The sequence below is a fragment of the Equus caballus genome, chromosome 29 (assembly GCF_041296265.1).
Source record: "Equus caballus isolate H_3958 breed thoroughbred chromosome 29, TB-T2T, whole genome shotgun sequence".
NCBI lineage: Eukaryota > Metazoa > Chordata > Mammalia > Perissodactyla > Equidae > Equus > Equus caballus.
Window position 1 is genome coordinate 41,161,794 of NC_091712.1, and position 72,089 is coordinate 41,233,882.

Sequence of the window (72,089 nt, forward strand, 5' to 3'; positions counted from 1 at the left end):
TATGTGATTGTACTGTCTCACCACTAAGAATCTAAGTCAGCTTAAGTAATAGCCAAATATCACACCGCTAGAAAGTAAAGCCCAGCCTGCTCTATTAAAAATCTCCCAATTTACTATGTTGAAATCTGTCCATTTCTCCCTGTACCTTCGACAGCGTTGCCTTCCATTCTTTATTATTTGATGCACCTAAGCTCAGTTATGTCTTCCCCGGGAAAGTGAAGTGTTTATGTTATGTAAGGACCCTCTTCATCTTTAGTATTGGTTCCTGCCCTCAAGTCTCTTTTGCCTGATATAATAGTATTATGCCAGCTTTCTTTTATTAAGTTTCTATCTAATGTGAGTGTGTGTAGACATTTAAAATAAATGCAAATATAAAAGGATACACACACATACATCAGTTTACAAGAAAAAAATTTTCAAGGCTCAAATTTTCTAAATTCCATAATTTGGATGCAACTCTTGTAAATAACAATTAGCTAGATGTTTTTAAATATAGTATGAAAATATTTGCATTTTAACCAGAATGTTTGGTCCATTCCCATTGAATATTGCAGCAGAGAGTGCTAATTGCACACAGCAGCCTGCTCCACTTCTTCTCGGACTCATGAAACCCCCTCTTATGCCCTCATTGAGCTGCTTGTCCTTGGGCTTCCCTTCAGCTAAGTGTGACTGAGCCCCAGCCAATGGAATGTGACTGTGACTGAGCCCTGGCCAATGGGATGTGAGTATGACTGAGCCCTGGCCAATGGGATGTGAGCAAAAGAATGCAAGCAGCTCCCAGGTAACTGGTCACAGCCTCAGAAAGGAAGCCTGGGTCTCTACTGCTGACCCTGTTCTTGCTGACTCCAAAGTGCTGACATCTGAGCAGGTACCTTGGAGCCAGTGATGCAGGCCAAGAGGAGAGGAAGACAGAGCCGCCAGCAGCCTTGCCCATCGCCCAGGACTGTTACAACAGACAGAAATACTGCTCCCTCTGTTATAGAAGCTCAGCCTGCCCTTCAGTCAGTACACTGTGATAACCGATATATTTGAATATATCTAACCATCTCATGTTGTGCTTTTCTATTTTTACCATTTATATTGTAACTCTTTTTTTGCTTTTCCTCTTTCTTGAATTCTTTTGAATTTGTTGAGGTTTTTTCCTAGCTTCATTTTTCAAATTCCTACCAAGTATAATTTATAACCCCTATTTTTTTTTTTTTTTCTTTGAGGAAGATTAGCCCTGAGCTAACTACTGCCAATCCTCCTCTTTTTGCTGAGGAAGACTGACCCTGAGCTAACATCCATGCCCATCTTCCTCTACTTTATATGTTGGACGCCTACCACAGGATGGCTTTTGCCAAGGGGTGCCATGTCCGCATCAGGGATCCAAACCGGGGAACCCTGGGTCTCCGAGAAGCAGAACCTTCGAATTTAACCACTGTGCCACCACTGGACCAACCCCTATAAACCCTCATTTTATTATTTTAGTGTCATTTAACCGTTTTCATAAATAAGTTGAAACATAATCAATATCTTTACCTTCCTTCAATACAACACAAAGGCCTAAGAATATTCATTGTAATATTTTTGTCTGGCATTTTATGTCTAACTTTTAAAATTCTATGAAACAAAACTTTCCTTTATTTGGGTTCTGTTGGTTCACATGTTCTCAGTTTTTGTGTCTCCATTTTCCACTCATTCTTGAAAATAGTTTTAGTGAGGATACAATTAGGTGGATTATTGATTTTTTTCACTGCAAATGGAAAATCATTTCAGCTGTTTTCTGATTTCCATTGTATCGGCTGAGAAGCCACTCTGGGTCTCATTGTCCTTCCTTTGAAAACGACCTTTCTTCTCTTGCTGGGGCCTTCAGTAACTCGTCCTTGTTTGAAATTTTGTTTTGAGTGGTCCAGCTGTGGACCATTTTTTCCCCTATCGTGCTTGACATTGGACTTTTGGACTCGAGGATTAATGTGTTTCAACAAATCTGGAAAATCCTCGCGCGTCAAGTCCTCAAAGTCTGTCTTCTCTTCCAATTCTGAGCAGGTGGATTTTAGAGGCCCTCACTCTCTTCATCACACCCCTGGAAGTTTCTTTGCTCTGTCCCATCATTTTCCTATCACTAAAATCTGTATCATTGCATCCAATTTGTTTTTCAATCCGTTAATTGCCTCTTCAGCTGTGTATTTCAAAATTAAAATTAAATTGGATTTTTAAAAATTTAAGCTATTTTGTTTCTCATTTCTACAAATTCTGTTCTTTTCCTCCCAAATTTGCTTTCCATTTTCTAGAATCCTCATTATTTGTTTTCACATTTTTAGACACCTCTTATATTTAATTATATTAAATATATAAGTGATATATATTTACATACACATATATAATTCCAGATATTGGGCTAGATTATGTCAGAGCGGATCAGATCAGATTGGATCCGATGAGGCACAGTGTCGAGTAAGCCCCATATCTTCAGGGTCTGTAGGTGCATCCTATGGTCTCTCTATTGTCCATCTCTCATGGTGCCCTCCCTCCTTGGGGAGTTGTGACTGATAGCTATGAGATCACATTTGAAATTTTCCTCTTTGGGAATCTTCTGAGGCTTATGGTAAAGGCATATTTCTCTAGAGAGAATTTGTGCTTGTTTTGCTCAAGCAGATTGCTTTAAAATTGGGGACTATGTTGAAGATTTTCCAGCCCAAAGATTTGGCTGGAAGTTGATTCAGGTGTTACAAGCAGATGTGAGGGCCAGCTTCTGCTTATGCATGAGGGCCAGGATTGCGGCACACGCCTTTCCTCGATGTTCCTTTCTGTGAGGCGGGTTTATTTCTAGCTCCCTGTAATATTGAAGGCACAGCCCAGCGGAATCTCCTGGTAGGCCCTCCTTCGATAAGTTTTTCTTCTTGTCTCCATCAGCTTGGCTGCTATAACAGAACACTACAAACTGGATGGTTTTATAAACAACAGATATTTCTTTCTCACAGTTCTGGAGGCTGGAAGTTCAAGATCCAGCTGTGAGCAGATTTGGTGTCTGGTGAGGGCCCACTTTCTTGTTTGTGGATGGTGTGTTCTCGCTATGTCCTCACATGGTAGAAGGGACAAGGGAGCTCTCTGGGGTCTCTTTTGTAAAGGTACTAATTCTAACTGAGGGCTTCACCCTCATGACCTCATTGTCTCCCAAAGGCCCCACCTCCTCACACCATCACCTTGGGGGTTAGGTGTCAACATAGGAATTTGGGGGAACACAGACATTCAGTCCTTTGCTCTTCCTCTCCCCAGACTCTCCGCTGTCACCATGGATTCCTTTAAGGAGAAGGCCAACTTTGGCTGGCCCACATCTGACTTCCAACACTTACTGCAGGAGGTGGGGGTGAGATCGGTAATTACTTTTTTAACAGCTCAGCAAAAGTGTGTGTGGAGTGTGTGTGTGTGTGCGTGTGCATGTGTTTTTGGTGTAGCACTATGTATTTTGACCTGGAAGATTGTTCAGGATTTCTAGTCTACCTTCACATAAAGAAGTCAAGGCTCGTGTTTTTCCCCACGGCGTTTGTCTGGCTCTTGGTTGCTGTGTGCGTTAAACTTACAGCTTGCAACTGGATGTGATGCAAATGTAAATCTGAGACTCTTTCCCACACGACATAGGGAGCTGTTCAAATGGCCGTTCTCTGGGCAAGTCTCACTTAGGCTTTGTTAGATCCCAGTACTTTTGTGACCCATTGGAGGATAAGGAAGGGCATCTGGCGGCAACTTCCAGGTGGTCTCTTCCCTCAAGGGGTCTCCCAGCATGGGCTCCCCAGGCTGGTGAGAACACATGCGGGATCCCCTCGAGTTTCTAGACAAGTCTCCTTTCACTTCCTCCCTGAGTATCTCCAGCTCATGGTGCCTGTGTTTTAACTCTGCATCTTCAGGTCATTTTGTGCTTTTTACATGAGATGGATGCACCCGGATGAGCTGGCAGGAGATCGGCCTGGCTTCAACCCCGACTCCGTCATTAACTAAGTATGTGAGCCGGAACAAGTCACCTGCACTTCCAGAATGATTGTAAATGGGGATGGCGCTTACGGACCTTCCGATTCCCGGGAGGAAAGATGAGATAATATTTTGTGTGCCTGTGTGCACGTGTGTGTGTAGTATTTCTTTCAAGAGTGGTGACAAGCTCATGAATGGCAGGAAACGTTTTTTTTTCCTGCACCTGACAATGTTTTCTGTGTCCTTGGAGATGCTGGAAATATCAGGTGCTCCTAGTGAACATGCTGTTGTGGAGTTGTCGAGTGGCTGATCAACATGGTCCCTCTATGCACAATCTATGCAATCCAGGAACCCTGGAACCTTCGTCACAGCCAAGGCCCTCTGCACACCTGATAAACTGCCCTATGCCTATTCTGCGCACCTGTCATAGGGTATCAGGTCTTCTTTTCACTCTGTTCATGCGTAGATTTGGAAAGAACGATTTCTGTGAATGTATTTCTAATAGAGCAGAAAAATACAGAAACCAGCTGATCATTCCTTGTAACGAAAGATGGTTCAGTTTGGAGATATCTTTAATAACCAGAAAATTGACCGTGAAATATGCTTGACTATGAATAGGAGAGAAAAACAGAAAGCAAAAACACAGCAATCCCTTGCTTCATTTTGCAATTGTTGGTTTTCAACATTTTATGAATACTAAGGACGTTGTGTACTGTCTGATACTCATGGAGATTAGAGAGAAATCGTTTTTCTTCTTTGCAAATATACATATATATCCTCATTTACAGAAGGAGGTCACAGCGGTCCCCACCTCAGGAGGTTTCATGAGAACTTGACTGAACGAGTCCGTGAAGTCTCCCTGGAGCCTGGCCTTTAGGAACCCTGACCAAACAGGTGATGACCGAAAAATAAAAGTAGTCTTCTTTGGTAAAAATATTAAACCCATAAAGAAGGATATAAACAAGTGAAACCACCAAGCATTTTGCAGTTGGAAATAGCTTCTCTCTCCCTCTACCTCTGGCTTCCGGGCATCTCCTTCTCTGGGTTCGTGTTTGTGTGTGTAGTTTTGCCTGTAGAAATGGGATATACCACCCCAGGTTTATTACCTCCTTTCGTCAAATAATATTGTGCTGTGGATGTTATTATATGTCAATGAATACAGGTCTAGAGTGGGCGATCGTTGTCGTTGGTGCATAACAGCTCACTGCATGGGTGTAACAGGATTTATCTGGCCAATCGCCTACGGATGAGCCTTAGCGGCTTTTATTTCCCTTTTTTCCTTTCTGTAACGGCCATCCTTGCTTTTCAATTTTTGTAGACTTGACCTCTTATTTCTGCAGGATGAATGCCAACAAGTGTAATTACACAATCAAATGCTCCATTTGCCACTAGTTTGCGTCTGTGCTGGCGAAGTGCACTCCAGCGCTGTTGTGACAATTTACTCTCCCACAAAGAGGGCATGAGCGCACTCACTTCCCGTAGTTCTCCAGTCTGCCGATTTGATGGCAAAAAATTACCTCTTTGTTGTGATAATTCATGTCGTTTGGATTGATCGGAGGGTGCAGAAAGGCAGCAATCATAAAATTGTGCCGGCAGGCTCTGTAGAGGTGGGAGACAGCAAGCCACTGTGACAGATACTGAGTGGGATCCAACGTTCGCTGGCCGGGGCTTTCTCTCCCCAAACACGTGGGATGCACAGCCCTGCAGTTGGCTTAGAGCAGCTCGTATAAGGAAGGCAAACCTGAGAGAGACAAGGACTGAGAACACAGCACTAACCCGGATTCAAAGAGAAGAAAACTTACTCACGGTGAAACAGCCATGGCAGGGAAATGGATTAGGATACAAGAGCCGGATTCATGGGGAGGGCTGGTGCCGGCAGAGCATGTGCCTGCAGCTGGAACACCCTTCAAGGCAGCCACCACAGGGTCCTCCTTTTGGCAACAGAGTCTGAGCAATGATTGTGAACTAAAAGGGTTGCAAACCTGAGGGCAGGGATGGCAAGGACCCAGACCAGGAAGGGAACTCTAAGCTCACAAACACATCAGTCAACAGATTATCACTGTCCTTCTCCTCGTTACCTGATATTTGGAAGCAGAACGGATACCCTTTGGATTGTGTAAGCTCCAGGATCTCTGGATAATTAGGAGGTTTCAGAAGGGAGAAGATGCTATGCTCTAATTGCTGTGCGTGAGGACTTGTCGACATTTGTGCAATTTGCTGAGGAATAAAGAAAAACCAAGCTGCTGAAACATAACAGTTATACTAGTGTCATTGAAAGAGTTTCACATGTTTTCTGGCATTTTGGAATTCTTGCTTTGAAAGTGTCCTATTTATGTCCTCTATGCACTTTTTTCTTGGGGTATTCCTCTGTTTCTCAGTGACATGAAAAAGCTGTTTATACATTAGCAATGTTAACTGTTGTCACATATATTGGAAATACTAGTGAAGGGAGAGAGCTGGCGGGAGAGAAATTGAAATGAGAAGGGAAGCGGCTTCTGGTTTTTTAAGAGTCTTATTTACCTCCGTTCTTATCAATGAATTTTTAAATCAATTAAGCAGTAGAAACATCGTAACATTTTTAGAAACCTTTTAAAGCATTAGTAGATACTTAAAGGAGGTAACTCCCAAGTTCATTTAGGCTTAGAAGCTTTAGAATATGAGCGGGAAGTTGGTGGTATGGGCAGTGAGGTGGCAAATAAAAGGAAAGAGAGAGATCAGTAGTGTCACATGGGACAGAGCGAAAGGAGGGGCTGTGGAGCAAATAGAACGTGTGTGGTCAAATGATTCTTGAGCATCCTAGCAATTGGATCCACACTCACAGTTAGAATGGAGACAACAGAGAATGTATCATTGAGAAAACAAATCGACCTATTTTAGACAAAAGATAAGCCTTGAAACCACATTTTGAAAGAAGTAGAAGTCAAAAGGCTGATTTCCAATTGCAGCATCAATACTTACTAGTCCAGAAGCCTTGAGCAAACTTGATATTCTCGTGGCGTCAAGTAAATGTATATTGGATACCAGCTTTGTGCCAGGACGTTGTGTGGGCACCAGAATCTTTAAAAAATGTTAATGAAACAAATGATCTCCTTCAAGAAACTCACACTCATAAAAGGATGGCAGAAGAGTAAACAGACAAGTGTAATTCACCATTAGGTGTAGAGCTGTAACAGCAAAGACAGACTTCTGCAGGGCCCTTAAGATCAGAGGCTCTCAAGAAAAGATAGGCTCCAGCTGTTAACTGTGCAACCTTGGGTGAGTTGGTTAAACCCTCTGTGCTTCACCTTCTCATCTGTAAAATGGAGACAGTAATAAAACCTGCCTCGTGCTGGTCTGATCTGGGGATGAAATTAGTTACTACACATGAGTGAGCAGAACAGAGCCTGGAGCATAAGTATCCAATGAGTGTTAGCTAATATTGTGTTCATAAACTGCTCCAATTCTCAGGCTCCTCATTGATAACATGGGAATAATAGTCACGACCTTCCTCAGAGGACGACCATGATGCTTAATCGGGAAGACAAGCATGCAAAGCCTTGGCCCATTGTAAAGACTGTTTCTACAAATGCAAACGCAAACTTACTTTAATAACAAAGTTCCCCATGAAGTATCTCCATCACATAGAAATGACGTGTGAGGGTCTGAATTACACAGCAAGTGCCACTCCCTTGACTTTGGACGATGATTCGCTTTGTGCTTTTGTGTATCTTCATTGGTGATGAGGCCAACGTTGCTGCTTGTAATTGATGGCATGGTACTGCTTTCCATGCCATACATTTCATTACACAGAAGCAAGCAACAACAACGACAACAAAAAATACAGCTCACACAGGACTCTAAACAAAATTCTTTCAACTTTCCAAAAATGGAACAGCCCTATGAAGACACACGTCTCGGCTAGACAGCCAGATGGACCACACACGCCCAACGTGTCAGGATTAGGACCATGATAATGGATTTTCCCCATCACAAAGTGAGGTCAAAACCGGAGTCCGCCCAACCAGGCTGAGGATTAGTATGAATGGAGCAGCAGGGCTAAATTTGCTGACCCTCATCAACTGCGTTCATCATTTGCTGTACTCATTAGCCAGCTCAGCTGATTGCAGAGCGAAGTCCGATCTAGCGCATAAAATCTAACCAGACTGAAAAATGACCTGCTAAGGAGACCTGATCCAATTAGAGGACATGGTGCATCTTTCCTCATTCACAGACTTCCTCTCCTAACTCCTCGCTCCATCTTTTCTGATCCAAGACACACAAGGAAAACCCACTTGACATGCACATACTGAGAGCTTTCAAGCTTGGCCACGTGGGTGGCTCATCTTTAAAGCCATGCTGATGTTTTTCAGGGGAACTTTTAAAAGAGTGGACGATAGATGAATCTTGTGAGCATAGAGTTCTTGCCCAGCCCCCATCAAAAGATACCCTGAATGGAACACAGCTCCGACCAGTGAAAACAGAATTTTCATTCATTTTGCTCTCTTAGTACCACTTCAAACGTTACTAATCACTAGAAAATAAAATAAGAGTGCCTGTGGATTTCTACAGTGTTAATTGCCATGGTGTTAATAATTAGATCTTGGTGCATGCCAAAATCAGAGAAGAGAGAGTACTTTCCTTCTTTACAGCGAATGTCGAGCCCAGGCTATCCCTATGATTCATTGACAGCTGTTTAATAGATAATATGATGGGATATACTAATCTTTCAGCCTAACTGGGAGCTCATCTCTATCTCTGAAATCCATTCTACTATGATGCCTATCCTATTATTGACATATCTACACAAATCCTAAACAAGGCTGTAACTTAATGTGTTTGTTTTTTTTCTTTTTTTGCTCTCCCACTTAAGTTTGGAACGTTTCAGGCCACTGAGAATATTAGACAAAGACTGATTAAATGTTATTTCTCAGGGTCAAACCAAGCGCTTAAGGAACACCTATGTTGGGCCCAGGGTGTTGGTAGTTTGCTTTTTTCATTTCTCACAGTAATACCAAAGAAATGAAATACCTGGTGTCTGTCTTCTGCGAGTTTATCACTCAAGTTGGGGAGAGGGATCAACATTCTCAGAACAACTGGAGAAGTGAAGATAGTTCAAGGTTGCAAATGGTGGGTTTCAGGAGTAAGAACTTGAGGAAGAACGTCCCTGGAGGCTGGGGTGAGCAAGGAGCACTTCCTGGGCTGGACCCCTCCCCCAGGAGAGGTGTACTGCCAATTCCCACGGCGCTGGGCAGCGTTGGGTGGGCAGGCAAGCCTGGCAATGAACGTGCTGCCTGCGGGGCGGCTGGTTAGAGCCAGGCACTTGCTTTTTCTCCAGAGCATCAGGCCAACCCTGGAGGACACCAAGGGGCAGGCACGGCGTGGAGTTTGGTGCGTTGAGATACAGATTTGTTAGAAATGTTCCAGCAAGGATGCTGATGGAAGTACTTTTTAAGGAAGGTTGATCTGGCCGTGGTGCATAAAATGGGAAAGAGTGGAGAGAATACGGGTTGGGCCATTCATCCAGGAGGCTGTTGCAATGACTTTGAGGTGAGATTTGCAAATTCTACTAAAAAGACACCTAGAAGAAAATTTGGGGGAAAATAACAGGACATGGTGATCTGCAAAATGGTAAAGAATTCTTTTTGCTTGGAATGTGTGGTTTTCAAGGCTTTCCAGAGAACCCATGAGTTGCAGTGTTAGAATCAGCTTGCACCACTGCACTTAAGGAGAAAAGGGAGCAGAGGCTTTTGTAAGAAACTGTCCACAGACTTCCGGAAGGAATTACACCTTTCCTTTAAGGAAACCTCGTTCCCCATATACCTACCGTTCAATTTTTAAGTAAAATATACTTCCACATCATTCTGTGTGAGCTCAAGAAGCAAAAGTACAATACGACACAAATAATTTCACATCTTCTCCGGAAACTTGCTACCTAAGCTGCCAACCCCTGCACCACACATAACGGCAGAAGGACTGACTGCCTGGACTGGGGAGAGCACTGCTTTCTTTGTGATAACTCCTCAGCCACTTTCATTCGACACATCCTACCATGTGCCGGCCAGGCCCTCATGGTTTGGGTAACAACTGTTAACCAAACAGACCTGGTCTTTCTTCTCAGGGAGCACGGAACTCACACTATTCCTTTGTAGACAAGCACATTTAAAGATTTCCTTTCGAACTTATCTTTCAACTCTTGAAAACAGCTTTTCTTACAACTTTTTACAGTGCAAAATAGTAAGTACATATCCTAGCTTTATCCCCTTCCATACATAAAATGTCATTCTAATGAAAATCATAATAAATAAATTTTTGTTGATGGTTGGAAGCTTTTAGACTTGGTGCAGGTTGGGGCCTTAAAATGTGTGCAACTGGAAGAGCTGCCCCTTAGCATCCAAACTAGTGGTTATTCCTGGTAAGGCCACACTACTGCTTCCAATGGCTGAATCCTGGCAACGTGCAGTTTGCTCTCGTAAACCAGACACTAGCACGTTGTTTTAGGGCCTCATAAGGAATGAAAAGACAATAGAGTACTTGATACTGAGTGTAAATTGTCCACAGCCACACCTCCCTGGTTAAAATAGAGGAAGGAAAACAAAGGAGAGACTAGAAGAAAAAAGAGGAAAGTAGTTTTGCTTGGAATTCTGGTTTTCTCCTGATTCTTAGTTGGTACATTGAAATGACGGGGCTTCTGATGGAGCAGCTCTCTCTAAATTCTCAATTTGGTGAACCCTTTGTGTAAGCGTTTGGAGAAGCAAGTCCAAATACCTTAGTGAGACTATACACCAATTTATTTCTTAAAAAACAAAAAGTAAGAAATACTCTGAAATGCAATACGAAAATCTACAGAAAGGATGGTTAGATTGAATTTTCATCTTCTTTTGAGCCACTTTATTTGGATACTGAATGACCCATTGAATCAAAAAACTTAAGTCCTTTTGTAAGTCCGAATGTCTATAAATTACTTTGACAATTTGTCATGTGAGTTCAAGTTTAAGTTCATTGCTACTTCCTAAAAGGGCATGCTTTAAAAAACAAAGGATATTTGCTACTAGCATAAAAATGATGGTATTTAGAATTTAGTCACCAATGAGAAACCGCAAATACCCTACAATAGTCTTCTGCGACTTTCCTGAGCTGATTCTGTGTGGCCACCTGACACCCAAGCAGCAACAGACACCGGGCCTGCTCACAAGGCCGTTCTTCCACCTGCATCCCTGTCCAGCCTCTCCTCTCTGTGTCCCCAGCGCCCCTCCCGATGCTGACCTTCGGTTATGACTTCAGACAGGCACAGTTTCTCTTGGCCTCCCCAAGCCCAGCGGTCTTCTCCCATCCAGTGGAGTGGGTCTCAGAGGAAGTCTTAAATAGACTCCAGTGCCGATAAGGAGGAGGAAATCTGGGATTACAGGAACAGCTTTCTCTTCTTGTTCAGGGAGTTCTGAGGTCATTTCTGAGCTTGGAGGGCCCCCACCTTGCCCGCTGGGAACAGATCCCAGCCTGTGGTAAATGAGGGACCTTGTATTCCCATGGCTCATGAGTACTACCATGTGAAGATAAACACTGGGTTTATTTCAGTCCGGCTAGTTACTGAATTAAAAGCAGGCATACCTTTTGAATACCTAATAAATACCTTCCTATTTGTTAGAACACCACCATGTGGGTATTTCCTAAGTAGAAAAAGAGAAAAACAAGTTTCCAGACAAAAGGGAGACTCAGCTATTTTGTCTGATGGTTAAAACATGCAGTCACTGAAAATCAAGTCCTTAGACAGAGTTTGCATAAGCTCAGAGGTATTGTAACACGTCCAATCTTATCAGAGTCAAGATCTCTTCTCTCTTGCGTGTCCCAACACTCAGCCTGCTTATCTCATCCAAACGATTTGCAAGACTGGGAAGGGGAGAAGAATGTTTACCGTCCACTGAAGGGGACCAGATGAGACACTATTTTCCAAATCTCCAAGGTGGGAAAAATGGAGAAATAGACATTTCATGCAGGGTGACATGAGTTGCAACGAGGGTGTAATATTTTCCCATGGGATCTTCCAGCTTCTGAGTTTCCTCATGCACAAAGAATGCTGTTTGCAGCATGTCAGTTCACCCCTTGCCCATTTTGGATCTATGATGATTTGCTTACTAAAATCCCATACTCTAGTAGAGTAGGGGGCTGCAGGCAAGAGATTGTCTTTCTTTTTCAAAGAATCCTGGTTTAAAAGACCCCTGGTTATACGGGCTGAATTCAGATGTTGAAGTCCTAAGCCCATTAGTTCAGAACGTGAATGCATTTGGAAATCGTGTCCTTAAAGAGGTAATTAAGGAATGAGGTCATTGGGGTGGCCCTAATCCCGCTGACTGGTGTCCTTATAAGAAGATATTAGGACACAGACACACACGAAAGGAAGATCACGTGAGGACACAGGGAGAAGATGGCATCCACACACCCAGGAAAGAGGCCTCAGGAGAAACCAACCCTGCTGACGCCTCAGTCTTGGATTTCCAGCCTCCAGGACTGGGAGAAATGAACTTCTGTTGTTGAAGCCCCCAGCCTTCGGTCTTCGTTATGGTGACTCTGAGCTGTCTGACACACCTGACATGAGTGTGCGCCCATCCTGACCTTCCTTATCCTGCCAAGGTAGGCGCTTTCATTATTCTGGGTACGATAAGTAGCAGGCAGTGTTACACCAATGTTGCAGGGGTGTGGACGTCCCAACTCACCTAGTCATTAAAGTCTGACTTCCCCACCTTCTTTCTAGAATGTGCAGAGGCGAGAGAGGCCGTGAGATGCATCCGGCCAGAGGAGAGGGAGCAGAGATGAGGGAAGGAGGCCATCGGCAACACTTTCTGCATGGGCGCACGTCCTGCCACAGGGAGAGCTGGCTTCTCCAAGCCAGGCGCCCAACCGTAAATATTGTGATGTGGGGAAATGAAGATCAAACCGCTTGGTCAGAATTTAGAGATGAGAGGACAGACTGACATTGATTTATAGAATAACATAGAAACTTCTGCTCTTTTCAAATAGACAAAAACCTCGGGAACAGATATGCTATTTTTTCATCCTTATAAATAGACTATAATTGTCATATCCTCACACTGGGGTAGAGTTCACTTCTGAAATTAAATATGTCCTTGTGTACAATCCATCCTTCATAGTCATAATCAAAAGATGAAAATTTTAGTTTTTGTCTATTTTCCCTACTCATCTGAGCCATTGGTTGCTTTTTCTCTTAGTGTTCCCTGAACTTCCCATATTTCCTCATTTTCTTTAAAACAAAAGGCTCCACAGTGTTAAATCAAGATGAGAAAGAAACAAATTGTTTATGACGAAAAGAATCCCAGATATTTCTCAATCACCGATCTACTCTCAAGCAATGTATCTCTACTAGTTTAAATATTTCAAGTATTTATTTATGAAATAGAAGTAAATCACCATGACTTCATTGACTGACACTAATTTGTTGTGGACGTCCAGAAAATGCTGATGAGGTGCGACAGCTTTTTGTATTTCCTACTGATGAATGAAGGGAGACAGAAATAGAATTTCTTGGCAATTGGTGGTGTGTCCCGACATATGCAATCACTTCCTCCTATTGCAGAAAGGAAGTGCCGATAGGAGTTGCTTCAGGAAGATAAGATGTACAGAGGGCTATGCGGGGGAGGAGGAAAAAGACGACGGGTGGGAATGGCAGTAAATAGAATCTACAAGGGTGGCGAGACTGGAGTGACTAATACTTAATATGTCTTAGCTAATAGCCTATTGACAGGGTGACATCCATCAACAATTAACAACTTGTTTCAGAGACACCACTTCTGTTCTCATGCGATGTTGTTTATTACCTCATGGTTGCTTTTCTTTATTGACTATTTCAGCAACTCTCAATTCAGAATCTACTGGATGTCAAGCATTGTTGTAGACTTGGGAATTCCACAAGTGAGCCAAATACTCAAAACTCTCCGTCCTCAAATTCTACTATTAGCATATGAAAACTGCTGTCTTATGAAATGGGATATTATGGTCAGATTTCCTCCACTTTAGGTTAAAAATTAAGATTTAAGTTATATTTTGACCCCAATAGAACCCCTAAATGACGACAGAGTAAGCAGTGTGTGTATTTCCCCCTTGAGGAGTGGTATACATAGCCTAACAGAGACGATTAAGCATCATTCCATCCCCTGGGCAAGTTCTGTTTCTCCAGTCTCATTTGGGACCTCCAGGAGAGAAGTTCTTTCTCTTCCTCTGGATAGCAGTGGATACAAATGCAACTCCTGGGAACCCTGAAGTTATATCATCTCCCTGAGTGAAACCACCTTGACAAAGATGAGCCACAGGGTTAGGCAAGCTGGAGAGAATAACAAAGAATTGAAGGCAGAGTCTTGCTCAAACCATGCTCTAATCTTGCCCTACCTCCAGACTTAACTGTTATGCGAGTCCACAAATTCCATGAATCGTTTAGCTACTATGTGGTGGGTTTAAAATATGTATACAAATTCTTTGACACTTGCCCCTTCAAAGTTGATGCCAATTCCCCTTTCCCTTGAAAGTGGACCAGACTCAGTGACTTGTTTCTAATGAATAGAATGTGGCAGAAGTGATGGTATGTGACTTCTGAAGTGAGGCTGTAAAGACATTGTTCCTTCTGTTCTGTGCTCTCTTGGATGACTCATTCTGGAGAAAGCCAGCCACCACGTCTTAGGGATGCTCCAGCAGCCTGTGGAGAGCTCCACAGAGGGAGGAACTGAGGCTTCTCACCAACAACCAGTAAAAATTTTCCCTCTGTGTGAATGGGCCACTGTGGGGGCTGGCCCTCCCTTCCCAGTCAAGTCTTCAGATGATGCTGCCCCCACTGGCATACTGACTGCAACCCCTGAGAGACTCCACCTTATCTGACCTTCAGAAACTGAGAGGAAACTAAATCTTTACTGTAACTTGAAACCACTGACTTTAGAGGTAATTTTTTATGCAGCGGTAGACAACTATTGCAGATTTTGGTAGTCGAAGTGAGGTGACACCAGGAAGTGGGAAGAAGCTAGAATGATATTGAAGAGAGTGGTTTTAAGTGAAAACCAAAAGAAGCTTGAAAACAGTAGCAGTCAATGTCTGCTGGCCAGTGAGGAGGCTGCAGGGAAAGACTTCACATAAGGGGAAGGAAATGTGATCGAAAACAAGAAGAAAAGGAACTCTTGCTATGGAGCGGCAGAAAGTTGAGCCATATTGTCACTTGCAGGAATATGAAAAACAGAAAGCATATCTCATGAACTTGTGACTAGCTAAGGAGATTTCCAGGCAGAGTTTTGGAGATGCCATTAGGCTGTTTCTTGTCACAAATTGTAAAATGTGAGAGGAGATAGATGAGCTAGACCAAGGAGAAATAAACGAAAGAGCAAGCACTCATTAATATTGACAATTCCCAGCCTCTCCTGAGGGTAAACAATGCTAAAGTGAGGAAATGACTCCCGACAAAGGAAAATTGCAGAGCACTGTCAGGAACACATGACATAAAGTTGAAGACAGAATGTGGTTTTAAACTGTTAAGGCCTCAGAAAGATCTACACTGAGGTCTCAAAGAACCACTTGGTCAAACAATAAGGCTTTTAAGAAACTCAAGCATACAGTTCTTCTGAAGTCCCAGCAAGAACTCGAGGTAAATACAGACTTATCTTAAATATATGTCTTAGTGTGGCTTTGGTCATGTGAAGCATGTCTCAGTAAGATTCATGGGAGACTCACACAATTTTTCAAGAGAATTACAGTAGCAAAAAAACCCATTAGTTTAGACTTAAAAGAGTAGAGAGTGTTCAAAAGGAAATGATGCCTTTGGACCCTAAACTGCTACAGGCAAGAAGTAGCTGAGAAAAGTGCTCAGTTTTGAACATAGGCTTCATTTCATGGAAAAAGGATGATTCAGGGGAAAAACAAGAGCCAAGAGGGCAGAGCTGGAAGCCATGGAAAATTACTCATGTATCTCAAGTCCTAATTAAGGAAATTTCAACATGCGTCCTGGGGCATTTCGGAATTGTTACACAGAAGTCGTTCCTATGTGCTTCTGCTGTGAATGGAAATGTGTACAGCAGTTATCTTGCGCCTGCCACACCATCATACATCGGGGTTATGTGGTTTGTTTAGCTCACAGGTCTTCAGACCAAGAGGGACTGAATCCAAGAAGCTGAACTCTACTAATCACACCAATGACACTTGGGAAAGGAGTGAATTGAACATATTTTCCATGTGGGAGGGTAGACTTTTTTTCTAAGCAAAGTAAGAAATTGCTCTACACTTAAATCAAATTTCATAAAACAGTAAATCTTCAATTTGCCTTTTAGAGTATTTATTAAAAGACAATTATGATATGCATGGTGCTTTGGACTGAATCCAGTCTGTCCAAAGTTCATATGTTTAAGTTCCATCCCCCAATATAACCACTTGAAGTAAGGAAGTAATTAAGGTTAAGAGAGGTCATAAGGTTGGGGCCCTAATCCTGTAAGATTAGTGTACTTATAAGAGTTACCAACAAGCCTACTTGCTCTCACTCTACTATGTGAGGACACGGAGAGAAGGAAGCGAGCTGTCACCAGGAACTGAATTGGCCAGAACCTTGATCTTGGCCTTCTAGCCTCCAGAACTACAGAGAAAATAAATTTCTGTTTGAGCCACCCAGCCTGTGGTATACTGTTATGGCAGACCAAGCAGACTAAGACACATAGTATCATTAGTCGAAAACCCTAGGGTATTTGAGGATAAAAGCATTGACGATTTTGGCCTGATAACACCTCTTATATTAGTTTTGAGGCCATTGTTCCTTAACTTGTGACTTTGGCAATCTCCAGGTTTTAACTGGGGATACTATAAAATGGAAGTAATTTTGCTGTGAAGTTATAAAGCTTAAGGCACTTTGGGGATCCAGCTAAAGGAAAATTGAACTAGAGGTACTTTTAGTTTGGGTTTTCTAGGATATAGCTGTGCAGTTCTTTGTCAAATCTAGTAGGTTATTGCTAACTGGGTCAACAGAGGGATGCCTTGCAGGCTCACTCCCCTGCCCTCCCCACCACCATCCCAATATCAAATACCTTGCAATTCTTGATAGCAAGGCCTGCTGGGCTAAGCTATGCCCAGCTCGTTTCCTTGATCTTGTTGGAAAAAGCAGCTGCCTTCACAGGATCTGAAGTTGTGCAACTTATGAGTATTGTGCAAGTTGTGTGTTTCCTTTTCAGGATCATCTCCTAGATGGAAACACACACGACAAGTTTGGTTTTTCTTTAGAGAGTGTAAGTGAAACAGCATGGCCTAATTATTAGAATGTTCAAGCCTTAAAAATTGGGTTCCATGATGTTTGAAGGACTCCAGGATATGTATTTGAAGACTAAGAAGAGAATCCTCAACTCAAATGAGATGCAGTAAGTTTATTTAAAAGATAGATAAGCCTGGATATGCCATTGTATCTTCAATTTGGTAGAATGTTTTGGAAGGAAGTTATAAGCTCCTTACATAATTATATACATATGATGGATGTGTTTCAATTATTTTCCAGTGTATTTATTAAATAGAACAGGTGAAATATAGGCAAAAAATAATGGAATAGGAAGGAAAACAGAAAAATGTGTATTGAAAATAAAATACTTTTTCTGACATTGAGTAGAAAATTTAAAAAAAAACTTTTTCAGATCATACCAAAAGCAGTAATTCATTCAGGGTAAGAAATAAATTTCAAACAGAAACCATGAAAAGGCTTTTGACTTTTCTGATAATACAAATAATAAAGAGGAGTTCATCATCTGAACCCATTGTAGCAAGTTTTAAAACTCTCGCTGATTTGACACGAAATACTGGTATTGATTAAGTTAACGTGAAACACATACTAGAAATGGGACATTTTTGAAAAACTGGTTAATGAGTGTTGTCAATCAATTCAATGAATCATGAGTAAAATAAAACTAAAAAAAATTGTAAAATGCCCTGCAATCTTATAGTTTACACAGGGAAGAAACTTGAAAGAGATCTTCACAAATTTTACAACATTCCCACAAACTAACGTGCCATTACCAATAACAAGTTATAAAATTGAAAGATATCATTCTCAGTTATTAACTAAAAAATATTCTATTAACAATTCTAGAAGAAAAACAAAATTTTTCTGTTCACTCTATAGAATAATGATATAAAAAAATCTTTGCACCTGAAAAACCGCTAATTGAATATGCTACCAAATTTTTTTAAGTATTTCAGGTTTATATTAGGCAGTTAATTGAAGGAAAATTAATTTTCTGAATTTTATAATATTTGTCATATTTGAATGCTTTTATAAGAATTGAAATTTGATTTCTTTTCTCATTCTAATTAAGAAATCAGTTTATAATTAATTTCCTACTTTTTTTAATTTTTAAGGAGGGTTCCAAAAAATGTATGTTTCAAACCCTAGGAAATGGGATCCATTGTGCTAGGAACATTGATGAGTGGTGAATCTTCCACTTCCAAGGGACTTGAAAGAATAAAGAAAAAAGAGGGATGAGGGAAAATGGAGGATTTTTTTTTGGCTGAGGAAGATTGGCCCTGAGCTAACTTCTGTGCCAATCTTCCTCTACTTTACATGTGGCATGCCGCCACAGCATGGCTGATGAATGGTGTAGGTCCACGCCGAGAATCTGAACCTGGGAACCCAGGCTGCCAAAGCAGAGCATGCAAACTCAATGAGTAGGCCACAGGGCTGGCCCCAAAATGGAATTATTTTTAATAATTTTTTTTGCTTTACTTTTTTATGGCTCTTAAAAGATAAAATTATGGCTCTCCCAAATAGATAACATTATGTTAATCCTATCTTTAAAAAGACATTAATGAATAAAGACAAATTGTTAAGGTACATATCTCTTCAAATAAGAAGAGAAACAAAAATGATGACTATTCATTTCAAAAGTAATATGTAATTCAAGAACAAAGATCTGTCAAGATGAGAGAAAAATACTTCCCAAGTGTTTACAGTTGCTGGTATGGATGGCACAAAGATGAGAGAAGCAGAGAGGGGTCCAGCAAGTTCTTCCTGATTCCCTCAGAGTTAAGCCTCATCTTTCAAGACATCCTCCCGTAGAGAGTGCTGGAATGCCATCCTCTGTCCCAACCCACGGGGAGGCAGATGGAAGAACATACCGTGATATTCACAGGAGGCATTGGAAGATTTTCATGTATAGGTCAGTCTTAAGTCTCTGATTCATGTATTTAGAGAAAACGTTTTGTATGAATCTTCCAATGGAATTTAGCTAAATGGTTGAGTCCCATGGGGACTTTTAATAATAAAGGGCTTACATAATGTGAATGAAACGAGAATCTCTGCTTTGATCCAGGCCAACAAATGGATTTCTACATTGAATAATAGATAGGATAAAATATTTTAAAAGTGTGTATTGCATTGTTAATATCATGGTTGGAACTTATCAACAAGAACACTGGTGCCTACTTTTCCATAAAGACTTTTTTTGTAATGTGTAAATACAATGATGTACCTGATAACAACATTTTGGTCAACACCAGACCACGTAGACAAGAGTGGTCCCATAAGATCAGTACCAGAGAGCCTAGGTGTATGTAAAGAGGACTATACCATCTAAGTTTGTGTAAGTACATTCTGTGATGTTCACACAACAACAAAGTCACCTAACAACGCATTTCTCAGAACGCATCACCATTGTTCAGTGGCAGATGACTTTAATTCTCTTTAATGGTTTTATTAACCTACCATGTTCTTGAGACAATCAAAAGTTTATTAAATGCCTTAACGGTGGAAGCATTTTGGGAAAATATCAAGTGGAGACATGAGAGGGGAATAAGAGAAAGAGGAGGAGAAAAAGAGATGGAGGATGGGAAAGCCAGAGAGGACGGTCATGTCCCTTCAGGCTCTACAGTATTACAGAGGAAATCAAGAGAAAGGCGAGTTCCATAAAATCACAGAAACAAATAACATACCGAGGACCAGTAACAGAGACACACGCAGAGGGCGCCAGTGGGTGGATACCTTACCTTCCTTGTAAGTCATTTGTTTTCGATCATTTGTTTACGGAGAACCTGACTTGTCAACTGATGGATTACATTTATTTTTTAATGACAGATCACTGATATTTTTTGTATAATTCAGAAGAACTTTTAAACACTTCCGTGAAATTTGTGACAAAGTTCTCTCAGGGCCTACGCCATTTAAAAAAAAATCCTACTAACAGATTTAATGTTACACTTATCTCATTCTATCAATTAAGTAATAATTACCCATTGATACATAAACTAATAGAAAAAATATTTCCACTTATTTCATTAGAATATGAATTTCTAAATTTTCTTTTTATTCGCTGAACATAAAATAGTGTAATATATTTACGTTATTTTGATCAATCTTATGCAAACATTAATTATAATTATAACTCAGTATAGAAAAATGTAATCTTTAGAGCTATGGGGGCAAAATCAAAATATTTTACTTTTAATTTATATATTTTTCTCACAGAAAGAATTAACAAACAATCAATAAAAGCGTTCAAGGAAAGACATTACATTAAGATAAAATTCTATGGAGGCATACAATTGGAATACAGTTCAAAGAGAAAAAGGAACCATGTTCAATTTCCTACAGTTGAATTGCTTGTTTATGTCCTTTTAATAGATGACGCTCAGTATCAAATCACTTTGTTGTTAAAAGTCTGCTGACCACACTTAAAAGAGCAATTTCATAGTTTTATTTTTATCTGTCCATGTTACAGTATGCTGAAATTTGCATTGTTTGCAATTATTTAAACTTATGAGGAAAAATTTTATGCCAGTTTAATAATGATTGAGAGATTGCAGTTTGCAAAATAGCAAGATATAACAGTAAAAAAAAGAATTGAAGAGCACTGTTCTAAAGCTTCATGAAACATCCTTATCAAGGGAAAATTATCAGAAAATTGACATTTTTTTTTACTCTTTTGAATAGTTTTATCATTTTTCTCAAAATAGTGATCAATGAGAAATACATTTTATGTTTCTATGATGGCGTATGTATTGTTCTGTTGAATTAACAAATAATTTCATCAGAATTTCCAATGATTTTCTTTCTTGAAGCTCTATCTCTGATGAAGTTTATTTTGTTTAGATTTTAAAAATCCACAGAGTAAACGTTTAACCTTTTTTTAAATAACTTGGTTTATACGCATTTTAACAGAAACATATGGCATTTTAAGAGAATCACACAGGTGCACACATAGTTAAAGATTTTACGTTTTAGAACCTTAGGAATTTATTAGGAGTTCTTATTGTCTTAAATAATTAGCTTCTTTAGACACATAAAAGAAAATAAAAATTAAAAATTAAAAAAATAAACTGCAGTAGATAGCTGAAACTTATAGTATATAGTACATAGATGCAACCATCTGGACACATATGGAGAGGAGCAAAATATAGCTTTAACTGATACGTTCTGGTCTGAACAGATGTTTCCAAACCCACATGGAGGATATGAATCTCTGAAAATCACACACCATTTCCAGTGGCAGCATTAGAATTATCAGCAATGAACTGCTCTTCACTAAAATTAGCAAAAGCATAAAGACAGACGTTTCAGAGGTGTTTTATATGGGGAGTGGGTCACAATACACCCTTTAGGACATTGTCTTATGCATGGTAAGTGCCCACTAAATATGTATAAATGCAGCTACACTCACAATCACGTTAAGAAAAATTTTCCAGATCTGGAAGTGAGGCAAAAGGATGGCTATTTGTGTGTGTGTGTACGTGTGAGTATGTGTTAGTGGTTTAAAACAAAGGCGTGTACGAGGCTGAAATCCCCCAGTCATGACTTTGCTGTTCCTTCTCTCAGCTGACCTCTAATAATCACATTCCCTCTGCTCAGAGGCATCATTCTGGCCTCGCCCGTGAATTGCTGAGCCATCCTGCCATTTGGATGTCCTCCTCCTGCTCCTTAACCTGCACTGACTGCCTCCTTCTTGTTTTGGGGGGACTGGTATCCGCCATCTTGTCTTTAAGTACTACTACAAGTTATTTAAAAGCAAAAATTGGAGAAGATTCAATAAGACAGAGAGAAACAAGAGATACGGGAGAAAAGTCATCACAAGTCAAGATTTGCATTTGATTGACGTGGAGCAGTGTCTCTGCTCTCTCTGTGTGTCCTCTTGGGAACTTGTTCCCTGCCATAGGAAGGAGGTATGGAGAAGCATAAACCCCTCTCCTGAGTGGTCCCTCTGAGGCCTGGGGACTGCAGCTGAACACGTGAGGAGGGCGCCGTGGGGCTGACAGGATGGAGAAGAAGCAGCGGCTGGGAGGGCAGGCCTGGAAGTTGGCCCTGAAGGACAAGGGTCTGGGTGGCATGAAAAAAGCATAAGAATCCAAAAAAAAAGGAAGTACAGGTTCAAAGTTTTAAGTTAAAAGGGTTTTAGAGTCTATTAAGCCAACGGGCTTCATTCATACACAGACTTGCAGATTTTAAATGATTTGTCCACAATTGAAAAGATCAAGCTTGCGGCTGCCCCGCGGGCCCCATGTGTCCCACACTCTGCTGTCCCTCGGCGTGTGGTGGGGGCTCAGTGACGGCTGGGAAGACTCAGATGGAACTCTACTGTCTGAAAGAGCATGAAAGAATACTGGCTGAACGGTTTAAAAGGCATCATCTTCTCAACAACTGTGACCGTTCATTGAGGACACACTGAGTCCAAGGAGGGTCCCAGCGGAAAAGTGGAGAACAACGCTGATAACATAGGAGGACCAAACCCAAACGCGTTTGTTTGTTTCTCCAATGAGCAGAGTGCTTTGAAAGGGAGCCTTGCCTTGAAGCTGGGGATGAAGGGTCAGCCGAGGGAGGATCGGAGAATAAAGGGACAAGCGCAGGACAAGGGGGACAGGTGGGCCGACACCTTGGAAGGCTTACAGATGCAGTTGGGGAAAGTGATGGAGGCTTCGTGCTTCCCAACCTCACCCACACTGGACATGCCTTCCCCCTGCACTGGCCCGGCGTAGGGCCTTCAAACGGCTGCCCCACCGGGCTCTAATCACGAACAGGATGCAGACAGTGTTCCCCAAGTGGCAACAGCAGAGGACTCCTGTTGGCATCAGATTGTCCCAAAGCCAGCCCAACCTCCCGCCCACTCCTTCCCTGTTCCTGATCTAGTCTGAGTCACAGGCAACCAGAGCCTCGAGGAACACGTCCCTTCTGCCCACTCCTGGGCTACTACTATGAATGCTAATCCTGTTAATACTACTATTTCAAGACAGATTTAGAAAAAATAGTTCATTTCTAAAAATGTGTCAGCTTAACAACTTCCATCCCTGTGAGCTGAATAATGGGAAAATCTATGTTCTGAAGGACGTAAAATGTTTGAGTGGCGTTTCCTTCCCACACGGTCCTGCCTTTCTGTCCTGATTCTGACCCCTCTGTGCCTCCATAACAGACACTGAGGGCCTGACCCACCCAGCTGCCCCACGGTGCTGTCATCAGCGCTCTCTCTTCTCCTTGTCCAGATTTTAACGTTTCATGGATGTGAAACTTTTAAGCAGGAGATAAATAAGATCCCCAAGCATGTTTAGCTCAGGTTCCTGAGAGCTTAGAAATACGATTTCCTAACACCAAGCGTCCGATTCAAAACAGGAACCAGCCAGTGTAGACCCTCCTCCGGATCCTTGTTTGCTTAGATTCTCCTGTCTCCTGGTAGGAAGTCACATGCAGCACAATTTTAGCAGTTTACCTGGATTTTAGCAATTCATCTGAAGTCTCCAAGGGAAAACTGTGGCCGTGTTTTGACCTAAAGCAAGCAGGAATTCTCAACACGCTAATAATCACTCCGACTTGACTCTCAGGCCTCCTGAAATTCTCTTCAGACGCATTGTGCAGCCGTCTAGACAAAGGAGGAGTCCACCTCTCCAGCATATAAATCTCCGGGTACAAAAGTGATGGAGGCGAATTGTGATTTTACCTTGGATACATAAGGGGATTACAAAATGCAGGTATTTCTCTTCATGTGGAAGCCAGAGGAAGCCGAAGAAGTTGTATATTAACTTCTACTTTCACATCAGATGTATTAAAATGTGGGCGCTTTAGTTAATGTGGGGTAAAAAATAAAAGACAAAATAAAGTACCAAGATAACGACTCACCCCTGAAAATATATGCCTGAGTCTCTTAAATTTTTCTGCAGACATTAACAATGACATAAGAAAGTCGGTCTTTACATTATCACAAACCTGGAAATCGGTGTAAATGGTGTCGTTCTCAAAACGACTAAGAATAATTTACTTTCAGGGATTTTAATACTCGTTTCCCCTATATTTATCACAGAATGCTGCCCCCAGTGCCTACTAGGATTAAGTCAGAGCTCTCCCTCAGAGCAGAAAGTACATGCTATTCATTTCCAGTGGACACAAGATCAACAGTCACACGGCAAATCTTATTGCTTATTTTTTGTCAACTCCTGTTACATACAGACAGTGACTATGATTTAGGCATAGAAACACATAGTAAAAGGGTAAATAAATGAAATAACCTTACAGCTCATTTCTTGGAATTAAAGTCTGTCATGGGATCTCCTTGTACCTAAAATCACTTGCTTGAAAATGAAGAGGGAAATATTTTGTACTGGGATATATAAAAAATAATTTATCTTTATGGCTTTGAATAACACACTGCTTCTTACCAAAATCGGATTAATTTAAAATTATGAAAAAATTAATTCAAAGCTTTCTTCCCTTCCTTTTGAGAAGAAATCTCCCCATTGCACCACTGCATTTACAGAATGAAAGAATAAACCAAAAGAAATAAGGTTTCAACAGTATTTCATTGTCTGGCCAAATATTTGTGGGGCAGATCAGAGTACAGACCTGGGAATACAACTTTAAATAAATAACTGGTTATCTCAAACTCTGAGGTCTGCAAAATTGAGTTTGGACTTTCCCGTAAGAAGGCAGCAGGCTTTCCTATAAGAATCTGGATGAAGGTTCTGGGGCCATAAATCCTGTGAGCCTGAGGTACTGGGACGCACATTCCACGAACAACATTCTTGCCTTTCTTGCTAACACCAGACACTGGTGGGCCACTGTGCTCTGCTTTGGACCATCAGAGACCGGTAAATAGGGCTTATGTACAAGACAGAGGCCTCTCACTGGTGTTTACCAATTGCAGTCAGTTATACTTACGGCTCCTTTTACAGTATTGCAGATGGGCGTGCTTCTAAAGCTTCAAGGGGTTCAAGACATGCCACCCAAGGCATGTTGATGAATTTGAGCTGAAGGCACTCGAGCATCAGCAGATGCCGGAAGGGCTCTCTGACCTCCCTCTGTCTACCTAAAGCAGGTCATCAAACTTCCCGTGAGAAAGAGGCCCTCCCTGGACCAGGAAGAGCAAAACATTCTCATCAATGCCCAAGCGGACCTGTACAAACGCACCTACTAAAATAACCCTGGCCTTCCGTTAGTTGCCCCATGATTTCCTAGTCACTGGCCCACAATTTACTGCCCCTATCCCAAGCCCCTTTGTCTTTTTGCATCCCCACAATTTATCATTCTTTGTGTAAAAGGTATACAGGACTTGGGGCCTAATGACTTCCTAAGTCTTCATTTTCCTTCTGAAGACTCCCCTCTACATGTAAAAATATTAAATAAATTGGTATGCTTTTCTCCTCTTAATCTGTTTTATGTCAGTGTAATTTGTAGGCCAGCCACAAAAACTAAGAGGATAGCAGGAAATTTTCCCTCCCTTATAAACTCATCTTCCAAACATGCAGCACTGAGCTAAAGCTCCTTCAGAAGGTTTCCTCCCTCCCTGCACCTTCCTGACACTACAATTTCTAACAGGTGGCACCGTGGAACTTTCCTGGGAAAGCCCTCTCCTTTGACATCCAAATTGCGACATCAGTAAACCTTCAAAGACCCTATAAATTCAGCCAAGAACATAGCAGAACCTAAATAAATGTTTGTTGACCAAATGCCGGATCCATTCATTAATTTGTCTTCTCTATGGACAAAAAAATTAGCGAAGATAAGAATAAATCCAGGGGCATGATAAGCCATTTTTAGTAGGCTTTTCTTCGTGTAGAGTGCTCACTAAAATGCTCGTTTTAAAATAAAAATTAAATCTAACAGAAGTTATTTACTGACTGTGCACATTTTGTTTCTTCAAAGCTATATAGTGGAATATTATTACTTGGATTTTTTTGAAAGTAAAACATAAAAAAAGGAAGAACAAAAAGAAAACAGTACTATTCAGTAATAAGCCCTGAGTTTAGGAGGAGGTATATATATATATTTTTAGTCTCCAATATCAAGATGATTAAAAGTTTTCCAGCCAATTTTCTGTTTGATGCATAGAGATATTGCACAATATGAGTTACTCAATGCCCGAGTGTCACTCAACAGATATTAATTCTCTTCGTAGCAAGAACTATATTAGACGTTGGACATTGTGTAATAATGTGACAGAAAATAATACCTCGTGCTCATTTAGCAGTTTATGTTTGAAAAGCACTGTTACATAGTTACATCATTCCATCATTATCAGAACCCTGAGTTTGAACGAGTCGTTAGCCCAAGGTCACGCAGAAAGCAAGCTGCAAATCACTTTGGGTTAGATGATTTCCCTGGAAGAAACACGTGTGGATATCCAGTGTGATAGGCCATCAGAGAGGTTTATATTTTATTAGATGTCAAGGACGAAAATTGATGTTGGATCGAGAGATTTTCATGGGCAGTGAGAATGGGGAGGGACAGAGTTCAGTTTTCGCCATCGAGTCATCACGGATGAGCTGCGAGGCTACCATCAAAATCACATTTCTGTGTGTGTAGCACACTTTGGTGAACACAGTGTCACTGATGCTTTTGGTCGGCAGATCTTTAGAAAACAGCATGGAATCCCATCACGGGGGTACACACACTGCCCTTTCAGGACAGACAGACACAGAAAGCTGGCGTTTGCTCTGAACATACTTGTGAGTGTGCCAGGAGCTCCAAGCTGTAACTCGTTTCCATGAAACCCCACGTGTTTTTCTTACTAATGGATAGGACAAACCAGCATCTTCGCTGTTTGTGCATTATGTGTGATTTCTTCCAGTAATGAAGGATGATGTGCCACCAGCAGGGAGAGGAGAGTCCAAGGGGATGGACTGGCTGCCCAAGCTGACCACCGGGAGTCTGGGGTGTCCCCGCCACACAGCCTGGCAGAGAAAGCTTTCTGCGCACATACCTGCTCCATCTGCTTTTGGGGTCACGTTCTGGGCATGAATAGGAGAAAAAGGAATAGGGCAGGAAGCCACAGCCTTCTCTGTTTCCCCTCCCTCCTGCAGTAACCCATACAGCATGAACAGCGTGTGCGCAGAGGCCACTGCTCACATGCTGCCAATCAAATATGGACTTCAACACGTGATCCAGAGTGGGGAGGATGCTTGGGACCCCCATCCTCACCCCAGCGGGGAAACTTTCTACCCGGAGATGGGTGGAAGTCATGGTGTTCAACCTCTAACAGATCGTTGCTGTCCCCCAGTGCCTAGGCTTCCTTGGCAGGAGGCACAAGACCACCCCCAACAGCGGGCTTAACAAGGACCCAAAGGGCAATGCCAGCAGAGGAAGTTCTGGAAACCAGCAATGATTTTTAAACTATATCAAAAGAAACTCCTAAGGAATGTGGGTCACTTCCTCAAGGTCACTTCGGACCAGTCTTCCTTCAAAGCTCCTCCAGATCCTCGAGACGGCCCTTCTCTCCACAGCAGTCCAGTCACCTGGTGTTGACAGCGCGGCCCACTTTTATATGTAGTTACAGCCCTGTCTGCCTAACGTGCACCTACAGAGAACGGCAAGCACTTTCTGAGAACACCGTCAAACACGGTCGTCCTCACGGCACCTGGCATCTGCCCCTTGGGCTCAGACTGGGTTGTAGAATTCCCCCACTTTCAATCACAGATCACATCCTGGCTAGGAAATGAGTAAAAGGGAAAGCCCGTCACTATCCATTTAAAACACAGACAGTGAGTATAAACAGAGCATAAGCCCAGAGGACGGAAAGAAGTGGGATCAGGGCGCTGAGTCCACGACGGTTCACCTGAAAGGACTTATTCCACCACACCCAAGAACCCGACAGCAGTGGGTAAAACACGTCGGCCCTTTGGGAAATCTTATCTTAAAATTTCGGATGATTTCAGTTAAAAAGAAATTACATGCACAAAGGTAAAACAATACTCAATTTTTGTTTTCTCCTTGAAAATATCTCATGACTCAACTTAAATTTACCTCCTCTTTGAATATGTTTACAATATATGGGTCGATGATTGCACATAATATTTAATCATGTAATTATAATACAATTATAGGTACAATTAATTATAAATATAATTAATGTTATTACGGTTGGCCCTCCATATTCATAGGTTCCTCATCTGTAGATTCGTCCAACTGGGGATGGCAAGGTCTACAATGGCTGTGTCTGTACTGCACTTGTACAGACGTTTTTCTGGTCATTATTCCCTAAACAACACAATATAACAACTATTTACAGAGCATCTACATTGTATTAGGTTTTATAAGCAATCTAGAGGTGATTTAAAGTATATGGGAAGACACGCATGGGTTATATGCAAATACTATGCCGTTATCTCTAAGGGACTTGAACATCCTCAGGGTTTGGTACCAGCAGATGTCCTGGAACCAATCTCCCATGGATACCAAGGGACAATTGTATATGAATATTATAATTGACTATAAGTATTATTATATACATTATATATATTATAATAGATATAAAGTAGGTTATATATTATTATACTGTATATATGTTATTATGCTATGTAATTATATCACATTTTTATGATTATATCATTATAATCCAAACACTATATTATATGTGATATATTGTAATATATACTATATACTAATTTATAATATATTATATGTAAATACATTATAATATGTGATACAGTGTAATATATAACTACTATAATATATGCTGCATATCTATTATAATGTGGCTTATATAATATATGCTACATGTATATATTACATGTATATATACATGCTGGTGTATATTGCATGTTATAGTTTTATATAATTATACACTACTATAATATCATCTATTATGTATACATCACTTCGCACGAGCCCATGGGTGGCTGATCATCCCCATGAAGCCGCTGCTCTCGATCTTTCCACTGAGAGCCCAGCTTTTCTTTGTGAGGGTTGTTGGTTGCTGCTCCTGCTTTTCATGTCCTCTCTCCACAGCCCCAGGTGCACGGCCCCACCCTTCCCCGTCCCACCCACTTGAGGTCCCTGGGTCTGATTCGTCTGGAAGGCTCACAGGGGCTCTTGACTCGTCCCACAGCGAGTTTTACTTAGTGTTGAAAACCTGGTTGAATTTGCTAAAATTTTCACCAGCTGACCTCTTTTCCACATTGTCCCCACATCCCCAGTTTTCCTACTTCAGTACATATAGACGTCTTTCAGCCAATTGATCCAGAAAGACGACCAAGGTGGCTGCCAGCTTCATGAATTAAGTCCTAATAACCATGAAAGGTTAACATTCAAAAATTAATATAGTTTCAATAATCAAGGTCTAAACTGTACCAAATTGTGTTTGCCTACTGGCTAAGGTGGGTATTAATGTCTCAGTAAAACTAATTAGATGCGAAATAGAAGGTGGAAATGATGAACATGGAAACTGACTCAGAGGAAAGCTCACGAGCCGCGTGTGCCCCGAGCGGGTAGTCCTGCATCTGCCACTTCTCACTGTCCAGCCTGGACTGCAGCATCGCAGAAGCTGTTGTGTGACTCTTCCTACAGGTGGTCAACGCCGGGGCAGTCCCGCCCCTCCCCGACTTCAATATTTTGCCCCCTGCAAAAGGGTTTTGCCTGTAATACAACATCCGGGGAAGCCTTTTCTCTGCTGGGGGGACAGATGCTTACCTAAAGCATCTAAGCTTATAAGTCGAATTTCTTATCTTTCTGTAGACGGGTCCATAAAAACTTACCCTTGATGGTGAACTTATTTGAGCAATAGGGCCAAGCATGAGAAAAAATGTTTCTCTCAACCCTTTGGCTGAGGAGTGCAGCGGGCTGGGGAGAGAGGCTCAGGCTAATTCTGGGCAAGCAGGCAGAGTCTCCGAGGAAGACACCTCTAAAAATAACCACCAGTTTCCCTCTTCCTTTAAACCTCGCTAACAGGCTGCGAAGATTCTATCCAAGGGACTGACATATTTGCAAAAGTTATATTTCTCAGCCTCGTGAGAGGCCCTCACTAAGCAAACAGCTTGTGGGCTGCCTTCGAAATGCAGACTCAGCCCAGCACCCTAAAACGCATGCACCCCATGAGTCCACCATGTTCCTGCGAGGCAGTGCAGCTCCCTGTCTGCGCTCTCCCGTCCCACCCAGAGACCCTCGGACGGACGGCCTGGTACAGAGGTCTGCAGGCCACCAGGGCCACTGGGAACCTGCCCCCTTGGGATGTAGTTGTTGTGTTTTTCTCCCTGAATCCTGGTTGTTTGGCTTCTCTTCCTGACTCCTGGAGGCTGCACTTTCCTCAGCAGTTAATCTGGGTGCTCCACGGAGTAATTCTTGAAAGCTAGCACCCATGGAATTCCCACCACTCCTGCTCTGCTCCCAGGGGACACTGTTTTGATGACTTCATGAAACTGTCCTTAGGTGGAAGACAGAGAAAGCACAGCTCCTTGACGCCCACTGCATCCTATGTTCCTCTGGGCTTTGCAGCCTTTAATCCTTGATAGAAAAGTGGCTGGGGGCCTTGTGGGAGGGGTCACTGCAGCTTCCTAAGATGACCAACACCTCCACGGATGACCGATGTGCTGCCTCTGAACAGGGACGCTGACCTGGAGCTGGTACTGCCCACGGGGCTGTAATTCTGTCCCAGTGTGCGCCCACGGAGGGACTGTGGTCACAGAAAGTCAGCACAGGTGACAGACTAGCGATGAGCTGAGTGGACGGGTCTCCTTTAAAGAAAGAGGGCAGAGAAGTGCACGACAGAGTCCAGGGCACCATGAGTCTTGGGAACGCAAGTATTCCACATTCACTGACACCTGTTTCCTGTGTCCCCGTGGGGTTAAGGCACCGTGCAGGACTTTGGGAAAGAAACATGAAATAGAGACACTGTTTTAAATGAGCCTGCCAGGCAGCGGTGGTGGGACAGGGATGAGAAGCCGACTAAGTGCACAAACAGCAACTGTAGGAGGTAATTGAAAGGTGCCCGCCACCAGAACAGAGCATGCTAGAGAAATGAAAAAACGCTGGCATTCTTTCTCAAAATATAGGCACCTGTGGACATCCTACATTCAAGATCTTGGTGCCCAATTAAGCGCATTAATTATTTTATAAAATGATTAATTTGTATAGTGTTAATACCTATAAGATCTTATCTTGGACAGGTCACTTAAAATCTCTGGTTTCTCTTGCCTCTACTGAAGAAGGCAGTCAAAAGTGATGAGCTCTAAATTCCTTGATAACATTATGATTCTAAGATTCTAAGGTATTCTGAGCAATAATAATAGAAATCAAAGTAATTACCCCTGATCTAATTATGGTGTAATTAGGAAGCAGGTGATGCGAGTGATAATGGGCCTCCCCTCCTCTCTGAAATGGATTTTGAGTTTGGATTAGTACAGTGATTGCCAGACATTGTTATTCTGAACCCCACTGTCTGCTAAGTGGCTTTCAATTAATTGCGTGAAATGCTGACTCATGGGTTGCCAAAGTCCTCACTCAGAAGGAAAATGTCCATTCAAGTCAGATGGACTAAAATCCATAATAAAATGGGTGCCCTGAGGCTTTCCTTTTAGGATTGAAGTTAAGAGCCCATTTTGCTTCTCAATGATTTAGGGGTTTTGTTTTGTTTTGTGGAGGTGTATTTGCATGTTCACTTGGCATCTGAATACTTTTGTTCTTTGATTTAATCATGATAATTTTGGAATATCAAGGTGTAATTGAATTCTATCTGAAAAACTAACTCTGGAGAAGAAAGAATTCTCTCCCCCCTCCCTTGCCCCCAACAGTCAAATAATTGGAGGCTTTGGGGAAGATAGAATTTTCGATAACAAAAAAGTACAATTATTATGCTTTAATAATAAAAAATAGATTAGAATGCAAGTTTGCCAGAAATATTAGGATAGAATAGAAGACTGCTAGACATTATCGTCTGTTGAGACAGACAGCCCCAAACCACCTCGTGACCTCCACCAGGTTCCTGTCACTTTTGTCAGTGAGGCCATCTTGACAGAAGAGCCTGGGAGGTGCTGCTTGATTTGCTCATTAAAAGCACTACTTTATTCATAATGGTCAAAACTTGGAAGCAACCAAGATGACCTTCAGTCGGTGGATGGATAAATCAATTACGGTCCACCCAGACAATGGGATATTATTCAACATTAGAAAGAAATGAGCCATCAAGCCATGAAAAGACAGGGAGGAACTTTAAATGCATATGAAGTGAAAGAAGCAAATCTGAAAAGGCTCCATCCTGCATGATTCCAACTACAGGACATTCTGGAAGAGGCAAAACTATGGAGACAGTAAAAGATCAGTAGTTGCCAGGGGTTGGGGAGGGAGGGATGAATAGGCGGAGTATAGAAGATTTTTAGGGCAGTGAAACTACTCTATATACCATAATGGTGGATCCATGTCATTATACATTTGTCCAAACCCATAGAATGTATAACACCAATAGCGAGCTATAATGTCAACTACAGACTCTGGGTGATAACGACATGTCAATATAGATTCCTTTAACAAATGTCCCACTCTGATGGGGGATGTTGATAATGGGGGAGGCTGTGTGTATATGGGGGCAGAGGGGAAAATGGGAAATCTCTGTACTTTCCCCTCAGTTTTGCTGTGAACCTAAAACTGCTCTAAAAACTAAAGCCTTACTTTAAAAAACAAAAACAAAGCCAGGAGTGTAATGTGTGAAGGGGACAAAAGCCTTGCAGCGGGAGGTCACAGCTCTCTCATATCTCCTATCGGTGAGAGGCCTTTCTAGTCCTGGCAGCTGCTAAGGAGAAAAGAGAAGTAATGTGTTCCTCCCTGGTTTCAGGACATGCTGTTTACTAGCTGTTTGCTGGACTGAATATTTCCCGGTGTGGATTTTGAGGCATCAGTGATGGGCAACATTATAAGGTAGAGTAAATCTTCCCAGGAGTTCATCCATCAAACCAGCTACGCAACAGTGCTCTCCGCCTACAGGCCAAAGATGGCCCCAGAGCAGGTCGTGCTCCTGTATAGCAATCATGACGGGCCAGACACGTTGCTATGCCATGCTTCGTGGAAAGTCCTCTGCAACCTGTGGAAAGGAACCCAACAAAGGAGAAAAACAATCTCGCTTGAAAATATGTATATTATATCTTCTCAAGTAAAGACCATCCCATTTCAGCGAGGGCTTTTGCATGATTGTATGATTATTAACCATGAGATTTTAGCTGGAATTTAGATACAGAAAACTATAAATGAATGACTTCATGAATAAATAACCAGCCAGTTTGGGTTCGTGTCTTTGCTTGTCTCTGTGGGCTCACTATTAGAAAAACCATCTTTTCCTTCCTTCCCCGGCCCCTTCTTCACCCACAGGGCCTTGAGGAAGCGAAGTCAGGGTAATTCGGTGTCCAGGCAAGATGGGCAGGTAGACAGTGCAGTTGGGTGCTCACACTCAGCCCCCAGCCATCCTGCCTTCAGCTGCATTGGGTGCTGGTCCCTTGGTGTCTTTGATGCTAATGGCCACCTCTTCCCAGTTCCTCTCTCCTCGAAGCCACTCCACCTCTAATAATGTCTCCACGGTCTCTGATTTTGGCTTTGATCTTGGTTCTGGCTTCCATCAGTCTCCCTTGCCATTTGGTGGTTCTGTGCAGGAAGCTCTGGGTCACACCCCATGATTTAATGGTCCCTGGGACATCTGCTCTGGCTGTGACGCTCTAGTTACCCCTCCTGGTGAAGGTCCTGGTGTTAAGAATGTGACGTTCAGACTACCAAGATATCTGAGAGACCACATACAACCCCACGTGAAAAACCAAGTGAATTTGTTAATGAAAAAGTCTGTACTGTGTTAGAATGTAATTATAATTTCACCTTAAAAATGCAAGAAGGGGGGATTTTGTGATGCAAAACTCATGAAAACACATTTTATTTTGTGACAGAAGGAGACGACCTGGCAATTTTAATTGTAGTTGTTCAGCTGGGGTGCGCTGTGGGTGTCTCGCAGAGGGCAGCTCAAGCACTGAGCCAGACTGAGAGGCCTCTGGCTGAAATTAAACAGAAGGGAAGTCAAACACAGTAGTCAAGACAGGGTTTTTAAAAAATTATTGCTAGCAATAAATTTGCTTTTTAAAATTTTTGCAGAAAAATTGAAAGGAAGTTCAAAAGTCTTCCAGCAAATTTCATTTTAGAAATAGCTCTGGGAAAAAACAAAGACTATCTGAGATTGTCTTACTCTTTGGTGACATTGTCAGTCTAGTTCTTTATTAAACCCTGTCCTTGAGCTTTCCTCATTCACCGATTATTCTAATATTTTGTTTATAAAGCACTTTTGGGTTTAGAAAGTGACCCCTGTATTTTTTTTCAATTTGATGCTCATTATTTGCCTTTTAAAAGTGCAGCATCCGAGGGTCACAGGTGAGAGTTCCCCAAACAGGTGGCAGATGCAGAAGCAGAGGGGGATGCTGAGCCTCTCGGCCCAGTGCTCTTACCTTGGGCTTTTAGAGGACTCTCCTGAGTCTTTCTGGAACTAAAAGATTCTTGTATTTCTTCTATTCTTACTCTCTGTGTTTTTGGAACATCAGGATATTTTGGTTAAACAGAAAACAGAACTTAGTACTTTCTTGTGGATCCGTAGACAAATAAATGGAACCACCAAGTCTCCCCGCTCTTCCCCCTATATATGAATATATGTACATATGTGTGTGTATATATACATATATACACAGGCATATATATATACACAATCGAGTGTTGCTTCACGATGGGGAACCGTTCTGAGAAATGTGTCCTTAGGTGATTTCGTTGTTGTGTGAACATCACAGAGTGCACTTACACAAACCTAGATGGTATAGCCTTCTACACAGGTAGGCTCTGTGCTGCTAATCTTATGGGAATACCATCATCTACGCAGTGTCTTCTTGACTGAAATGTCATTACATGGTGCACGACTGTGTATATATATATATGACGTACATATGATATCTGTAAGCATATATATTAGATATACGTATTTATATGTGTATGTATATCCATAGATATATACTCACATATATATAACTGCATATATACAGATATACATATACACACATATGTTATACACACACGCGTTTGTCAGGACTTTTCAACCTCAGCACTTCTGACATCATTTGGGGCCAGATGGTTCTTGACTGTGGCGACCGCCCTGTGTGTTCTAGGATGTTTAGCAGTGTCCCTGGCCTTCACCCACTAGATGCCCATGGCACCCCTGCTCCTGGTTCTGACAACCACAGCTGTCCCTAGACACTGCCAGATATGTCCCGAGGGGCAAAATCTCCTCTACTTGATCAAGAACTACTGATGTATATACATATATTTTTTTTCCAAGAAATATACATAAAATGTAAAAATGCCTTTTATCCTAAAAATAAATGAAAATTTTATTTGACTTTCGTCACTGAATTAGCTATTGGAAAATAGCAGATTTAAAAAATTACTTTTGTCACCCCATTCCTTACAGACCACGTCACACCACCTAGTCACACCACCTGGCATTTGGACCAGATCTTCACAATTCTGAAATCACTGTTTGATCCTTATTTCAATAAAATGCACAGCTCAAAATGTAAAAAGGGAATATTGTTCTACATTTCATCTTCAGATTTCCTTCCAACTGTTTTTGGAACTTAACCAAGGGAATATGACTGCCTTGTGACTCCATTTATTAGTGTGTGCGCCACTTCATTTGTGTTTTGAGGTATAATAGAAAACATTGCTTAACTCAAGAGACTTGTGACTAATTTTAAAAATATTATCACGAAGCCACATGGCTCGTGGTCCCTGCAGTAAGCAGGCCTCGGGGTGCAGTGTTGTATGAGCCCCAGTGTGGTGAGTGTGAGCTGTCAGCTGGGCCTGCAATTGGGCAGCCCACTCACCAGGGGAGATTATCCTCCTCCCCAGGGCCCTGTGGACTCCACGGGCCCTTCCCCACTTCTCCTAGAGCTCAGTCGCTGCCTGGGCAGATCCTCCCCATGACGTTAGGCTCAGTCAACTAAATAGTCTCATGAATAATTTCTCTCCCCTAGTGTCTTCTCAGATGGTAGAGAAACCATCAAGTTCCAGCCTTGTCATGAAGAATCTCACAGTCGGTGGGCTGTGGGCTTCCATGCCACCAAATTCCCCCAAAGTCAAAGTTTGTCCCAATCTTATAACTAAGTACCATTCAAGGGGCTGTGATTTTCAAGGCTGCTGAACAGGATTAATATTCTAGAGGTTTTTCTTAAAAGTGAACAAAAACAATCAAACAAACATTGTAGGTTGTTTACCAATAATGCCACTGAGCTCCAAATCTCTGAAAGGTGGCATTTGCCAAGAGTGAGTAGAAACAAAACCACTTAAGTTTACTCTGAAAATAGGCTGGGTGTGGACAACAAAATAGAGTTCAAGCAGATAAACAGTCTGTGACCCAAGGTGAGGAGGAAGGTTGCTCTTCCTGCCAGATGGTATTATTGGTATTAACACCCTGAAGGTAGGCATCGTCAGAGGGCTGAGGAGGGCAAGGAGACTCGAGACTCAGTGCTTAGAGCAAAGTGAGCCCAAGGTTAAGGCCAAGAGGTGCAGATGGGGACTTTGAGAGCATTGTAATAGATCAGACTTTTAATCATAGAGACTGCTCAACTCACCACCACCTCACATGCCTTCAGAGGCCAGCCTGACAGTATAAGTCAGTATGAGAAAAATCAATGTCTCTCTTAATCTATGTTTCATTTTCCCAGTTTGGGTAGACATATGTTCAGCAAAATAGTTCCATAATAACAAACATGAACATGGCAGCTTGACGGCCAATGGTAACTCACGTGGGACTTCAGTGTGGGGTGCCGGTGGTGGGACCTGGAGAAGCTGGCTCTCCCACGGGGCAGCATCACTCAGCTCCAGAGTCTAGAATCCATGGGAAAAGGTAGGTTCACGGTCTAGATCTTCCCATTTTTTCAAGAGAGCCCAGAATGGGTGTCTCCACATTTAGTTGTTAACTCAAAATTCTTTACAACTCTCCGGGGAAAACATGCCCGTAGGTGAATCTGATCTATAGTCCTTCACAGTGAGAGCTCTGGGTCCTCCTCAGGTCACCAAAGAGACGGTGAGTGGAGGCTGCACATCGTTCCAGCTGCCCACTGGACGGTTACCCATCAGAGACTTGGGTGCTCTGATCCCAAGTCTGGGACTCTTCACACTCTCTCCCCAGAGGGTGAACCGCGATTCATCTGCACTGTCATTCAGTCTAACTAATCACCCCTAAAAAGTGGCAAACCTTTACTCATTGAGGGTCCTTTCCTTTCATTTACCATAAAGCCATATAAAGTCCATGATTTCTTTAAAACATGCGCTGAGATCCGCTTCTCAAGGAAGCCTATCTGAAATACTGCACTTGCTTAGAATTTTGAAAATGTGTATCGTGGAAGTTTAACTACCGTGTCTGTCTTTATTTCATTTCTACTTTCTAGCTTTATACACATACACACACACAAACTCTGCTCTCTCACTAGAGACTACATTCTGCTGAATTAAAAGAAGGTTTTGAGAGTGTGTGTGTGTGTGTATTTTTGTGCAGTGTTCACCATGCCTACATGAGAGTTCAGGGTACAAAAACCCACATGTGAACACTGAGTTGATGCAGTACGTGCTGTATGAACATACGGACGATGGCGCAAGGATCAAGCCATGCTCTATTGAGAGAGCAAACATGGGCTTTTTTTTTTTCAGAAAGATTAATATTGTGAAAGTCCTATATGCCATGAAAATACAAATTTCACCCTAACCGTAATACTGATGGGAAATACATTGCTTTCTTTTGTCTAAGATCCAAATGTTTCAATGTTTGAAGCTGAACGAAGTTATGATTCCTATCACTGGCTGATGAAATGAAATGCACTAGTCAGCCAGGTAGACTAAAACTTGGGCATCTGAGTAAAGCTCCTGTGTTCCTTCACCCTGTGCATGACAGATCCTTTCATAAGTTTGAGAAAATATGAGGTGAGTTTGTGTACTGAAATCTAATCATGATCGTTCAGCCGAGGCCTTCTGGCAACTCTAAATATAGAAGTATTTTACAGATAAGGATTTGGAACACGCAGAATGATTCTGTGCTCCTGGGGAAATTAAGGCTTTGGGATGTGATGTGTGTTGAATTTTCCTCTTGGACAACAGGTCTTTGTTGAAGGGTGGACTCCAGCCTTCCTCTCTGAGCTGCAGAGTTCTGCTGGGACAGATGCACCACGACTATTTACGATGCATCAGCCCTGGGCTAGCGACCAGAAGATATAGATCATGGTCCAACAAGTTATGCGCCTTTAGAAAATCACTAAATCTCTATCTGCCTTCCCTGGCTAAGGAGCATCATTCTGCCTGACCTATATATCGCACATAATTGTTGTGGGAAGAATACATCAATAATATTAAAAATAGCAAACAAGTTGATCTTAATTGAATGCTATTTTGGTCTCATACCCTTCGAGGTGTTAAAACATTAGAGAAAGAATACTTCTATGAATGAAGAAACAAAGTTTCAAAGGAAGAAAGAGCCACCTAAGAAAGCCAGTGACTGAGATTAGCAATTTGTTTGGGAATAATAATTATAATAAATTAAAATATTATTCATTCAACAAATATCTGTATGCTCACTTTGGGCCAAGCACTGGACAACACAAAACCATGAGACATATTGATTTAGACATAAAAGATAGATCAAAGTACACTTGTTAATTGATTATTGGTATACATTCTATTTCATCACATTAAGGAAGTTATTGATTTTTATATGGAACATTATTTTATATGCCACACCAATTGCTATGTGGTCAGGGTAGACCTTGCTTTGTCGAAATTTCTAAAAAAATTTCAGCGAAGTTTTTCTAAATGACATAAATCCTGTTGCTTTGACTGCTGTCTCCCACAGTTTTGATACTGGATTCAAGAAGTGTTTGCTCTATAGCAGTTTCAGTGTATTTGGAACACTGGAAATCAAATGACTGAGCCAGCCATGTGTTGTGCTGTGGTGGTCTCTCTCCCATCTCCCCTCCTGAGGCCAACTCAGACACTGATTCTAATTCTGCTCCTCAGCCTGACCTAGTCCCTCGTTAAACATTTTCCCCATCCCTTCTCTAGTTCACTTTCCACCTAGAAGAAGGGTTTTGCCAAATAGTCAACGTTTGCTAAATCCACGTATCCTTATAAATTCAGCTCTGGAAGCTGAGAAGCGGCTACAAAGTGAGATGAAAGAAGGCGGCAGGAGAGGATGCAGGGGCTTCAGAAAGCAGCTCCTGCAAATAGCCCACCAGACATGACCACAACTGGGAAAATTCAATGGTTTCAACCATTCTGGCATTGCCCCAGAAGGGCTCCCCATGCCTGCTGTGCACGGAAATCGAAGGACTCACCTGATTTCGCAGTGTGACATGTGCAGTAAGAAGTGCTCTTTGCCCCGTAACTTCTGAGCCTGCATGTCCAAGGCAGGATGGGTGGAAGCTGCAGGGGAAACCCCACTGCATTCACAGCTCAGAACTGGTTCCTGTTGCTGCTGCAGACCCTTGCTGCTCTTACTGCAATGTTGCAAAGGCACCACTGCCGAAACCTGACACCACCGGCTTCAGGAAAGTCGGCCTATGGGAACTGTTTGTCAACATTGTTCCCTGAAAACAAAAATAGATTCTGTAGTGCATCCAAAGTTTGTGAACATGACCGCAGGCATGATTTCCATACCCCCAAAGCATGACCCAGTAGTTGAATGTGAGGCCAGGCAGACATACCCCCACCCGTCCCACAAACATAGAGAGAGAAAGAGAAAGAGAGAGAGAAAAGGCTGGACGGGAAAAAAGAAAGGAAAAAAGAGAAAAGAAAATAAATTGCACTATACGAATAGAAAACATTAAAGTAGCTGTTTGGCATAAGGAGGGACCAGAAGTACAACGTTGGTTGCATTTTCTAATGTTAATGTGTATAAATAGTTATAATTTCTTAATGCTTTTATGCACATTATTTGGGTCTGTACAAATTTCTTCTTAAATGTGGGTCAAGATAGCTCCCCCAATTTTTTTTATTTCCTGCCAATCTATGCAAGAGTAATCCATAACAATACGATGGGCTTATCATTCAACAGCCAGAGTTTCTAGAAACTCAGCTCACGACAGGCAGAAATATATAGGAGAAATTTGAAGAATATTCACCCCACTCACATTAAGAATGTTTTCTCACTGGACAGAAAAGTGGATTATCTGAAAGAAGTTCCGTACCGTCCCAGCATAAGAATATTGCAAGTTACGTGCTTTGTAGAGGAGTTAATATGGTATAGGCTCATGATAAACACTAATGAAGTGAACAATCGAATTGTGACACTTTGTTTAAAATTTTTACAAATGGAAGAGTGTGTATCTGAGCTGTTCAATATAGTGGCCCCTGGCTCCATGGAGCTCTTTAAATTTTTTTAATTAAATAAAAGAGAGCATTCAGTTCCTCAATCATACCAGCCACATTTCAAGGGTTCCTCGTCTACATGTGGCTCATGGGTGCCAAACTGTTGGCATAAAAGGACATTTCCAACATTGTGAAGGTTCCCATGGACAGCGACAGTCCATATCCTGGTTCCCCATGGCCCACAAGACCACCACAACTTCTCTCTGCCATTGTTCTTCTCACAGAGAGTCTTATTTCTTTATAACTTGTCTCCCTTTAAAACCTGCTATTTTCGGACAAGAAAAAAATGCAGCCTTCCTAGACATCCAGATCCAATCGGAGCTTCCCTATCCTCTGAATAGACCAGAATATCTGGGTTGGCTTCTGTTCCAGAAGGTCCTGACTCTCCCCACCAACCACTCCTCACCCAGAATTCTTGTTTTTAATTGGTTTATTGATCTGTTCTTGTCTTGGGCTCATTTGTTTGCTTGCTTTTCATATCTAGTGTTTTCTGAGAGCCTGAGGGTGAATTCTAGATCACACAAGTTGCACTGTCGATTCTAGAATCTGTGAGATTGAGCTGAACCTGTTGGGACTCTGCCTTCTATCATGATTTAAAGAATTCCCTTAGATAAGCATTGTGGTCGTCAAGATTTTTGCTATATTTCAAGTGACTGTCACTCTTCTAAAGTGACGGATTCCTTCTTGCCTTTCCGTCTGTCCCACTAGATAATGTATTTTAAGTACCACCTTCTACTGCCTGCACCACACTTATTTTTAACTCTCAAAGCAGTGTCACATACATTATTCAAAGCCTTTTCTTGAAGATCTGGGACAGACTCTATTCTGGTTGTTGCCTTTGAAAGCCGTGGGTTGCCAGGCACTGAGCAAATCTCTTCCGGTTTGCTAGTGTTTGTATCTATCACTTCCATTCACTGAATAAGCGTGAGGAATACGATCGCAGAGAATGATTCATGTGACTAGATGGAGGAATTGATGCTGATCATTCATTCGTAATGTCCCACTTATTCTTCTAATATATTCTTCTAATTGGTTCAATTTATATCTCATCTCGCGCTGCTGGGCTTGAGGTTGAAACTCCAACTTGCTTGATGTTCGGACTAATACAGTGATGAGTCTGTGAGAGTGTGTGTGCCAGTGTGTGTGATTATGTGTGTACTTCAGCTTCCATTCACGATTTCGTCTGCAGGATAAAATGAAGTTAGCCAGTCTCGAGGTCTTCCTCCATTTTCTCACCCCTAAAAAAGACGATGAAACAACATATTTCTGTTGACTTTCATCCCTGAAATATCTATTACATTATCAAAACAACAGCATGTCAACGGGGACATCTGACAAGACGAGTGTGCTGTTGACTTAGACGGTGGCAGTCAAGCATCATTTCCTCCGTTCTCTGTGTGATCTTGATAGAAAGTGTGTGCCACACCTATCGGCATGCGCCATGCAGTCAAGGCCATTTCAATGAAGTTCGCCAAATTCCCGGCACACAGCGCAAGGCTCTCACCCAGAGCAGTAGTTACGTGTTTGCTTGCGAAGTATACAAAGCAAGAATGCTCCTTCTTCAGTTGTTATTTATGTCCCTGCTTCTATCAAGATGATAGTTGTGCAGCAGCTCTAACAATTCTTCCAGTCATTTTCATAAATTTAGTTTGGGAATGCACGGTTTTCAATACAGGAAGGAGTATTTTTTTTGATGATAGTTGTAGAAAATAAATTAGGTGAAAAGAATACAAATAGTACTATAGACAGAGCTTATAAAGATTCACCCAATAAATGTAACACTACACACACATACACACACACTCATGCAGACACACACGCTCACACATACTCACACATGTGATCTTATTTGGGCAAGGTTCTGTTCTCATTGGAGACGATGTCTTGAGCCACAGGTCTTGAGTGAGTCCTGCTTTCTCATGGTCTGTCCTGAGCTATTGTATGTGAACCCATTCCCAGGCCCACGCTGGTAACAGCCGTTGTCAGAAAGGTCCCTCAGATTCTCCGCGTATTGGCTCCTGATGTGCAGTCAACACCAGGCTTTGAGTAATGGCTCTTTCTCCTACTAGTCTATCTTCATGGATAAGTCACTTAATCTTGACGGCGATCGGGTTCCCATCTGTAAAATATATATTAGTATATTTAGTACTTTAGTATATAGGGTGTCATGGAAACTAAATGCAATAATGGCAGTTCCCCAGCACACAGAAGTAAAAATGTGAATAGATGTTACTTTTACTGTTACGATTATTATTATTCACGAGTCTCCTAATCTTGGAGGAAAGGAGAATTCTTTGACAGTGCCATAGCTTGCTAGCTGCGCTCTGCTTTCTTGGTCTCACTCCAGCCTGTGCCATTTGTTCTGTTTCATTAATTTCAGTGAGAGGCTGAGAGTAGAGTTCTGCATCCAGATTTCCAAGTTCTTACGGCAGGTCATGACCTGGCGACACTGTCCAGTAGACTCATCTGGGTTGGTGGGAACGGTCTAGCTCAGTGCGGTTGTCCCTAGCTTCATGTGGCGCCTGAGCACTTGGAAACGGCCACTGCAAATGAGAACTGAAGTTTTACTCTTATGTAATATTAATAAATTTTAATAAACTTTAATATCGACAAGTGCCCAGTGGTCCCATACTGGACAGCATAGAAAGCTCTTCCACAATGACTTTGATCGATTTACGTCTCTGAGTTTCCTTATCTCTAACATGGGAAATAGCAAGAATATGCACTTCCAAAAGGTCAGTTGAACTAAATGAGTAAATGCTCAAGCAGTATTTGCTTTTATAATGCTCAAGCTACTTTCAAGAGCGTCCTCTCTCTTTAGCAAATAGCTGCCATTCCGAAACCCCGCATCTGCTGCTCCACGTGAAGTGTGCTGGTCAAGAGAAGCAATGTTAGATGCCGAGCTCTCCTATGTACTAACTGAGCCATATTGGGAAATGACATAATTCTCCATTTGTCTGTCTGCAAGGGATACAGTAATTCTTACTTACTACGTTGTTTTGGGAATTAAACAAGGTGGCGGTGATGTGCCTATGTGTGTGTGTGTGTATGTACAGCATTCAGCAAAGGATTAGCTGTTAGTTTTCACCCCACAAAACAGCCCCTTAGTTGACCCACATCATGAGGCCAGCTGAATAAACTAATTCCCCACCAACAAGTGCTTCAACAATTTGGGACTAAAAACCATTATTGGCCACTTTGGTCTGAATCACTCTGTATTGTTCTCTCTGCATAGTGACGGTGCCTGCATGTTTAACATCTGGGAAACCCTATATTTTCAGCAAGACCGTCTGTTTTGTTATTTTTTTTCCGGAGTTGTCCCTCAATTTCAGGCTCACAACCTATGAATAACCCCCTGAGGATGGCACAAAATAGCTCTTAATTATCTCTTTCTACCACATGTGACCTGCAACCCCACCTGGATGCGTGTGCAGTCCCCTTGTCTTCTTTTCCCGTATGCCAACCATGCAGTTCCCTGCACATGCTCTTAGAAGGTAGAGTGCACGGTTCCTCTACAGGCTGAGGAGGAAGGGAAAGAGTCAAGAGAGTGATACCATGTTTGTAGAGAGGAGAGTGAGTCCAGAACAAGATAATAACGTACCCAAAATATAGGCCGGAGGACAAAGATGGCTTTCCGTCCCAGACACTGAGCTAAATGGCGTTCAGGAAATATTCACTAGGTCTCTGAGGAGACATTTTGGGTGAAAATCAGCAAGCAGGCTGGCTGTGGTGGAGTCCCCATTGGTCATGTGCACCCCTACTTCACTGAGCAGGCCATTCGAGGAGGCGATGGGACATCCTCAAATGTCCAGCTCTAATGCTTCCTAGAGAGAGAAGCTACGTTCATTAATAAGTAGTTCATGATGACATGAACAAACGCTCTGGGACCAGGTAAAGGCAAGCAGTTTATCAATTCAAAAACTTTCAGAAGAAATGTTATGATTCTGATGCAAATGATAACTGCCTTATCACCCCTGATCACTACACAGCATTACGTACCCTAATTGCATCAGTTCGGGTTGTGGTGACATGATGACACGTATTTGAGGTAAGTGTGCTGTGTCCAGGTGGTTGCCCTTCGTTTCACCTCTGGGATCCTTGCTTCATAACCAGATGACTGTTTCAACTGCAATGTTGATTACAAGATGGACCACATTAATATCTTTCTTCAACAGTGCATTCTCTGTCACAATTAATAAGTACCTTTTCCATAGATGCCATTGAAAGAATTCAGATTGAAATTTAGCACAAGAACAAATCAAACTTACTAAACCTGTTTTGGTTCCAAAACACGTGCTCCCTCATTTGCTATAAACAGCAGAGAGGAGTGCCTGTTGCTCCGTGGGAGGGGCAGGAAACAACTTTCACGAGATGTAATAGTAGGCAATTGAAAATCAGATCATGTGAGATCTTCTGTGGCCACTTCTGGGAAGAAAAGTAAGCATTTCCCATCGAGGAAAAAAGCAGAAGTCTTTAGTGAACACTTTAAAGCTCCATAGAATAAGCCAGGAATGAGGTGTGTGACTTTGGCTTCAGTAAAGTAATAAGTGCCGTTTACTGGTGATTAAATGCTATAGCGATGCTAAGACACTTGAAAATAACATGAGCCATTGATTGCAAACACACTCAGACCTGTAATTGTGATTCCTGCTACATGACAAAACAAAAGAAATTATAACACACTGGAGGAAAAGCCACACAACTCCCCCTTGGTGAGGCCTTTAAGTCTTACGCCACAATTCTTTTGGGTAGGGGAGGTGAATTAGTAGTGCCATGATCTGCCGGTCAGCACTGACCTTCTCTCTTCCCATTCAATTCACCTACTGCGGCCAGGTGCTTCAGTTTACCTCAATCTGTAGGCTTCAGCATAGGCCAACCTTGGGAGTATTTTCATTCTCCATTCTCCTCCAAGACCCTGGGGGTCTGTCCAGACATTTCCACCTTCTAATGTTGGAACTCATAAGGACTTCCATATAGTGGTTGTCTTAGTCCATTCAGGCTGCTGTAACAAAATATTATAGACTGAGTGGCTTATAATCTACAGACATTTATTTCCCTGGAGGCTGGAAGTCTAAGATCAAGACACTGGCAGATTTGGCGTCTGGTGAGAGTTCTCTTCCTGGTTCGCAGTGCCTTCTCACTGTGTCCACACATGGTGGAGGGATGAGGGAACTCTCTGGGGTCTCTTTTGTAAGGGCACTAATCCATTCATGGGGCTCCACTCTCACGACCTAACCCCCTCTTAAAGGCCCCACTTCCAAGTACTATCGTATTGGGGGTTAAGATTGCAATATATCAATTTTGGGAGGACACAAACATTCAGTCCATAGTAGTGGGCATGATCAGCCATTTATAAAATACCAACCCACCCTAAGATATGGACAGATTTGAATTTGCGTGGGCAGGTTCTTTATTCTGTCCAAACTCAAATCTCATTTTGAACAACATGCTAACACTTGCCTTGAGCAATCTTTGGGGAGGTGACCTAAGACCATATGTTGAAGCGGCCGGCTACTGTGCCTGGCACTGTGGCTGCCAGAAGTATCAGGTTTGCCTCTCATGCTGAGACAAGGAGACGGGACTGCTCGTTCATCCGTCAAATTTCTTGAATGTCTAAAGATTTAAGGATAAATAAAACCAGGTCTCTCTCTTCCTTTGAGGTGTCCACTTTCTAGAAGAAAAGTTAAACGTTTCTCGAAAGGGTTAAAATAGCCAAGACTGTCCAAATCAGAAGGTGAACCCTGGCTGTGCTGTTCCCCCAAACCCATGCCCTTTCTTCTCACAATGCTGCATTTGTGGGACTTCTGCCCAGGACCCTAACTCACAGCTCTCATGTCTGGGGACTCAGTGTCTTCCAAAGAGCCTAAGGGAAGTGCCCTTCAATTTCAATCCTCTTAAACCAGCTTGAGAAGCGGAGTTGAAATCTGGACCCTGAACTTTTGTTCTTATGAAACAAGGCTCAAAAAGACACAATCTCAGTAACTCCTATTTCATACAGCCAGCTTTCAAAGAACAAATTTGTGAAGTGTACAAAAAGTAGCTGTCCTTCTCCTAAAATGTGGAATGCAGAGAGGAAGGACCAAAGACTCTGTAGCTGAGTTCTCCATGTGCGTCGTACATCACTCAGAAGAAGGGAGGATGAGGGGGACCTTGAGACAACATCACCCCTAGCTACTCCCTGTTGGGAAGTGAGACCATCGTGAGAGCAGAGCCCCTCACAGCCACACAGCTTCTCCATCTGTCACTGTCTACTTGGATAAATCAGAGCAGGGAGGGAATTAAAACATAGAAAAGGCTATCAGGGAGGATATTTGTAGGAGTTTAGCAACCAATTTAAGGAGAACTTCATAGTTTTCCATCATGAGCTTTTAGGCAATCTTTCTACACGATAAAGTCTATCCTAATAAAATTATGAAGAAAGACCCTTTTTACTCTGGAATCCTCATGTCCATTCTTTCTCTGTCCTCCACTCCCCAGCTACTCAAGACTTTTCATTCAATGATCTTTCACTGAACATCTTCAGAGAACCAGACTCTGGGAAGGGAGCCCAGCTCCTGCCCTCACCCGACTCTTGCCTTCACATCCCACTTGGTTCTCCTGTCCTGGATCACACTATTCCTGAGGCCGGTCCCCTGTGAGACTCTATTTATCCATGTATTTTTAAAATTTCTTTGTCTGTGTACATGTGTTCTTTTAGTCATTTTGTGTCTGATTCCAAAAGAATTTGAGAACTAAATTTATTTATTAGTGTCCCATCGCATCAAGTTCCCTTACCTGCTTTCCAATAGCAATCTTGACAGTAATAATCAGGAGGGCAGAAATGACTGCTTCTTCTTGGTCATCTACTCTGTGTGAATCATTATACCTATTTGATTTTTCACCTTTACTACAGCTTAGGAAGAAAAGTAGGACCATTTCGACTTTACATATGAGGAAAAAATAACAACATGAAATCTGTTCTCTTAACACATTTTTAAATGCACCATACAGACAGAATGTTGACTATGGGTTCTGTGTTATACAGCAGACCTCCAGAACTTACTCAGATTGCATAACTGAGACTTTCTACTCGTTTAACGACAACTCCCCATTTTCTCCACCCCCCAACCCCTAGCAACCACCATTCTTCTCTCTGCTTTTATGTGGTAGACTATTTTATACTCCACGTATAAGTGAGATTGCGTAATATGTGTGATGGTTTCATGCGTGTATGCATATGTCCAAACTCATCAAATTGTACGCACTAAATATATGCATTTCTTTGTATATCAATTATATTTCAATAAAGCTGTTTAAAAAAAGAACATGGCACTAATTTTCTACTCAAAACAGTTTAGGGAAACACTAAATTGGCCTCATGTTCCAAATTCAATCTTTAGAATAAACGTTTGCTATTGACTTCAGAAAAACATGGATAAATTTAATGATTTTTAAGAACATTTTGTTCTGTTTTTGTTTGTAAGAGCTCTTTAAAAGCAAATGGTCGAAAATAATTGAAAAAAACACTATAGATAATATTGGTCACATAGGAGCTAATCTTGGAACTACGAGTAAATTCAAGTGGATATTTAGAGTGAATAAATCAAATAATAAAACTGGAAAAAAATGCTAAATTTTATTTCTAAGACCATGCACTTTCTTCTTTGCTTGTGAATCTAATAAGAGTAAAGGCAGAAACTCTCCTTAATTCATCTTTATATCCCCAGGGATGACATACTGTCTTTGTCTAAAACGTTTTTGAGTATAAGGCATATCAAACTAAGGCAATCTGGTGGTAGATATATATTGTGGCATAAGAATGTTCCTTAAATCTCAAATCATAGAGAATAAGTGGTCGCCCCTTCCAGCTTAGCTATAGCTGATTATTATTTCATTTAAATTGCTTTTTTCTCATCATGAAAATAACCCCATCCTTTCTGATCACCAAGACTTTATTTGAGATGTTGTGGTAACTCACAAGTGATTCCTGAGGTCTGATAGAACCAACGTCACAAACTTCCATGGCAGCAGGAGCCACGCAGAAGATGTGGCTTACCTAGGTGGATACCATGCAGGATGACGGATGAGAGCTGGTTTGGGCTCAGTGATAAGGATAGTCGTGAAAGACAGAGCACCAGCCCAAAGCAAAAGGCTTGAACCCTTCAACTCCAACCAAGTGGTTCCATGTGAGCATGGAGGCCAGAGATTAAGAAGCAGGCCATCCATAGTTTTATGTGAAATCTCATGATTTTTTAAAAGTTAGTATCTAGCCTAGATGTAAAACTCTGTCTGGGCCAATTATGTGAGAAAAACACAGTTTGAGCCAACAGTGTGAGGCCAAAAACTACTGAGCCTGGCCTGGGGGCCACCAGTATGTGACTTGGACATGGCGACTCCAGAGGGTCTCCTCACTAATACCTTATGTTTATAAAACATTATTCCCTAGGATTACTCCCTCGGCAGCAGGCCAGCACCCCAGCAGCCAGAGATGGTCATCTGCCTTTAGGATTGTAAACTTCTCTTGGCTGCTGGAAAGGAGCACACAGCCCAGATCTGAGCTGATGGCTTCCACAGGGACAGATCCACTTCTCAGAGCAGCTTCGGTCATAGCGTGCATCCCCGTGCATGTTTCCTTCAGAATGTATTGGCATGAAACTAGGCCAAGACTAGGTTTTTGTAAATCTTTTTACGTTATCCAACAATAAAACGGAACAGACCCAAATTTTCTTTAATGCCGTAATTGTTACAACACATGACTGAATCACACCTAATTACTTCAACAGTGACCAGACAGTGTTGAGAACAAGCCTGAGGATTCTCAGTGCTGAGGATGTCTTCTCAGAAAGTCAGAGAAGACTGAAAGAGGAGAAGATAAATGCAAATGCCTTCACAACCCCAGCAACACTGTAACACACAAATGATCTAGTCCATAATGCATTGCTTTTGCTTTAATATTGAGAAGATTGTGATTTTCCCCCACTTCTGTCATATAGTTCAAAATTCCAAATTTAGCAGCAAGTTGCCAACTTTTGCTAATATCCTGATTATGAAACGTTATGTCACTTAATTAAGATTTAGAGAGAAAGTAAAAACTATATAATCAGATAAAAAGTGCAAGAATTTTGCTATCTTTTAATCTGAGACTCCGGGTACAAAGGAGGGACCATTAAGGGACTCAAGGGTGGTTCCACCTCATTTAATTTAGCAAATATTATTGAGTATCTACCACGTGCTCACTGCGATGAGCACTGGATTTATGAGAAAGAATTAAGAATCTGTGCATTAGTTAGAACAGCTTGTAACAAAGGAGAGGAGACTTCTTTTTCAAAACTGCTGAAAAAATAACACAGCCTAGAATCCCAGTGTTAAGAAGTTTCCAAGGCCAAAGACAAATGCATTCAGCTTGAAGGCTGATGGGAATATTAGACTCTGAAGCAGTCTAATGTAACAACTGACTGTGAAGGACCAATTCAAAGATGAATAAAAGTATTAAGCCTGTAACCTCGGGAAGAGAGGGACCCTTAGTAGAAGCAGGAAAGTCAGGGGCATGCGGAGGAGATCCTGGAGGAAAAGTCTGGTTTGGGTTCTGATGAATCTTAGGGCACAAGCGGGTCACACTGGAGTAGACACCAAAAAGGCCATTGGAAGTGTGCAGCCTGAACTCAACAGAGCCCAAGGCTGGAAATTTGTACCGGAGACTTGTCTACAAAGAAGAGATGTCTACAGTCTTTTGCCTGAAAGCTACCCCAAGGTCAAGAGAGAGGCCGAAACGAAGCTGAAGCCAGAATTTTGCAAAATCTTATATTAAGGATATGGAGAAAGCAAGCCTTAGGAAGCAACAAAAATGGGGGCAAACTGGGAAAAAAATGTGTTTTGTTAGAAGCCTTAGGAAAGAAGGACGTCCAGAAGGATGTGGGAATTAAATAATGTCAAATACGGAAAGAATCCAAAGACAATGGGACTGACTTGCTTTGGTGAAGAGAGGGTGAGCTTTGATACATAATTTCGGCAGTACCACAGGGAAAAACGTTAGATATCAAGGGACAAGTTATGTGTAGGAGTGGTCACAGTAGGGAAAGGATAGCCAATCCTGTTGGGAGTTTGACCCTGAAGGAAGTTTGTTATACTTAATGATTAGTAAGGTTAAGAGAAGCTTTAATTTTCTTTTTTATAGGAGAGAGAAGATAAAATGGAGAAAAAATAAAATGAAAGAAGAAATAATTGGTGGATAGAGATTCTGAGGATGAAGAAAAGTTCTTAGAGGAAATGTAGATGGAAAAGAGGATTATTTCCTCTAAGACAGGAGACAAGGAAGTGAGAGAGTGAGCATACAGTAAAATAGGAGCCTGAAATAGAAGTGAGAAAAGATGGCAACACTCAAGATAAGCTTGACTTTCGTGTACAGAAGGATTTGAGCTAATATCTTAGAAATGTTGGGGTGATGAGAGAAAAGAGAACAGGGTAGAGGGAGCAAGCAGCTTGAGCAAAACAAAGAGGTTTGCCAAGTGTTGCTTTCACAAGTATGACAGGATTTTAGCAAAGACTATCTTTCTTTTTTTGTTGGTGCATCACTACGTGTTGTTATAGTCTCAGGTCTATCTTTTCTTTCTCCCAAAGTGTAAACTCTTCAAGAGTAGGATGCAGAAGTGTATTACCCAGCACACTTAGTATGGTTCTATCCTTATAACAAGTCTTAATTAATTTTATCTGTTAAAAACATATTCGATAAATCTAGATGCTTCCCTGTAATGATCAGGATCAAGGCAAGGATGTCCCCTATTTCCACTTCTTTTCAACATAGTATGAGAAGAACTAGCTAATTCAGTAAGAAAAGAAAATGAAATAAAATTATATGGATTAAGAAGGAAGAAATATGACTGTTTTGTTAATATTTGACATGATTGTCAAGGTAGAAAATCCCAAAGAATGAGCAACAACAATAGAACTCCTAGAACAAATAAATGATTATGGCAAGGTTACAAGACACAAGATTAACATACGAAAATTAATTATTTGTTATATGCCAACAATGAAAAATTGGAATTGGAAATTAAAAACACAATATCATTTGCCAATACCAAAAATAAAATACTCAGGTATAAACCTACAAAAATATGTACAAGATCTATACGAGGAAAAGTACAACACTGTGATGAGAGGAATCAAAGACCTAAATAAACAGGAATATTCCACATTTGTGGATAGGAAGAATCAATGTTTTTGAGATGTCAGTTCTTCCTAAATTAACCAACAGATTTAATGCAATCTCGATCAAAATCTAATCAAGTTATTTTGTAGATGTCAACAAATTGATTCTACAGTTTACATGGACAGGCAAAAGAGCCCGAATAGCCAACTCAATATTGAAGAAGAACAAAGTTGGAGGACCGACACTCGCCGGCTTCAAGATTTACTATAAAGCTGCAGTAATCAAGACGGCGTGGTATTGTTGAAAGAACAGACAAATAAATCAATGGAACAGAAGAGAGACCAAAAATAGACCCATACAAATACAGTCAACTGATCTTTGGCAAGGTAACAAAGACAATTTAATGGAGAAAGGATAGCCTTTCTTCAAATGGCTCTAGAACATTTGGACATATACATGCAAAAATTGAACCTAGACACAGACCTTGCATCTTTCACAAAAATTAACTCAAATAGATGATAGACCTAAATGTAAAATGCAAAATTATAAAACTTGTAGAAGATAACATAAGAGAAAATCTAAGAGATGGGTTCAGTGATGACTTTTTAGATGCAACAGCAGAGGCATGACCCACGAAAGAACAAATTGATAACTTGGACTTCATTAACACTTAAAACTCCTGCTCTGAAAAAGATACTGTCAAGAGAACGGAAAGACAAGAGACAGGCTGGGAGAAAATCTTTGCAAAAGACATTTATGATAAAGGACTGGTATCCAAAGTATAAAAAGAACTCTTAAAACTCAACAGTAAGAAAATAAACAACCCAATTTAAAAATGGGCAAGAGATCTGAACAGACACCTCACCAAAAAAGATATCCAGATGGCAAATAAACATAAGAAAAGATGCTTCACATCATATGTCATGAGGGAATTTCAAGTTAAAGCAACCATGAGATACCACTGGATCCCTATTAGAATGGCTAAAATCCAAAAAACTGACAACACCAAATACTGAGGAGGATGTGGAGCAACAGGAACTCTCACTCGTGGCTGGTGGGAACACGAAACGAAACTCTGGAGACAGTTTGGCAGTTTCTCGTGAAACTAAACAGACTCTGACCATGTGATCCAGCGACCTTAGTATTTACTTAATATTTTCCCAAAGAGTTGAAAACTTATGTCCACATAAAAACCTGCACAGGAATGTTTATAGTAGCTTTATGCACAATTGCCAAAACTTGGAAGCAACCAAACCGTCCTTCAATAGGTGAATGGATAAAAAATTATAATACTTCCATACAATGGAATATTATTCAGCAATGGGTAGATGAACAAGGTAGAACACATGGGATTTTTAGAGCATTGCAACTATTATGTATGATACAGTAACGGACGATGCATTTAATTATACATTTATTAAAACCCATAAATGTACAACACAAAGAGTCAACCCTAATGTAAACTATAGACCTTAATTAATAATAATGTATTGATATTGGTTCATCAATTAAAACAAATATAGCTCACTACTGCAAGACATTAAGAATAGGGAAATCTGTGAGGGGTGTATAGGAATTCTTTTTTCTTTCCACTCAATATTTCTGTAAACCTAAAATTGTTTTTAAAAAATAAAGTCTATTAATTTTTTTAAAACTGCAGTTAATTGCAGTTTTAGGTCCACAGCAAAATTGAATGGAAAGCCCCTGGCAACCACCGGTCTTTTTACTGTCTCTGTAGTTTTGCCTTTTCCAGAGTGTCATGTCGTTGGAATGATACGGGATGGAGCCATTTCAGATTGGTTTCTTTCATGTAGTAATATGTACTTAAGTTCCCTCCATGTTTTCCACGGCTTGATAGCTCATTTCTTTTTGGTGCTGAATAATATTCCATTGTGCAGATGGACCACAGGTTATTTATCCATCCAACTACTGAAAGATCTCCTGGTTGCTTCCAGGTTTTGGCAATTATAATTACAATTGCTATAAACATCCGTGTGCAGGATTTTGGGTGGACGTATTTTTACCTTCTTTGGGTACATACCAAGGAGCTCGGTTGCTGGATCATATGGTAAAACTACGTTGAGTTTAGTGATAAACCACCAGACTGCCCTCCAGAGCGGCTGTACCACTCTGCATTCCACCAGCACTGAGTGAGAATTCCTGTTGCTCCACATCCTAGATAGCATTCAGTGTTATCAGTGTCCAGGATTTTGGCCGTTATTCTAACAGGTGTGTAGTGGCATCTCACTGTTGTTCGAAGGTCTATTAATTTTTTTAAAAACCAGCCCTGGTGATCTAGTGGTTAAGATCCGACTGTCTCACTGCCTCAGCCTGGGTTCCTTTCTGGGTCAGGGAACCATACCACCCATCTGTAGTTATCATCCTGTGGCAGCTGCACGCTGCTGTGATGCTGACAGCTATGCCAGTGCTATTTTGAATACCAGCAGGGTCACCCTTGGTGGATATATTTCAGCAGAGCTTCCAGACTAAGAAAAAGGACTGACCACCTACTTCCTCAAAATAGGCTATGGAAACCCTGTGAATAGCACAGAATGTTGTCTGATACAGCACCAGAAGGTGAGAGGAAAGCGCAACAAGACTGGGCAGGGTTCCACTCTGCTGTCCACAGAGGCACTAGGAGTCAGAATCCACTCCATGGCACGAACAACCGAATCTTTTAAAACACACGTAATATGATGCACATCTCTTTAAGATGCATCTTAATCTCAACTGAAGCAAAATGGAAATTTTTTCTTGCTGTTATACCTGAATTAGGAAAACAGATCTTTAAAAAGGAAAAACAAAAGGTTTTCTGGTTCATTATCTTTTTTCTTCTTCTTCTTCTCCCCAAAGCTTCCCAGTACCAGGTTGTATACTCTAGTTGTAGGTCTTTCTGCTTCTGCTCTGTGGGACACTGCCTCAGCATGGCTTGATGAGTGGTTCTAGGTCTATGCTCAGGATCCGAATTGGTGAACCCTGGGTCGCTGAAGTGGAGTGCGCAAACTTAACCACCTGGCCATGGGGCTGGCCCCTGCTTCATTATCTTATAACATTGTCAAAGTGTCAGTTGTGTTATTCTTTGTTAATTTTATTATTTTTTTTGTGGGAAAAGCAGAAATAAATTCTATTTGAAGTTATAGCATAATCCTCCTGGTGTAGTTATCTACTTTGTTTCATGTGCATAAGCCTAACCTGCTCCTTAAGAACCAGAAGCAACTTGAAAGCAGGGCAAGTGCGATCTACTCCTTTGGCCACTTCAAACCAATTAGGACTGAAATATGTACACAATAGGTTTCCTAAATGTAGAATTTAATTAAGGAAGATTCCCTAATGTTTGGTCAGTTCTCACTTAGGAAAGGTAATTGAGTCAGAGGGGCCCTAAATCCGGGCGGCAAGGCCCACCTTTCCCCGTGTTGGCCATCAGGAAAGGGGTCTGGGAAACCCATTTTCTTTTTGGTTGGGTATAAAATGGAGCACATGTTGTGTTTGACTAGGATAACTCATTCTCCAAGTGAATAGATGTCTCACACGTTTTTATTCCACATAACATACTTCTGTAATATCTTTTCACAAAACGCAACCACAAAAGTCCCTGTGAGGAATGTTGTCTGAAGGAGAGAAAGAGAGAGAAGAGAGAGAAAGAGAGAGAAGAAAGAGAAAGATGGATTGAATTCTTGCTATTATTGACCTCTCGTTTTGGAGAAAGAATTAGACTGAATTTCCAGTTTTGAATCAACAAATTTGTTGTTGTGGGAATTTGGGCAGAAAGTTACTCAGATCTTCAGTTTCTCATCCTTCCTAAATTGGCTTTTCCACACGCCAATCCCAAGCCCTTCGTCCCAATATAAATATGGCTATATATGATTTCCATCGTGATGGATAATGTCTATATGTATCTATTGGCACAAGAATATTATGTAAAAATGACCCCAAAACTCAGTTAGTCTTAGAGATCTGGGCGTTGGCTCTGTTATATACAATTAACGTCTGCATGTATCTGTTAACTATTGGCACAACAATGTTGCATAACAGATGGCCCCAAAGCTGAGTGGTTTACAGCTACAATCATTTAGTCCCACAGACCTGAGCACTGTGGGGTGGCTCTCCTTCAGTGTGTGGGTGTATGACTTGAGTCCTCATTATCAGTCTCTCAGATTTGTTGGACCCAAAGGATGGCCAGGGTATGCTCTTCTTTTGGTGACGGCAGAGGTTCAAGAGAGCAAGCCCCGCTGTGTAATCATATTTCAAGTTCCTGCGTTTGTCCTGTCTGTCAAGATCCCACTGAACAAAGGAAATTACATAGCCGAGCTGAGTGTGAAGAGGGCGGAGAGGTGCACCCCAACTTCTGTCGTAGGGACTTCAGAGTTACGTGTCACAGGGTAGACACAGAGAAGAGTGAAGAACAGAGCCAATAATTCAATTCAGTAAAGACGATTTCTTATTTTGGAATTCTCATACAATTATTTATACTTGGTCAAATTCTTTTGCCCCTTTCTTTCTTAATTTTTTTTTCTGCTCAACTTTTGGAATGTGAGAAACTGATGAAGACAAATTTTCCAGAGGAAGAAATTGTAGTATTTTCTTTTTATGAGCACTCATCAAATACTACAGCAAGAGATACTGAGTATAATAGAAGATATTTATTTTTTATTTAATGTATTCAACTTAAAGTATTGTTACTATATTAAATTTTTAGCTTTGAGAGTTTAGAAGCTAACTGTTATCTACTTTTCATAATCTATGATAATTTAGCAATCCTTACTCATATACAAATTGAAATTTCATCTACCAGGAGAGTGAAATCAATCATGGCTAACTCATTTCAGACTGTTACATTAAATAAGGCATAAAGTTGGAACTTGGAAAAACGTATTTTAAAAAATATTTGTAAAACAGTCTGAAATAATAGAAATGGATTGGATTTATGGAAATAAATGGAATTGAACAGAACAATGGAAATAATGAATTTAAGTGGATGGAAGTGAAATAATGAATTAAGTAAATTAATTAAAGTGGGACACTTTATATTGACAAATTGATTTGATAAGCAGCCATTTTTGGCATACCCCAAATGACCCACACTTCCACTCTCTCTCGCATTCAAGGAAAACGCTGACAAATGACTTCCCATGAGGAAAACAACCAAGAAATAAAACAACATGCCATTTCAGATAACACGTGGTCAAAATTGGAACACTAAAAACATTAAAAATTTGTCAGTCCTTTCTTTTTCATGGCCAATATTTTTGGCTGGTTAAAAATTAGTCACCAAAACGATTCTTTGCATACAGAATTTAGATTTAAAGGAGTGTTCATGTGAAAGCATAGAAATATAGGACTCGTTCCAAATTTGGCCAAACCTGGACAGTGCACACCAATCTCTAAAGTCCCCTCAGAAATGAGTAAATGTAGCTGAAGCGACTGCTACCAGCTTAATCAGGTTCATCCCCAGGAGGATGTTTAGATGAACCAGCCCAGAGTCAAGCCGTGAGTATTATACAGACATTAAAACTTATGGACATCAATTTTACATACATGTTCACAAGCTCGTAAAACAACACAAACAACAGTAAATAATGCATGGGAAAAATTTCAGGAGAATGTTGCCATAGATAATGTATTTGTCTATGTGTGCATCCAAAAGGAGACAGAAAGACACCAGTTATTTGAACAAAGAAAAATGGTGGAAACACTTGTTGACTAGGCCTCAAGCTGTTAACCAAGTAACTGGAAGGGAACAAATCACACCACGGGACCACGGAGGGAGCAATTGTGGTGGCGGCCACCCCTGCTTGAGCTGTAGGGCAAAGAAGAAGAGAAGCATTCAATCTCCGAGGCTTGAGGGAGGGGCCCCGAGGAGCTCAGATTCAGAACTCTGAGGGGGTGAGGTGCCACTGTTTAAATGCTGCTGGTGTCCCTGAGCTTCGAGGCGAGGTCCCGGTGGGGCCAAGACTCTGGTTCTGAAGAGGGGTCCCGGGGCAGGTGGTGCTGGCGTCTCTGAGACAGCCTGATGAAGCTGGTCCTGCAAGTGTTGAAAAAACCATACATTGAATTCAGCTGTCCCTGCAGAGTGGCTCTGCCACTGCCCAGGTGAAGAGGGCAGAGGGCAGCTCTGAGCTGAGGTACACTAGCCCAATATGTGAGACATAGTGGCAGGCAGTCAGCTGTCCCCTCCATGCCCGGTTTCCTGGCTTTGGGTGCACAGTAGGATTGCTCTCCCCTTCCTTAGGATGTGTCTTGGATCCCCATGTACACCCCACCCCAGACCTTTTAAGTGGCATCCATTCAGCCTTCTCAATGAGACAAAGAACTTCCTCAAGTTCTCCTGCCCGGCTCCATTGCCCCTCCTCAAGTGAGAGTACCTCTTCCAGCCGCCAAAGCAAACTGGCCACACTTGTCTTGCCAATAATTAGCAGTGTTGAGGCCGCCTGATCTGTACCCCTCCCCCATGGGGCTGTAGTCTCCCTGAGGAAGGAGCCTCACCTTTCGTTTCTGTAACTGAGCCCTCAGCACACGGCCGACACAGAAACCTGACACAAAACCCGAGTGAGCACCAGGCACCAGGAACGAGATTCTGTAGTCTAGTCAGTGTGCTCTGCACCATGAGACAATCATGCTGCTACAGCTGAATATTTGAGGCCCCCTAACATTCCCATGTTGGCGCCGTAACCTCCAAGGTGAAGGTGTTAGGAACTGGTGCCTGTGGGAGGTGCTTAGGTTTAGTCGAGGTCATGAGGGTGGGGCCCCTCGATGGGATTAGTGCCCTTACAAGAAGAAGAAGAGAAATCAGAGTTCACTCTCTCTCCACCACGTGAGGACACAGGGGAAGATGAGGTCTATGAACCCAGAAGCTGATCCTCCCCAGACACTGAATGTGCCGACACTTTGATCTTCGACTCTCAGCCTCCGGAACTCCAAGAAACACATGTCCATTGTTTAAGCCCCTAGTCTATGGGATTTTGTTGTGGCGGCCTGAGCTAACTAAGACAGATGGCAGACATTGGCCAGTGGAGGCTGGAAACAACAAGGAGCAAACCTTCCGGCAAGAAAGAGCTGGAAGGGGACGAGTCATGGTATGAAAGCAAGTCATTTGGTCTCTTGGTGCCAGTGCAACTGTTGGGTGAACTTATAACTCTCTGCGATGTAAAATGATGACCACTGAGAGCAGACTCCATGGCCACCATATGCGGACAGAGGCTACTCGCTCTCTCAGACCCTGGTGAGCTCAGGGGCTTCAGGTTTAGAATATCCATCGTTATATCATCCTAATTCATTGCCTCTAAATGCACTTCCTCTGTAACCTAAATACTTCTTTCTACATTTTCAATCTGTTTTCATTTGTTCTATCCCCAAAGTCACCCTCCAATCACATAGCTGATGTATGACTCTAAGAAGAATGGCGGTGCACTCTCATTGTCTACACGTGAGTTAGTGGGAGTTAGTTAGGCGGTTTCTCTTAACAGAATACCTGGTCCAAAGCAGAGTTTCAGGGTGAGAACAAAGGGCATATGCTGGGGTTAGGAGCAGGGGCTGAAAAAAAGACTCACTGTGGAAATGGAGTCAAAATGTAGGAAGACAAATCTTACCATCTTCAAATCACGCCTGGAAATAACAAAACAGCATTCAGGTCCAGATTTAACCCAGTTTCACTAGACCCCGTGTCATGACTCCACTGTTACATTAGAATCGGGTTGTACTTTATATTACCTAAGAGATTATACTATTTGAAATTCAGAAATTAGTTTTGCAAATAAGTTCTTTTCCTTTATAATTTGAGCTTTTTCTTTTTCCCTTTTCTCTGTCTTTAGCAATGTGTAGATTCACCTTGGAATAGGTGGTAAATCCAGGTATATTTGTGGTAAATCCAGGTGTAGTTGCTGTTAATTGGAGCATCAATGAAAAGTAAAATAGAACAGACTTTCGATATGATATTACAGTTAAAAAATAGTGAGTAGAGTTGGATTTGAAGATGAGCAAATAAAGAAATCCCAGATTTCCCAAAATACCTTGCTTGAAAATCTTAAGTGCCTAGATGTCAACAGCAGGTTGGCACAGAGTGAGAATCAAGATGGGAACCTCAAAAGTGATTATGGGAAAAGAGAAGTAAAGAAATAAAAAGTGACAATGACGCAAAGACACATTAGTGATGAAATGACAATAGATGTGAAAGAAAATATTCCTGGGGGGAAGAAATATTTAAGGCAGTATTAGAGTATGTATCTGAAAGTACAATAATTCAATTTAGAAGGGACTTTCCTATCCTCTGTCCAAGAATGTCGAGACAGTGGGTGCCGTTACACTAAATAGTTGTCTCTCTCAGGAGGGGTACAAGCAAATTTAAAACTGCACTGGAGAAGCAATTTTTAAAAATTCCACCCAGAGGGGCTGGCTCCGTGGCCGAGTGGTTAAGTTCGCGTACTCCGCTGCAAGCGGCCCAGTGTTTCATTGGTTCGAATCCTGGGCGCGGACATGGCACTGCTCATCAAACCACGCTGAGGCAGCGTCCCACATGCCACAACTAGAAGGACCCACAACGAAGAATACACAACTATGTACCAGGGGGCTTTGGGGAGAAAAAGGAAAAATAAAATCTTTAAAAAAAAAAAAAACATTCCATCCAGAGCTATAATTCATTCACAATGATATCAACCCGACAAAATGTTTCCAGTTCTAACTTCATAGGGCCAGATGAGGTTCTTATCTTTATTCTCTTTATCATATATATTTAACTACCATCTTCTGAACTTTAAAGAGAGCTAAAAAGTGGGAAAGAAGTAGTAGATATCCTTGAGAAAATACATCTGATTTAAAAAAAAATTTAATTCTTACATCACAAATGAAAAATGACAGACCAGTAAGTTTAACAAAACCCTACTGTCTTCCTTCATCAACTCAGTATTGAAGAAGAAGCTTATTTGATGGACCCACTCACTTCCAAGGAAGTGTTCACTGAGACCTCATCATGCCATAAACAGGTGCAGGCAGGGAAGCGGTGTGGGGAGCAGACAGCCGGGACCTTGAATCCCCTCTCTGTTTACGCTCTGCTTACCTCCATTCCATATGTACATTTTTATCTGAAAAGGGGGTTAAAAATACCTGCTCTGCTTATTTCACAGAAGTTTAATAAGGGTAGAATAGATGATTAAGTCCTGAGACCTGTCCAAAAGAGTCAAGTAACTCTCCCAGGACCTGGGCCAATTTCGTGTGATTGTAGAAGAAAGACGCACGTTTGAAACATTTAAGTTACAGACAAAATCGACTATATGATTAAGTGATCAAAAGAGTGATACATAGAAAAAGCGCTATATGGTTTCAGAAAACAGAGGATGCTAATATAGATGGAACTGGTGAGATGATACAGTGCCTTAGAGACCCAGGGCCTTGAAATGCGTTTTTATCTCCAGCCCAAATCCTCATGCTGCGTCTCTAACCTGTTTTCATCTGTTCTGGCCCCAGAGGAAACCTCCAAGGACTTTACTGTTATTAAATCATTCTTCAACCTTCCTGCCTTTTGGTCTCAGGAGCCAGCACCGAGTGCAGAGAACTCAGTTCTGGGTTGGCATGCTCCACTGTCTCATATCTTATCTGAAGAGAATTATCGCTCTTTGCCACCCTAAAATTCTACAATTCTCTGATTTCTAAGAATGCTTTCTGGAAAACACTCCGTGGACTTCATGAGGCACTTCTGTCACACTCCTTAGTGACTGTCACTTCTTGCCCTCAGCAAAGCCTTCCAAACCCCTACTCTAAGTCCTCACTGTCCTGCTTAATCCCCCTCCCCACCCTGTCTGGACACCCTCACTTTCAGTGTCCCTCATGCTCTCTGGAAAGAAAGCACTCTTGCCATCACAACCATGTTACTTCACATTTTCAAATTTTCTGTGCATATCTCATATGTATTCCAAATACTTTTGATCTTTCCCAGTGGAATATCATCCACTGATCTGTTTAAGGTGCAAGGACCTTTGTCAAAAACTAAGCAAATTTACCATCTGTGTTCCAAGGAGGGCCCTCCACTCTCCTATTGTTATTTAAGTCACTGAACTTTCCTCATGCTTTAATTTAGGGTGGTTAGCATGGCCATGACTTAACCGGTAGCTGTAAAAGCAAAATCAACAAAATAAGGGAAAGGCAATTTGAAAAGAATTCTTTGCTCATAAGAACCTTACCCTGTATTCCCCAAATCAGGTGATGGGGGATGGGTGTCGTCCTTAGAGGACCTCGAAGGAGATGGGAGTGAGGATTTAGAAGACTCTGAATGAATCCACAGGGCTCAGTTTTAGTTAAAAGTGGACTGACCTCAGAGTACCTGAATCTGACCTTCCTCTCAGGGCAGTTCGAATCCCATCTTCTCCCAAAATTCTTTTCCGGGATGTCCCTCCCCTCCGCCACTGGTCTCACTCTCCTCTGAACCAGGATAGCGCCTTTTGTCTTTGCTCCTGATTTCCTCGTTACGACCTGAGCATAGACTGCTATAGATAATTACAAACATATTTTCAAATGTCCGTCCACATTCACTCTTACCAGCAGTTGCCAGCCTTGGAAGGCAGGGGATACATTGCACGTCTCGTTTTTATCAGGGTCTAACACTGAACTCTGTGTCCCACTGATGCCCCATAAATACGAAGTGGGGGCTGGGCAGTGGGTAAAATGGCGAGGTGCACAACCACATGAGAGAGATTGCTCATCTGCAAGCAGGACTGTGCATTTACTAGATAGTTCCGTTAATACGCATCTTGGAGTTGTTCTGAGCATTAAATGAATTAATCCATGTAACTCGCTGGATCTGGTACCTGGCACGTGCTATATACTCAGCAGATGCTCATGGTTGCTGGGACTGCCTGTGGGTTTCCTGAAAGGTCAAGGGTGTGCCTTTCATTTCTCCACACACAGGCGTCAAGAACAACACTCCACCCAAAGTGGGAGCTCAGAAAATATTTTTTGAATGTAATAGAATTGAATTGGTGGTAAAGATGCCATAAAAACTCCACATGTTTGACCTCAGAATAAACGACTGATCGAATTCTATGAAACAAAGGCCAGGAGACATCCTGCTTTGGCTGTAATAAGATTTCACTGCAGATGCACTGGTGGTAAGCACAGTGAAATACAGCAGGGTCTGAAGACCAAAAGGAACAGATCATCTGGAATAAAGGAAAAAACGAAGACACGTTCTGAATGTCGTTGTAGAAGAGGAAAATTCCCCTTTTTGAAGATGTAGCACGCACACCCGAGCCTTTATTTGCACGCTGGCTACTGAAACTGTTTCCTACTTTGTTAGAGGTGATTTGTTTTGTTTTGAGGGGATTGGGGGCATTGTTGATGCAAGAGAAAGCACACGCTCCTCTGCTGGGTCTCAGTACTTTGCTACGACACTGCTTCACTTCTGACACCAGATGGGTGGGTTTTTCACACTTCGAGCAATTCTGTGACACCAGCTGGGTGTCCTACAATTGACCTCAATTCTGACACCATCACCTAGAGATAACTTCAGATCCCACAGGTTAAGTTAAGGCCTCAGTCCCATAAGACTACCCCTAACTTCACCCACTTCTGAAGCCAAACAGAAGTCCAGGTTGTTGCCTGGGCTTCCGACTGATGGACTGTACATCAGAGGTTCCCATGACCTCCTCTTCAGCTTCAATGAATTTGCTAGAGCAGTTCACAGAACTCAGAAAAACAATTTACTTACTAGATCACTGGTTTGTTATAAAAGGATATGACTCAGGAATAGGCAAATGGGAGACATGCACAAGGCAAGGTGTGGAGGAGGGCCTCGGAGCTTCCATGCCGTCTCTGGGCACACCACCTTCCCAGCACCTCCACATGTCCACCAACCCAAGATCTCTCCAGATCTCATCCTTTGCGTTTTTATGGAGGCTCCATTCATAGGCATGCTTGATTAAATCATCGGTCATTGGTGATTGATCCAACCTCCAGCTCGTCTCCGCTCCAAGGCAGAGGGGACTGGTTTGAGATTGAAAATTCCACCCCTCTAATCACATGTTTGGTTCCCCTGGCAACCAGCCCCCATCCTTAGGGATTTTCCCAAAGTCACCTCATTGTCATCACCCAGCTGTGGATGAAAGGGGCTTGTTATGAATAAGAAGACAGCCCTTTCACATTTAGGATTCTGGAGCTACTTCAGGAACCTAGGACAAAAGACTAAATATTATAACAAAAGATGCTCCCATTGCTCTCATTGGTTAGGAAATTCCAAGGGTTTGGGGAGTTCTGTGCCAGAAGCTGGACAAAGACCAAATATATATTCCTTATTATAAATAACAGCACCCAGTTGAGTAAAAACAATTTGAGATATCTTAGAATGCCTGGTTTTGTGGGGAAACAAAGGGCAGTCACCACTGCTCTGGTACACATGAATAAACACCCACACTTTCTCGCTGGCCTCAGCCAGGAGCATCTCCAAGGGAAGGGCGGTGTCTCTGAGCTTTCCAGCTCTGCCTGCGGACCGTGGAAGCTACCAGGCCACGCTTGATGGGCAATGAGCCACATCCTCAAAACTGTGCTGCCTTCATTCAGGTTAACACTCTCTACTGATTTATAACCAGGGCGTGATAACTTAGGGGAGAAGGAGGGTTCAAGACACGCCACCGCAAAATACGCAGAATTGGCTTTTTGATTATTTTGCACTGAAAGTAGCCGTAGATGCTGGAAGGGCTCTCTGACCTCCCTCCTGCTACCTAAAGCAGGTCATCAAACTTCCTGTGAGAACCGGGCCGGCCGGCCCTGGACCAGGAAGAGCAGAACATTCTTATGGATGCCAGAATCGACCTGTACAAACACACCTACTGAAACAACCCTGAGCTTCCATTAGTTGCCCCATGATTTCCTGGTCACTGTCCCACAGTTTACTGCCCCAAGCCCAAATCTCTTTTTCCTTTGTCAGTCTCTGCAATTTATCATTCTTCGTTAAAATTGTGTCTAAGTTGTCAAGCCTGTCCGCTTCTTTGGGTGTTCACTCTTGTATATGAAGGCCTCCATGTACGCAAACAATCAAAGTCAAATAAAATCTGTACACTCTTCCCCCGTTAATCTGTCTTTTTTCAATTTGATTCTTGGGCCTAGTCACAGAATCCAAGAGGATGGAGGGAAAGCCATCCCTTCTCTCTAGTTCCAAGGACAAAGTTACCTGATCAGCAAAAAACACTACTATGTGTCACCAACCGGGACTCAGAATACTTCCATCAGAGTGACATTTCTTTTGAAAGCACCCATCAACGATAGCTCCCGAGCCACATTTTGTCCTGATTGCCATACTTTAGGCACTTATTTTAATTTGCTTAAGCAGGCGTGATGATTATAAATTGGCTCTTGATTAGCCACAGAGGTATTATCTTCCAATACTTTCTGAAAATAACTAAGGAGAGGAGGTATCTAAATTGTTTATTTTCCCTCATGTTGCTCTGCATTTTCTTTCACTTTTCTACCTCCTGTGACTGACAACCTGGGGGAGATTTTATAAGCTGAAATGCTTGATTCACTTCCCCAGCCCTTGAAGGACGGACAGAACAAACTTGGGAAGAAGGAGAGTGAAGCGGCCGCTTTGCTGGAAGTGAAGATGATGTGAGCATGGAGGAGGCTCAGGGCAGAGCGAATTCCAGGCAGAAGTGAGCAGGGGGGTGTCCGATGACTCATAGCAGCTCTGGGTCATGTCCCAGCTGGGGGTTCATGGCTGTTAGCTTATTGTGTGATGAATTTCCAGTACACCCCCCAAGAAGACACCTTGCAGAGCTAATGTTTGAGGGTTCTTTGTTCTACTCTTTCCTCAGTAGTGCACGACGCAGATGACCTGTGCTCCATTCATGTAAAGGTGCACATCATGACCAGCATCTTTACTGTGAGAGCGTTTGTCTTGGTACATTTGGGCTGCCATAACAAAATACCATAGCCTGGGTGACTTATACACAACAGTCATTTATTTCTCACAGTCTGGAGGCTGGAAGTCCAAGATCAAGGTGGTGGCAGATTCGGTATCTGGTGAGGACCCGCCTCCTGGTTCATGGACCACATCTTCCCACTGTGTCCTCACGTGGTGGAAAGAGCGAGGGAGCTCTCTGTGTCTCTTTTATAAGGACACTAATCCATTCATGGGGGCTCCACCCTCATGATCTATCTCCTCCCAAAGGCCCCACCTCCTACCACCATCACTTTGGGGGTAGGTTTCAACACGTGAATCTTGAGGGACGCAACATTTAGTTCACAACATGCCTCAAGACGCATAGCCCTGAATGTGAGTGCTGGCAACACTCACAGTGACAGGAGAAGGAGACCTGACTCAGGATCTCGGTAACATGTACCCGTTGGCCTAGCATTGGAAAGGAAGTAAGGACCCTGGAGCATCTGATAAGCTGGAGAGGAGAAGCCCTTGAGACTCACCTTCAGTCATTCTAATGCAATCCCTCCTGTAGTCAGCCCCCCTTATTTCCAGAAACGTTGCTACCTTTTTCTCTGAGGTTGGCCATCATGCTGTGGGGCTGCAAGCTCGAGGATTATCGGCATTAAAATCAAAGATGAAAAAGCCACCTGCCCCCAGAGAAGCAAGGCGAAGGATGAGGGAGTGCCTGTGAGGCCTTCTGTTGGCCGCCTCAAGGCTTAGTTAACCGCTTCACCCGGGGACTTTGGGGGACATTCTCCAGGATGGCAGGGACCTTAGGACCTCCTCTGCGGTGACCTGTGTCTCCAGGGCTGTCACCATGTGTATCCACTGAACACTTAACGCCATTTCCTCTCTTGTAACATACTGAGTTCTGACCTTCCTCACAGGGGTCTCCCCAGGACTCCTTCAAGCAAAGAGTGGTCCAGCAAGAGCAGAGGTGGCCCTGTGTACAAAGAAAAGCAGTGGGAGATGCCCATGGAAAAGAGGTGCAATTGCATGTTGTTTGGTTGGTTGTTTATCTATTGATTTGGGGTAGGGTAGTTCTGAGTTGAGAGGAGAGGAGAGGTGAAAGAAAATTCTGGAAAAAAAGAGAGCAAGAGAAAAAACCAGCATCCACCAAGGAGGGTGGAGGAGTTTTAGAATACAGATACCTGAATTTAATTTTAATTCAGTGAAGCTGGTGAATTGTTCACACTTCCTGAGAGGGAGTCGAGAACCATCTTACTTGGATGTCAAGTAAGAATGACGTCCAAGGCTTAGGGGACTTCTGGCCCTGTGGATTACATCAAAATTTGTATTACACACATATTAATGAATGACCATACTCTGGCAAAACTAAATGTATTAAGTATATCCCAAATAACAAGATCCCAAATAACAAGTCATTGAAAAACTACGACAGAGGAGAGGAAGGGAAGAGAAGGAGGTGGGGGGGGGAGGTGGGAGGAGGGAGCAGAGCAGCAGAGACCCTGGCAGCAGTCTGACCCCACGAGGCCTGGAGTATAAATCAGCCTCCAGTAGTCTCCATCGAGGGTGCCGGAGTTGGACATCCATATCCAACCTCAGCAACCTGTCCATTGCTGGACAAGGTGCCAGGGGAAGTAGATTCTGAAGCCCTCGGCTGTTTGCCCTGCAGGCAACAGTTCCTGTCGCCTGGGGGCCTGCAAGAGAACCTCAAGTGCTCACTCTGGAAGCAAGACAAGGGTCTATGCCTCAGATTTAACTGCATAATCATTTCATTTATGCTTTCAGTTTTTCTTATGGAATTGAACGGATGCTAGAAAATATCAGTGAATGTTTATTTTTCAATAGTATTATTTAATCACCCAGGATGTCAGACCTGAGAAATAAAGGGTGGTTATTTTCATCACAATAAGTTTTTTTCAACCTTTAATGAGCAGTTACCGTAAAAGTTGAATGACATGTGGATTCAATTTTGCTAATGATTTAAAGAAAGTAGAGGAATTAGATACATGAGTGGAATAGTTGAATTAGAATCCAAATATATCAGGAGAGACGCATGCATTGGGGTCAGAAGAAATAGGATCAGTTACATAAAAATAAACGTGATCCTTTCAGAGGCAGCTCTGAGGTAATGACTCGCAACACATGCCCTGGGGCAGGACCACCCGTGTCTTCATGTCTGTTCCAGGATGCTACTGTGCGACCATTACTGAAACTCACTGTGATTCTGTGGGCTCATCTGCTGAGTGGAGATAGTAGTACCTATCTCAGGGTGGTGGTTGTTGGGGTTAAACGAGATAGTGTATGGAATGTGCTTAGAACTCATGCATAGGCTCAAGAAGTACTACGCAGCAAGTAAAGTCATCTCTTCCCCACAAACCAGCAGTGGAAGTGAAAGAGGTGACAAGGCGGGGGCTAGCACGTCCTTACCAGTGGGATGATGTCATAACCAAAGTCACGTGCAACAGAGTGATTATTTGCAAGGCCAGACTACATGTAATGCCAGACACCATGACAGAAATGTTATACATGTATTATTTTCCAATCCTAAAAATCAGGTACTACTATCTATACATTTACGGCAACAGAGATTCAGAAAAGTTGTCATCCAGTAAATGGGTAAACCAGAATTTGAAGCTGAATTTGACACCTTAAGATGGAAATTGAAAAACTGATACTTATTCAAGGGTGGAAAATGGAACAGTCAGAAATCATGAAACTAGGACATACTCAGATAAACAAACCACAACAAAACTCTCATCACAGCGGTCTAGAGAGGAAGCCATTTTTGTCAGAAGTACAGTGATGGGTAAAACATGTGTAACAGAGTTGATGGTGAGGTGAAGACTTAGAATGTCCCTGTGAACCTTAGATTTTGATAATTCTACATCTTTCTATGTAGATATCAGAAAGTAAATATTGTCAAGAAGGAATTTAATCTTGGAGAGGTAGTAAAGCCATCTACCTTCTCTACTAAAATTCTCAAGGCAGAGAGAGACTCTGTTGAAAACAAGACTCAATGAGGCAAACACTGGGAATATTCTAAGTCAGGGCATCTGGTTCAAATTAATTTCAGTAGCAGGAGGATAGCATCAATTACACACTAAAATGGACTTAATGTTATTAGTGTGGAACATGGGGAGACCAATCACGATTTACTTCAGTGGGCTTAGGTGACCTCAACACCAGAGCATCTCAACTCAACCCCAGTGGGGCTGCCATTGCCTCAGAAATCCCTGCTCAGCGCTCACAGGCAGGCGAACTGTCGATGCGTGCAGTATATCCCAAAAGAACAAGTCTTTGAAACACTACCACTTCTACCATTCTGACACCAATTCCCATGTGTGGTTTTTTTTAACACATTGCCAAGCAACTCTCTGACATCCGTTGGCTCTCTTGCGATTACACTCGATTCTGACATTACCTACCTGGAGAGAGCATCAGATTCCACAGGTTAGGGACTGGGTCCTACATGACTGCCCCTCCCTCTTCCTGGCCACTTCAGCTATCAATCATAAGTCCAGTTTGTCACCAGTGCTTCTGACCAACTGGCTATAGATCCGAGGTTCCCACAACCCTACAGAATTCAGAGAAACAGTTTATTTACTAGGTTATCACTTCATTATAAAAGAATATAACTCAGGAACAGACAAATGGAAGAGATGCATAGGGTAAGTTATGGGGAATGGGTGCAGAGCTTTGATGTCCTTTCCAGGCTCACCACCCTCCCCAAATCAACACGTGTTCACCAATCAGGAAGCTCTCTGAACCCTGTCATTTTGGGGTTTTATGGGGCCTTCTTTACATATGCACGATTGATTGAATCATTGGCCAGTGGCAATTGACTTAACTTCCAGCCCCTCTCCCCTCCCTGGTGGTCAGTGGAGTGGGACTAAAAGTGCCAACCCTCTAATCGCATGGTTGGTTCTCCTGGCAACCAGCCTCCAGCCTTAGGTGAGGACCAAAAATCACCTTGTTAACATAACAAAAGACATCTTGATCTTTCACTTAGGACATTCCAAAGGTTTTAGGGGCCCTGTGCCAAAAATGGGGGAGAAGACTAAGTATAGATTTCTTATTTCAATCACAATATCACAGCATCATTAATCCAAGGCTTTGAGCCATGGTGAGAATGGTCCTTGCCAGCTGCTGCCCTAGTATCACAGGGAATGTGTCAGTGCACAGACACCCAGAACATCGGCCTGAGGGAGCACCCTGCTCTGCCCTGACCGCTGGTGGTGCTCCAGCTTCCTCTCCGATCCTCAGTTTCCCCGTGTGTCTGAGGGACTGTTACAGACGGTGAATAACCAGATAATGCATGCAGTGTTGGAAACAGAGGCGGTCCACAGGAAACAGTAACTGTCATATTGTTAAAGCATCTGCCCCTTTAAGGTGATTTCCTCTTTTCATGTTATTTTGTCTTATTTTGCTGTAAATCTGATATCTAACCAAAGATAGCAAGTTCCATCAGTCAATATTTTATAGTTGGTCTTTTATTTTGACATCGTCTAAAACCCTCTGCAGGGTACAGATGTGTTCAATAAATCGGTGAATTAAAGGGAGTTTCATGTTAATAGTGTTAGCATTTACTAGGCATTTTCTTGGTGCTGGGCCCTCTGCTAAGTGTTTAACGTGCTCAAACTCATTTAATCTCCATCAACGGCCCTGAAACGTAAGTTCTCCATGAATGAAATGCATTTTTTGATGAGTTACAAGGATGCTGCGTTCGTTGCCATAGCAACAGAGGTCTGGGAGCACAAATCCGATTTTAGAAGACATAATCATTGTTTTGTTCCTCTTTTCCATCTCAGTTCTAACGTGCCCTTCAAGGTATTCACACGGAGATGGCTGTGGCTTGAAGCCTGCCCCAAGGAGACTTTTGTCAATGATGTTTATTGGTTCCCTGGATGGGAAGTAGATGTTCTGAATCCAGACCCTCAAAACACTGTGTGGCACTGATTCATGAACTGAGACAGACCTCGGGGGTTCTCGGATCATGCCTGAGACACATGAGACCAAAGGAAGAAAGGGGGTGTGTATTCGGGGAGTTTGGCTTTAATTCAATTGTTACCTGATTGATAGCGTTAGTTTTATAGCAATAGCATGATGTAGTATGGAGAGTTCAATGGCTGCAAGAACGCTACATTTAAACTTTGAGCTTGCAACAAGCAGCTGCTGACCGACCCCCCAGACCACCATGGGTTTCTGTTCAGGCTCTTTGATAGCCCAGAATGTGTTGCAGAAATCTCTGGCATGCTAGCAGCCCCCTTTGGAAAAGGAATCGAGTCTAGGAGCACACAGTCAACAGGTAGGAATTGATTCACCTATGCCCTTCCCGCTCCAGTTTGTAATGAAGCACTAATAGTCATCCCAGGTCGAATGGAAGAATGCATGCAGCTGAGCAAAAATTGATGAAGAGATGTATACCAATTTATAGATAAAAATCTGTTCATACGTGCCACAGCGTTCTAATTTTTTAACGTTATTGAAGCTAAAACACACTATTTTCTTCTACATTTTTGTTGTGGTGAAATACATATGGCATAAAATTTACCATTTTAACCACTTTTAAATGTACAGTGCTGTGGCACTGAGTACATTCACGTTGCTGAGTAGCCTTCACCGCTGTCCATCTCCAGAACTTTTTCATCTTCCCCAGCTGAAACTCTATCCCCACCAAACACACACATCTTGCTCTATGTTATAGCAGTTTTCACAATAGACACACTACATGAGGATTCTTAAAGCATTCGTCCATATCTCAGTCTCTAACATGATGGCGTATCCATACCAGGAGATGTATGCTGAGGTCTTTAAGACATTCTCCGTGAAAACGTGTCATATGAAACCTATCAGGATGAAAAGTGACTGAGACTTTATTGATAAGGAGGTGTGCTGAGGTTTATTGTAGCTCCATAAGAAAGTAGATACCAAGCTTGAAATCCAATTAAAAATTACATGACTAGGCAAAAAATTAAAGGAAAGAAAAGGAATTATGTCTAAAAGAAGCCAGAAAGGAAAGTGGATGGGGCTGCTTGAGATAATAGCATCCCACAGGAATATGGTCCAGGTTAGTGGTTCGCATGTCAATCTTGGGCTCAAAATGAGTTACGTGGAGTTACTGTTATTACTGTCATTATTTTGTGTTATAATCTTTTCATCCCTCACTGGCCTCCATGGACTGATTTTGTAACTTCGTGGATGATGCTTTAAGTGGGAAGAAAATGGCGACACCAAGTAAGGTCTGTATCACAGTATTGGCAACGGGCCCTCCCAGATGGGGCCCAGCATTGATCTTGTATTTACCAAAGGCAGTTACGTGGAGAATTGTGTCTAAAAAAATCATAGAACTGAGTTCAATATATATTTTTGAAGGAGAATAACTTTGATTCCAGGATTAAATCTTCTGACTCTTTTTTTCTCTCCCATGTGGATGGACTTTTCGACGTTTCAGAACACTTTTCATTCACTACAGATCCACTGTTCTATCTGCTCCTGAGAACGGTCTGCAAGACCTAGATAGAAGAGCTGTGCATTACTAAATATTGCTATTTCAACAA

General features: G+C 42.1%; 1 long non-coding RNA gene across 1 annotated transcript; it reads right to left on the minus strand.

Moving 5' to 3' along the window:
• Positions 1 to 33,227: 33,227 nt before the first annotated feature.
• On the minus strand, positions 33,228 to 39,729 carry LOC102150507 (uncharacterized). The gene is made up of 3 exons (XR_289761.4): positions 39,508 to 39,729; positions 36,931 to 37,012; positions 33,228 to 34,143 (listed from the first exon to the last, which is right to left on the minus strand). It is a non-coding gene; the product is annotated as an uncharacterized lncRNA (long non-coding RNA).
• Between the last annotated feature and the right edge of the window lie 32,360 nt (positions 39,730 to 72,089).